Source organism: Macrosteles quadrilineatus, unplaced genomic scaffold (assembly GCF_028750875.1).
Source record: "Macrosteles quadrilineatus isolate MER2022 unplaced genomic scaffold, UCM_ALF_1.0 Scaffold_4__1_contigs__length_99947679, whole genome shotgun sequence".
NCBI classification, from domain to species: domain Eukaryota; kingdom Metazoa; phylum Arthropoda; class Insecta; order Hemiptera; family Cicadellidae; genus Macrosteles; species Macrosteles quadrilineatus.
The window spans coordinates 61186264-61258352 of NW_026542597.1; the positions used below are offsets into that span (position 1 = coordinate 61186264).

At 33.1% G+C, this 72089-nt stretch overlaps 2 protein-coding genes across 2 annotated transcripts; one reads left to right on the plus strand and one right to left on the minus strand.

The window, feature by feature from the left end:
• Positions 1-7413: 7413 nt before the first annotated feature.
• Positions 7414-30036, plus strand: LOC128991436 (protein takeout-like). The gene is made up of 6 exons (XM_054414307.1): positions 7414-7521; positions 21881-21973; positions 22808-22955; positions 23756-23889; positions 27507-27656; positions 28468-30036. The coding sequence occupies exons 1-6, from the start codon at positions 7461-7463 to the stop codon at positions 28668-28670; spliced, it is 789 nt and encodes a 262-aa protein (XP_054270282.1). The 5' UTR covers positions 7414-7460; the 3' UTR covers positions 28671-30036.
• A 1040-nt stretch (positions 30037-31076) lies between these two features.
• LOC128991435 (protein takeout-like) lies at positions 31077-48450 on the minus strand. The gene is made up of 6 exons (XM_054414306.1): positions 48340-48450; positions 36686-36781; positions 35964-36111; positions 35115-35248; positions 34288-34440; positions 31077-31268 (listed from the first exon to the last, which is right to left on the minus strand). Exons 1-6 carry the CDS (start codon positions 48434-48436, stop codon positions 31099-31101), a joined length of 798 nt encoding a protein of 265 aa, XP_054270281.1. The 5' UTR covers positions 48437-48450; the 3' UTR covers positions 31077-31098.
• Between the last annotated feature and the right edge of the window lie 23639 nt (positions 48451-72089).

A 72089-nucleotide genomic window follows, 5' to 3' on the forward strand; every position in this document is an offset into this window, starting at 1 on the left:
AGTTTGTGTTGTAGAAATTTGTAAAATTATTGTTTCTCCCGCCGCATGCGAGATAAGGATAATATGTTTTTTGATTACAAGAAATATTTCCAATCCGATATTCATCACCAGCGCTTTCGTCACAACCAAGCAAGCCACTTTGAATCTGAGATCAATGACATTCTTACGTTGCTGTTTATTTATTTCCTTACTTCATTCACTAGGGTATTTATTTAGCTGGTTCCCACCGCTATGAGATGATTAGTCTGGCCATATATAAAAAATGTGAAAGTAATTAACTGACTCTCCAAGTATGAATTGCGTTCTATAGTTAAGTTTCTTTGGAAATAATCAATCCCTGGTGATTATTGTTGCCAGTTGACAGATGTGTATGCTGAAAAATGGTTCAAGGGTAGAAAATGTGCTGTAGTGGCTTAGGAAGTACTTAGAAGCCCGTATATCTATACTTGCCTTTGGGTCGCTGGGGGCTCCGCCCCCAGGCCCCCTTTTTTGGTTGGGGGTAAAAAGAAATAGGCCATGGCGCAAGACCTGCAATTGAGCCAAATTTCAGATCTTTAGATAATCTAGAAGTGGGTAAACGTGAAAATTGATTTAGACCGATGCACCTGTAGTAATAACATTGGGGGGGATTGTATATTGCGTGGGGGGGGGGGGGAAATTACATTTGTAAAATTTCACTTTTCGGAAAGGGCGCAAGATCGACAATTATGCCAAATTTCAGATATCCAGTCAATCTAGAAATGAGTAAACGTGATTTCGAATTATGCACCTGTAAGAATAACATTGGGGGGTATTTAATATTTGGGGGGGGGGGGGGGTTGTAAATACGATAGGGGGATGAAACCTTAAGTAAACCAGAGTAAATCTATAGCATGAACGGACCATGGGAATGGGGATTTATGGTGGTTTTTATGGGGTAAATGTTATTCTCCATAAGAATAACATGGGGCTCGTAAAAACTTTCAAATTTTGACATTAAACCTAAGTTTTGGGGGCCAAGGAGTAAAGTTACGAAAAAACACGTAATGTGTAAAATTTAAAGTAAAGTAAGGAGAATACAAAGCAATATTAATTTTTGCAAAACCAAACTATTTAAGTATGAAAAAATTGCGAAAACCGGTAAAAATTTAAAGAAATTTACAAAAATTTTGAAAGTAGGCCGTTTTTTGAAGGTTAAGGATTGCGATTTTCTGAAAACGCCTAATAGGGGTTGTAGAAAATTTGATTCCCGTTCATGAAAATCCGTTCAAATCTTTTCTATCTCTTACCGTTTTTGAGCTATAGGCGATTGAAAAAAATGTGTTTTGTCGTTTTTAGAGGTCCGCCATTTTGGATTTTTAGGGTGGTTAATTTTTTGAAAATGGGACTTTTGCAAAATTCACCATAAACTAATGATCCCTTACTACAATAGTACCAAATTCCAAGTCTCTAGCACGTTTCTAAACGATTCATATGACCATACCAAAGTAATTATATTTCAATCTTATTCTCCATAAGAATAACATGTGGCTCGTAAAAGTGGCAAAAAATCTTCAAATTTTCAGATTAAAATTAAGTTTTGGAGGTCAAGGAGTGAAGTTACGAAAAAACATGTAAAGAGTATAACTTAAAGTAAAGTAAGGAGAATACAAAGCAATAATAATATTTGGGAAAAGGAATTATTTAAGTATGAAAAAATAGCGAAAACTGGTAAAAAATTGAAAGAAATTCACCAAATTTTGAAAGTAGGGCGTTTTTTGAAGGTTAACAAGTGTGGTTTTCGGAAAACGCCAAAGAAGGTTTTTTAGAAAATTTAATTTCCTTTCGCTAAGGTCCTTTCAAATCTTTTCTAGCTCTTATCGTTTTCAAGCTACATCCGGTTGAAAAAAACGTGTTTTTTTGTTTTCAGAGGTACGCCATTTTGAATCTTTGGGGGGGGTTAAAATTTGAAAATGGGACTTTTGCACATTTCACCGTTAATATAAGATCCCCTACTACAATAATACCAAGTTTCAAGTCTCTAGCACGTTTCTAAACGGTTCAGATGAGCACACCAAAGTCGACCACTTTCAATGTTATTCTCCATAAGAACAACATGGGGCTTGTAAAAGTGGTAAAAAACCTTTAAATTTTGACATTAAACCTAAGTTTTGGGGGTTAAGGAGTAAAGATACAAAAAAACATTAAATGAGTAAAATTTTAAGTAAATTAAGGAGAACACAGAGCACTAATAATGTCTGCAAAAAAGAATTATTTAAATATGAAAAAATAGCGAAAACCGTAAAAATTGTTAAAGAAATTTACTAAATTTTGAAAGTAGGGCGTTTTTTGAAGGTTAAGGAGTGCGATTTCCGGAAAACGCCTAAGAGGGTTTTGTAGAAAATTTAATTCCCTTTCGCTAAGATTCTTTCAAACTTACCGTTTTCGAGCTATAGCCCTTTGAAAAAAACGCGTTTTATCGTTTTCAGAGGTCCGCCATTTTGGATTTTTGGGGTGGTTAAAATTTGAAAATGGGACTTTTGCAAGATTTACCGTTAATTTAAGATCCCATAGTTCAATACTACGCAAATTTGAAGTCTCTAGCACGTTTCTAAACCATTCAGATGGGCACACCAAAGTCGGCCATTTTTAATGTTATTCCCCATAAGAATAACATGGGTGGGAAATTCGAAATTTCGGGGGGGTTAAAATTTGAAAATGCGACTTTTTGGAATTTTATGGGTGGTTTGGGGCCAAGAACTACAAGTGTGCCAAATTTCAACTCCCTGGCACATCTAGAAGTGGTCTAGAATTTGTATACCTGAGTGAGTTACATAAGCGGCTGTATATTATTTAGACTCTTTTTATATAATACGTGAAGCCATTTTTTGTTAACGCAACTCCTCCCTTATTTGTGGACCAATTTCAATGTTTAAGGTGTCAAAAGATTCGTCTCAATAAGTAGTTTTGCAATAAGGTTTTAGAATTTTGAAATTCCTACTCCTAAGGGCGTGAGGCCCTCTCTCAACGGTTGGGTTTTCCTCATAAGAAATACATAGAACAAATTTAAAAACAAAAAACAGCTGATTATAAAAGAAACTCCTTAGCTTTTTGGGAGTAAATATTAATGTTTGTATTATTGAGTAGGTTAAGACCAAGTTAAACCGGTAATCAGTTTTGTAGGAAGAACAGAAAATGCCTCAAGTTCAAAGAAGAAATATTGAAAACGTGAGTAGGAGACAATTAATAATAAGATATCTTATGCGTATGAGGAGAGTAGAAAAAGAGAGCCATTTACACATTCACTTGGTGATATGAATAATATTTGCCAGTTCTGCTATACAGTACATCGACGGTTCTGCTATGCAACTCACTTTGGAAGTGAAAAAATATACGAAGCACATATACTGCAGTAAAAATAAGAGAAAAATTCCATAAACCTAAAAAAAAATCAAAAAACCATATTTTGTAAAGTACGCAATAGTCATATTAAAACTTTATACTCATTTTTACCCATTTAATAAATTAACATTTTTATATTTTGATGGCCCTACCACTATCACTATGATATCAACTAAGTGGGATGAATAATTGTCGTAAACCTTGAAAATAACCGTCGATTGCGATGGGTTTCACCGATTTTTGATAAATAAAACTAACTATACTTAGTTTTCAAACTATACTATACCATACTTAATTAGTCACCGACATGAACTAGACACGAAGAACAGCCTTCCAAATTTACAATGGGATGTCAAGTATAGTTAGTTAGTGTGGTGGTGCCATCAAAATACTAAAATGTTAACTATTAAATGGAAAAAAATGAGGATAAAATATTAATATGGCTATTGCGTATTTTACAAAATATGGTAGATTACCTCACTGCATACAATATTTTCGGTGCTTGGTACGAATTAATATTACTTAAATAACAGGCTCCATCTCCTTTGAAAACCCATTTGGTTAATATTGTAATTGTAACGAATAATTGCCATCATTTTATTAAACACAACCAAAATTTGTATATTCAAATTTGTAAATTTTAAATTTCAAACTCCCATGCTATTCTTATGAATTAGTTAACTGTTGTAGTTTGCTTGTTTAGATATATTATGATCAAACTTGGGAAATTAGTTATTGTATACTAAGTTATTGATATTTTACAAAAAAAAAAACACACTATAATAACCTACCTGTAGCAGCAAACCTAGGTACCTGTTTAACCTAATTTTATTTATATACATTTAATAAAACATCCAATTGAATGGAAATTTGCTGAGTCTGCAGGTTTGCTGTGGCGGAGTTGTTTTACTCATAAAATAAGCTTACATTTTAAGATTTTATAGTATCACACTATGTAACTAAATGGGATAAATTATCATAATCCTTGAAAGGAACGGTCAATTTCCATGTGTTTCACCTATCTATATATTAATTTGAAACTGTTTTTCTTTGTCATAGCTATTTTGAGAGAACGGCTGGGTGTAGAAACTCGGTAGAGGTGTCTAAAGAAAGGTCTTGGTCTGTAGATGAGTCATCAAAAGAGAAACATGGTGAATTCCCTTGGGGCTCTGCCCCAGTGGCCTTTAAATTCCTATCCCATTTTATTCTTATGAAGGAAAACGGGGTTTTTGTCACAGCTAATTTGAGAGAACGGCTGGGCGTAGAAACTTGGTAGGGGTCTCTAAAGAAAGGTCTTGGTCTGTAGATGAGCCATCAAAAGAGGAACGAGGTAAATTCCCATGGGGCTCTGCCCCAGAAGCCTTTAAAGTTGCCTCTTCAGATTTGTTTACATTACGACCATATGCATAATTCTACACTACTTTTTAATGAATCAGCTGTTAATATTTAAATTGTGATTTATTGAATTTGTCAAAATGAAGTAGCCTACAGTATTTGCAATGGGTTTTTCTGATTTTAAATTGGATTTTCTTCTGCATCGTGTCATGTTTTGCAATATAATGTTCTATTACCAAATCAGTGGAAAATCCTAATATCACAGTAACTCTTGATATTCTTTGGCGTATTGCATCTGTAGACGAAACTTGGGTTGGTGAAATTATTACAATGGAAAAAAGCGAGAAATCCTGGACAATTTGATATAGGCTAAAAATAAAACTGAATTAACAATATGCTACATTTATTGAGCAATCATTGAAATAGCCGATTTGCAAACAATGGAAACATAGAAAAAGTCATAGAACACAACCAAGTAGAAGAAAAGAAATATTTTTTTTTTCATTTTTAATTGTTATTATAGACAACCTAATGCGGCTATGAGAGGGAAAAATTTGTAGAAACACTAAAAAACAAGATAAGCTTTTTGAGAAAAGATAAGATATTTACAAAAGATTTTGATTATATCTAACTGTTGTGTAGATCGTGAGTATTTCCATAATCTTCGTGAGTCGCCTGTAATGCTTCGCAATTGCTCGAATTCGAGCAACAGGTACACTAGTTTTTGATCAATAGAAAAAAACTAAATATACTTAATAACAAATAACTCAAAAACCGTTGGGTTTAGAGAAAGATGGTTAGTACAAAAAATGTGTATTTTTAGATGACCTACATTTTGTATATTTAGCTTTTTCTTGTATCTCTAATAATAATGTCACTATAGCGAAAAATACAGAAATATGCTGCCATTTTCCAACATGGTGGCCGTAGCACAGCTTCAATTTTAGGGGACATTTAGTATGTTCAAAAGGAAGGTACACCCAACATCTGTACCAAATTCCCCGGTTGTGCTATTTTTTTTTTGTTCAAAACATATTTTTATTGTACTAAGAGTGTTGTTACGGTGGTAAAGTAAACTTGCCTAATGTCAGATCAAATGAATGCATGCAAGAAATGTTTACTTCTAACACAGACCAAACAAGATATTTCAAAACATTTAGTACAAAACTATACTAATGCCTTGACTATGATGATTTCAATTTCAAGTAGTAAGATTATACCATATCTAGGCGTACCTTATGTTTTTATTGTAAACTTTTGTATCACTCGCTCTACTTCAATTTAGAAAAAACGCAAATGGATTGTTTACTTCATGGTTATGTTGCCAGTTCCTCGGAAAAACTTATACAGTACAAGGTTTATTGACTGAATTTACCAACACAATCCAGACATTTCAAGTCAAAAATAAGAAGTTTCAACAACTCATTTGCTATTGAAAGTTTTAGTGGCAATATAAGACCAAACATAAGTGAAGGAATCAGTGTTTATGTATTCAACGATCGAGTTTGTTACGCTCAAGTTTATTTTTATGATTTAGGAAAGGCAAATAATATACGCTGTTCAAAAAGAGAATACGAAAATTGCCATCCAAATCGTATAGCTACAAGAGTTATCCAACCTATTTCGACAAATGAATCCATACTTTCAAAACGTTGGGACAGGTATTTAGAGAAACTCCACTGAAAAACGTGAGACTGACAGACAACACGTTAAAATACGTTAACCAACTTTCAATGGTGTTGCTGCTTTAGCCTATTCAAAGCAGATTATGACAGTCCAGTTGACAGAAAATGGAGCACATGAAATGGTTGATATCACCTCACTTTTCAGGGTATCCACGAAGAAAATTCGTTTGATTAGGGGGATGTCTCAAATCAAAGAAATGAAATGACCCAACTAAAATTACTAAACACAGGTCATCAGTAGGCCTAAGGCAACAGTTTTCTTTAATTCTCAATGCTGGAAAAACTTTGTTGCAACATGTTCTCGAATTGAAACGGATCGTTTAGCATTCATTATAAGTTATAAATTAAAACTAAGAGCAGAAATAATGTAGGTGAACCTTGACGACGCAAACAGAGATATTTCAAATTAGTTTCTAACAAGTGTTTAAACAACTCTAAGATTTAAGACAATTACTCGAATTTAAGCATAAAGTTTTCCTCGGCGTTATGTAACCCTCTGGTGCGGAGCCCTTTTGACGGATCTGCACCAAACTTCACACAAACTATCCTTGAATAATGATTAATAAAACCAAGTGAACGACGAGACGGGTGAAACATGAATGTAACAGAGAAAACCCTTGTATTTAGTAGATAGTTATAAATCATCGATCATCCTCTTACCGGACGGATGTCATTTATAGCAATAAACACAGTCTAATAATAAAGTGGTTAGAATCTTAGGGAGAAGAAAACATTCTTAAAGTTTTAATAGATTTGTTAGCAGAGGATGGTATTTTCCCAAACCCATGAACACAAATATCAGGTTGCCCCTTGAACAAAAATGTATGCGACACCTTTGTTACTTCTACCACCGTTCTAGCGCCGAGCCAAAGAAGTAGTAGAATTTTTATTTTGCAAGGAAAAGAAATTTATTGCAACAACAATTCGTGGTACCGAATCTTTCGGGGGACTCTAAACTTGGATCTGAAGTTTGGTCGCGACGCTACGGACGATTGTTGCAGTGTGGACGGTCCGCGGTTGTGAGTGGTGTTTGGTGTTTAGTGTTTAGTGTTGGTGTTTAGTGCCCCGTCGACCTCCGCCATGGCAGCGTCCTACTTGCTCCTTGCAGCTGTCCTCTCTACATCACAGGCTCTTAAACTACGTGAGTACAACTAGCATACATACATGTTTACATATTATCCACAGACAATTTTGCACTATGTAGTCAGACTATCCGATGTGTTATAAAACGCGCGCGTTGTATATGGCTAATTGTAGGTTGAAGAGTATGATTGATAAAATATTTGAGATATTCTATTAATGCTTTGAATTACGTGTGTACAAAACTTGATGGAATTGCGCAATTAAAAAAATATTATCCTAAGGCGTAACTTACTAGCTGATAAATATACTATATACACAAAATTAATTAATAATTATCACATTAACGGATCAGAAAATAATCAAATTAAGTAAATTCATCCGCCGGAGCCATACATAAGCCTAAGTTTAATTTAATATCCATCCAAAAAATGTTGAGTGCAGAAACTTAAATACTTTAATGAATGGAGATGTGTAGGATGAGTGCGCACTATGATCGCGCCGATCTTGTAGTCTTGTTAAGGCCGACATAATGTAACAAGATAAATAACATAATATAACAAAATGTTTTAGATAATTGCTACAAGCTACTATGCTGCTATTTAATATTTGTCAATTTGTACTTAAAATTGAAGAATTAACATTTTCGTTTGGTTTCTTGTGTCTAACGTATTATAAATCCATATAATTCATCTGTAGTATTTGGAGGTTTTATATGTTAACAATTAGGTTTTCTGCGCTGTTTTGCTCTTATTATTTATGATTTGGAATGTAGCACCACCCCTAGTTTATTAACAAAGTATAAACAATAAAACAATGACTCAGTACGGTTTCAAACATTAGCAAATCTTTCTCATAATTCATTTTACACTCATCCTTCAATTTGTTATCTTTGCCTCAAATTGAGCCAGTGTTGCATCTTAGAATAGCCTAATAGGCATACTATGATTGATAACTGATGTAATTTTGATACTAAGTTTAAAATCATGATGATTACATTCGTGCTCATACATATAAATAAATATAGACTAAAGTCGTTTCAACAATATGTCCAGGCAAATGTTATTATAACAGATGCATGGGTAAAACACCGTTTGTTTACAACAAAACCAGTAGCGCAGGTTTTCAACCTAAACTATATTTACTCTGTCAAGTTGGGTAATTAAACATGCTAATTACCGATAGAAGCAACAAAATAGAGTTTTCTCCAGACCAGTTCAGAGGCAGCTTTACCTTGCAACGTAGATGGAGGTAAAACTGTTTATATCTACCTCATTAGGTAGACTGTTTGACAATTTGCTGTATCGTTCCGTTATAGACATGTCAAAAGCAGAATATCCCTTAATTTCAATCAGTATCGAGAGACTTGGTGCACAAACTTGATGAATAGATTATTCTCGTCTTTACACTTGCTGGCGTCGACAGATTTGACGTTTCAATAGAGAGCACAATTATTTATAGGTTTACTGTTACCAACAAACTTACTCTACATACACACTTGAAAAGTAAGAAATTGCCTTGGATTTACTATAGGTAAATACTAAAATACTAGCCGTATAAACTGAATGGATAACCTACAATGTTTGCTGTACAAACTTGAACAGTAGAATATTCTCTCTGATTTACAAATGCTAGCTAGTACCAATACATTTACTGTTTAGACCTGGAAAGTAGGAATTATATATTCTTGTATTTACGTTTGCCAGTATTATTACCTTTCAGGAAATATGAAAACATTTACAGAGAACAATTTAAAATAATCAAAACCATTACGCATTTATAAAATGTGTTAGGGATTATGTCAGCGAATTAATGTCTGAGGCTACTGAAGCATTGTACAACTACTTATGTTTAAAACTAGATAGCAGTAAAGGATTTGTTCGATGGATAATAACATTGACAAAAAGAATTCTTTTTGTCTATGATAATACTAACAAAAGTATTATATCATATGTGGTGGTACCAATAAACATGCGTAATATTATTAGTTTATTGTGCTTTTAAATTTTGTTCACCGTACGTTAAATGACAAGAATTAATCGATGAGGGTTCTCAACTATATACAATGTGTGTAAATTAAGAATGAAAACAAATCTGTATTTTTAAAAACGAAATGGATAGAAATATTCTGTTTGTGGCATTGATTGTTGATGTTCCGTAAACTTTTAAATCAAAAATATTTTTTAACCCCCTAACCTTGACTTTTTTCAAATAGCTACCCCTACTGAGTGACCCCTCGTTTTGAACAGTTTGTCAAGATTAATACAATGACACAAACCCGAGGCAGATATCTCACCCCTAGCCGAAATGGCAGGTATTCCATAATTTAATTTATGCAAAAAATCACCAGTTTCACTAAAATATGAAAAATAAGTCCATTTTTTACAGAAATAGATCTATCTTTTTTAAATAGGCCTACCCTAACAGGGCGGGGGTAGAGTTGACTTTTTAAAATAGCAACCCCTCATTTTTAAGGGGTTGTCTCAAGAAATATAGTGACGCAAAACTGAGGTAGATATGTGAGGTATTAAGACGCTCACCATTCGGTCTCCTACGACATTCCAAATTTGAATCGGTGTAATGGGCGGTGCTCACATAATTCAAATTTTGGAATACCTACCATTTTGGCTAGGCGTGATATATCTACCTCGGATTCGCTTCATTATATTTCTCTTGACAAATCCTTCAAAATGAGGGGTCACTCAATAGGAATTGCTATTTGAAAAAAAACGACACCCCCAACCCACTACCCTGTTTTGGGGGTAGATAAAAACATATTTTGATGTAAAAAATTACGGAACCTTTGTTAACAGTCAACGCCACACTCAGAATATTTCTATCTATTTCGGTTTAAAAAATACAGATTTGTTTCAAGACTTAATTTACATACTGTATGTCTCGAGGATATTTTTAGTTATAGTATAAATTGAAAAGTTACAATATGGAGGAGATAAGAGCAAACATATTTGATTCATCGCAGGCTGTATAGGCCTTATATTATCATATTGCTGACTGTATTGTACAGTACATGATGTTAGTCCCAAATACATAATTTATCGCAGCACTCTGTAAAAATTGAAAAATAAATATATAACACTGAAAACAAATTAATAACACTCTCCAATACATTGGTCAGCTCGTTTAAATATATTCTATAAAATAGTTTTACTACCAGCTCATTTGAAATGTAGAAACTGAAGAACATTCGCGCTTACCTGATCGATTGTTTTTACCATTTTAGTTTAAGACCTTAACATTCTATAAGTGTATACATAATTTAATTTAGCTCCTTGAATAAGGTTTTCAGTTCGTGTCAAAATTGCCAAGTCTAAGTCAGCAAGCCAACCTTCTGTCATTCAAGTTTCTCCTCATATTTCATCAGAAGCCATTACCGCTTTATCGTGGTCGACCTCTTAACCTATTTGCTAATTGTTTAATCTGACACGACCGAAAGGTAGCCCAATCAAATTACAATTCTGAATAGAAAAAAATTATTAACTTTCTAACGAGGGAGTTTTATGAAATTTATCCGAGAGTGGAAAGATTTGCTGAACAACCTACCAGCTACCATGTTAAGCTGATGGAACCAGTTTCCAACTATGTGTAGATAAAAATATCTTGTACATAGTTTTGTACGAATTCTTCGAAATTAATAAAAAACGTAAACTTATTTGCAGAAATATCAGTTATGTTATCAAACCAAATCTAGGTCTCTAACCAAATTGAACGAGAATGTTTTACATGCGTTGGAGGCTCTAGCAATCTATTTTTTATTGGTCTTAAAAATACGACCTACAGAAGTAGGCTATGTTACTGTATACATTTTATAAGCATAGACCTCAAGGTCATATTGCTTGATCCGTATCATATTCTCACTTGTCTTAAAGCGTCGTTTGCAACCCACATCGTTGGTACAAACCAAAGCACCATGGTGACAACCAAAGCCCCATGGTGACAACCAAAGTACCATGGTGACAACCAAAGTACCATGGTGACAACCAAAGCACTGTGGTGCAAACCAAAGCACCATGGTGACAACCAAAGCCCCATGGTGACAATCAAAGCACCATGGTGACAACCAAAGTACCATGGTGTCAACTAAAGCCCCATGGTGACAACCAAAGTACCATGGTGACAACCAAAGCACCATGGTGACAACCAAAGTACCATGGTGACAACCAAAGCACCATGGTGACAACCAAAGCCCCATGGTGACAACCAAATCACCATGGTGACAACCAAAGCACCATGGTGACAACCAAAGCACCATGGTGACAACCAAAACACTGTGTTGCAAACCAAAGCACCATGGTGACAACCAAAACACTGTGGTGCAAACCAAAGCACCATGGTGACAACCAAAGCCCCATGGTGACAACCAAAGCACTGTGGTGACAACCAAAGCACCATGGTGAAAACAAAGCCCTGTGGTAGAAACTAAAGCAACCCGAACATTGTGGTTTGGGTTAAAGCGAGCCCACTTCATGCGGGCGAACTGCATACCACTTGTTCATGATAAGAAGGTTTTAAGGACTTATAACGTACCCATTGTGCTATAAAGTTTTTTTGTCGCAATATTTGATTCTCTATGGACTGTTGTATATGTTAGCTATAGTTCGGCCGCTTAGAAAACGCGCTAATGCTAAACCAATGCTGGAGGAGGTCGTTTTCTAAGCGGCCGACCTATAGTATCAGGTTATATTGTAGGTAATGATGTGATGGTCACTAGGTTGTCAGTTAGAATGTATTGTGTCTCATCATCAGTATATACACGTATCGTGAGGTAACAATGTTAGTCATGAGACAAATGTTGACAAAACGACCACCTACAACACTACAGTATATGATACTCAGTAGCCTGTTGTATGTGTTAGCTAGTATCAGGTTATATTGTAGGTTAGGATGCGATGATCACTAGGTTGTCAGTTAGAATGTATTGTGTCTCATCATCAGTGTATACACGTATCGTGAGGTAACAATGTTAGTCATGAGACAAATGTTGACAAAACGACCACCTACAACACTACAGTATATGAAACTCAGTATCCTGTTGTGTGTTAGCTAGTATCATGTTATATTGTCAGTAATGATGTGATGGTCACTAGGTTGTCAGTTAGAATGTAGTGTGTCTCATCATCAGTATATACACGTATCGTGAGGTAACAATGTTAGTCATGAGACAAGTGTTGACAAAACGACCACCTATAACACTACAGTATATGAAACTCAGTATCCTGTTGTGTGTTAGCTAGTATCATGTTTACACAATACCTACCAATACCTACCTTTTATGACCTTTACCAATTTATGACCTTAACTATATTAATAATCTAATGTTATGGAAAGTACTTGGAATATTTGGTAGTATGGTAATGATGTGATGGTCACTAGGTTGTCAGTTAGAATGTAGTGTGTCTCATCATCAGTATATACACGTATCGTGAGGTAACAATGTTAGTCATGTGAAAAATGTTGACAAAACGACCAACTACAACACTACAGTATATGATACTAAGTAGTCCGTTGTATATGTTAGCTAGTTTCAGGTTATATTGTAGGTAATGATGCGACGGTCACTAGGTTGTCAGTTAGAATGTAGTGTGTCTCATCATCAGTATATACACGTATTGTGAGGTAACAATGTTAGTCATGAGACAAATGTTGACAAAACGACCACCTACAACACTACAGTATATGATACTCAGTAGTCTTTTGTATGTGTTAGATAGTATCAGGTTATATTGTAGGTTAGGATGCGATGGTCACTAGGTTGTCAGTTAGAATGTAGCGTGTCTCATCATCAGTATAACGTATCGTGAGGTAACAATGTTAGTCATGAGACAAATGTTGACAAAACGACCACCTACAACACTACAGTATATGATACTCAGTAGTCTGTTGTATGTGTTAGCATAGATAAAAGGAGTGTTAGTTAGTATCAGGTTATGTTGTAGGTAATGATGCTATGGTCACTAGGTTGTCAGATAGAATGTAGTGTGTCTCATCATCAGTATATACACGTATCGTGAGGTAACAATGTTAGTCATGAGAAAAATGTTGACAAAACGACCACATACAACACTACAGTATATGATACTCAGTAGTATGTTGTGTGTGTTAGCATAGATAAACGGAGTGTTAGCTAGTATCAGGTTATATTGTAGGTAATGATGCGATGGTCACGAGGTTGTCAGTTAGAATGTAGTGTGTCTCATCATCAGTATATACAAGTATCGTGAGGTAACAATGTTAGTCATGAGACAAATGTTGACAAAACGACCACCTACAACACTACAGTATATGATACTCAGTAGTCTGTTGTATGTGTTAGCTAGTATCAGGTTATATTGTAGGTTAGGATGCGATGGTCACTAGGTTGTCAGTTAGAATGTATAGTGTGTCTCATCATCAGTTTATACACGTATCGTGAGGTAACAATGTTAATCATGAGACAAATGTTGACAAAACGACCAACTAGAACACTACAGTATATGCTACTCAGTAGTCTGTTGTATGTGTTAGCTAGTATCAGGTTATATTGTAGGTAATGTTGTGATGGTCACTAGGTTGTCAGTTAGAATGTAGTGTGTCTCATCATCAGTATATACACGTATCGTGAGGTAACAATGTTAGTCATGAGACAAATGTTGACAAAACGACCACCTACTACACTACAGTATATGATACTCTGTAGTTTGTTGTGTATGTGTCAGCTAGTATCAGGTTATATTGTAGGTAATGTTGTGACGGTCACTAGGTTGTCAGTTAGAATGTAGTGTGTCTCATCATCAGTATATACACGTATCGTGAGGTAACAATGTTAGTCACGAGACAAATGTTGACAAAACGACCACCTACAACACTACAGTATATGATACTCAGTAGTCTGTTGTATGTGTTAGCTAGTATCAGGTTATATTGTAGGTTAGGATGCGATGGTCACTAGGTTGTCAGTTAGAATGTATAGTGTGTCTCATCATCAGTTTATACACGTATCGTGAGGTAACAATGTTAATCATGAGACAAATGTTGACAAAACGACCAACTACAACACTACAGTATATGCTACTCAGTAGTCTGTTGTATGTGTTAGCTAGTATCAGGTTATATTGTAGGTAAGGATGCGATGGTCACTAGGTCGTCAGTTAGAATGTATAATGTGTCTCATCATCAGTATGTACACGTATCGTAAGGTAAAAATGTTAGTCATGAGACAAATGTTGACAAAACGACCACCTACAACACTACAGTATATGATTACCATTACTATTGAATACTGAGGTCAATATTGTATGAGTAGTCAAAGACGATGCTGAGTATATTATTAGTTATATTAGTATAGGCGATATGAAAATGTATGTTACTAGCCTCTCTACAATAATTGATGTCTGTTACAATTGCCAGTGCTTTCCTTTCATTACTACCAATATAAAACTGCCTTTATGTTAGGATCCAACGTGGGTTCAACTGACTACGCTATTACTGATAATTGTATTTTTTAAATAACCTTTTCCGTCATAACTTTATCACTGACTGTGATATTTATAAGCGTTTTCTTACTACCTACCTGACGAAATCGGTATCGGTAGGTAATGGTTTTACTTAAAATTAAACTAGTGTTAACTTTCGTAAAAATTAGTAGAATCAGTGAAATTCCACTACACAACTATCTCTTCGAAATATTTAACCTCGAGTAATATTTTACAGTATTTTTACAGAAGCAGTAATTTTCTTTGAAAGTGCCAAAGATTTATTCTAAAATAAATAAAAACCACATTTTGTAAAGCGAATGTTTGAAAAATATTTTTTCCTTGTCATTGCACGCACTGTACAGTATTTGAATTTTCACCTAGTAAACATTTGATTTATCCTATTTAACAATACAATACCAAAATACCCCCGTGCAGCAAGCCTGCAGACTATGCGAATTTCCATTTTTCTGGCTGTATTTCTACTAAAACATTCCCTAAAAGTTTTCAGATTTATTTTCTATTTAAATAACATTAAGTTAATTTTAATGAGTACTTAGGTTTGCTGCTACAGGGAAGGTATTGTATTGTGTTTTTTTTTTAATTGAAATGTTGATTGCGAGTATGAAATAAACACAATTGACACATTTGATTAAAGTATACTCATAAACAAGCAAACTACAACCTTTTTCCGTTATATAACATGTTTTTTTTATTCTCCATAAGAATAACATGGGAATTTTAAATTTTATAATCTTTGAATTATCTCCGTAACTGTTTGGCATACAACAACGCTTCAATATATAACATTACTTCTTTTTTTAAGTTCTACAAAATGGTTTGAAAAGAAATTGTGAAATTTTGTGTTTTTAGGGTCAAATGGGAAAAACCAATTTTTACTCCACAAAACCCCCGTTCATAGTCGGATCATGTTGGTTCGCGAACTCGTTCGAATAAACGTAGTTTTACACGTTATCGTACCAAATTTCATCAAAATCGGATTCTTTATGCTCGAGTTATCGCGCTAACGGACACATAAATATCTGTGGTATAAGCTGCAATATGGCATTTCAAAATATACTGGTTTAAGTATCCAATTTAAACATTTCAATAAATGCATTCATTATTAAATGATCAAGTGTATCATTCAACTCCATCATTGCATAAATACAACACTAAATATAAAATTGCTTACAATTATTCCAGTTAATATGTCAGATATCGAAATTGCCAATTAGAGTGTAATAAAAATCATTGCTTGATTAACGAATTACAGTTTTAATTATGATGAACACTAATTAAACTGGATTCAATTACTGTATTGAACGGAGTTATCAATCAACCTCAGGCATTGTCACAATTAATTGTTACATTAGACACAATGCAATATTAATGTGAGCATTGTGATATAAATTTGGGAATGTCTAATATAAATCAGCCTATACATAGCAATGCGATGTTCAAATCCAGGGAATATCTTTTACCTTTGATTGCAAAATTCAGATTTTTATCAGTGTTTTGATTCGTCAGTTTAAAGTCATTTGAACTATATTGATGGATGAATTTTAATTGCTTCAACAATAGAAGAATACAGTTTTATATCCAAACTGTATTCTTTTTATCATCATTCACTAGTATTTAGAAATTTTCTACATTTCCACTGTGTGTCAGCTAAAACGAATAAACATAGCTATCCGTGGCAATATACCTTAATTTCATTGCTGCATGTGTCTAAGCTGTGTTGTATAAATTAAAATTAGATTAATTTCTGTCCGTGTAATATTAAAATATTATTTTTATACATTTCATAACGCACTCTTGTGACGTATTATCTCGGAATATAAAAGCTATATTCATTTTGAGGTTCATCAATACATAGTGACATTTTTACAATCAACTGTTGTTTGACCTCGCATGAGACTACTTTGTAGGAAACATAATTGATCAGTAGAATCATTCCCCCACATGCCCCAACAATTACGCGTTGCAAGTCTTTTAACAGTTTCGGCAGTTCGATGCAAAACGAAACTGCAAAATAGAAGGAGAATTTGAGTTACCAATTAGTTTCAGTGTGGCGCCAAACGAATGACTTTGGTAGCTGAACTGTCTCACCTGTGACCTCACAGCTATGTCAGCTGTCACAAAACACCGTCGGAACTGTTAAAGGTAAATGTTAGGAGTTTACCGGTAATCTGGGAAATAACGGTACAAGCAGCTTAAACTATTCAGTTTCTACAGAAGACAGAACATTTCATCCCGAAGTGTCTCTTACCATCAGTTGGAAGCTTAACAGATTGTTGATGGTCAATTTAGAAGCGTGAAACCGATACTCTGTGAAATAAGATTGTATCATTGAGTTTGTACAATGTCTAGAAGGGATATTTCTCCCCTGAGTATGAGCTATTAGTCTACAGCTGTGTGGCCGAACGTTCCTTTTGTTGGCCAATTTGACTGATCCAAAAAGTAGTCTGAAACATAGACTCATAAGCAAATTTCAGTTTCTACAATGTCTGAACATTTCCTCCTGAAGATCCCCAGCCACCTAGAGCTGTGTAGCCGATCAATGGAAAGTAAATTGAGGATATTGAGGTTACCAACTGACACAGTGACTTCAGTTATGTAACAATGAGTCAAGCAGTGGATCTGCAAGCTGAGCAGGTTTGCAGTTGCCTCACATATACGGAACCGCCTCAGATTTATCTCGGTTCGTCGACTCCAGCCTAGTTAGTGGTTCGACTCGCATTCTACAGTTTATATAAACTGTTAAACACCAGTCCAACCTGTTCGACCAATTAGTTTGACCTTGAAGAGTCTTCGATTTTTAGTGTGTTGCACCAACCGCATTTTCACCTGTTTTGAAATTGATTGGTTTCAAGAGGCACCAAGACTTGGTTTGAATAATCTGTTTACAATGTATAGTTGATATCCTATATTGTGGTGTACTTAACTATACATCGACACTAGCATTCCCAAAAATATGGAATTGTTCCAAAACTCAAATTTACTCCAAATTCAAGTTACAGTAACAATTTTGCAAAAACTATATATAAAAGATCTGTCAATAATGTTAGAAACGTAGAATAAAGAATCAGTTGAACTCGACTAGGCCGTTGATATAATTATTATCAAGTGTCAACGATGTAGAATATTGAACGATATGCAATATTATCTTGGCGGATAATTCTGTTCGTCTGTGAAATTGAATTCATAAAACAATGGGTTTAGTGTTATCCGCTGTTTACTGTATTGTCGGCCTAACGGGGAAAGGGAAAACGGTGCAGATTGTGTAAAACCTTGTAGTTTATAGCTTGAAATCACTGCTAACGACTCTTAAAAATTTTTTAGAACTGGAATTAATTTGTGTGGACTCTCTTATCCATAAACTATAGGTGGAGTAGCTATTACTCTTCATGAGTAGTAAGTAATTAAAACAGTTAATATGAAATTTGTACCATCGTAGAGTCATAAAAAAGGCTTTAGACTGAGATTGAAATAAAATTGGAATAAGCATATTTTTACTTTTTCAGAGAGAAAAAAGTTAAAAATAATTTCACAATAGAAAAGATCAAACTAATTTGTTAAATAAAGTTTCTTTAGTTTGTTAGAAATAAATTGTAAATAATTACTTTTCATTTCTTGCAATTCTCCTTAAAACAACATAACGTCTAATTTTTCTTTACCAAAATTGTCAAAATACTTCTGAAAGTCAATGTGAACATATCCACAAAAAAGACAAACCGTTAGTAATTTTATATATTTTCAAACACATCTTGTTATTTTTTATTTACGAACTATCCTAACTAAATCAGATTACAGGACGAACAAAGAGTAGTACTTCATTAGGGTGTACATTGCAGACTAACACAGTTCATTTGCGAGGGAGAATTTGGCGGGACTGGTGGTGTTTGTAGAAGTTACACCGTGTGGTCGCAATACCAATGAGTAACGCACGTGAGGCAAGATTACCTTGAACCAACCGACATGACGAGCCTCATAAATAGGCATGGCATATAGGAGACATGGTGAGACCCATCATACATAGGACAGGTGATTTCGAGCCATATTAACTGACACGCATAAAGAACATATGGACCGACTTATCTTGCAATACTTAGGCTATATGATTCATGTCTAGACCCATTGATTGACAAACATACAGAACATATGGACCGATTCATCTTACAATAAATACATGAGTAAGTGACATTGTAGAAATGTGTAAGCCTCAACATGAGTTATGGTAAGCCTCATTTACACACATACATGAAGACTATATGACCAGGCTCAACTTACATTAAATACATTAGTTATGCCGGGACCCAATAATTGACATACATGGAGACTATATAACCAGACTCATCTTACATTAAAAATAAGACTAGAGTTAGTAGATGGAGGAAGAATCATGTTGTACGCTGGAGCAAATTAACATTTTAGTTAACATATTTTCATTACAGTATTTCAATGAGCGGTCTAATGGGGAATCGATAGATTAAAACCTTAAATTTTTATTTATGGGTCTAGGATTTATTCCTATGGTGGATCTAGTCAATGAACAAGATTTTTTAAAGAGTGCACAAGCGAACCGAAAGTCCTTACACAAGTAAGTATTAAATATAGATACTCTATTGGAATGTTTCTGTTGTGTAAAAATATTATATGGGTTTGATTTCTGGATATCACAGACATTTCTTTTTTACGAAACAATGTTTAAGTACTGCTAACATGTGACTAACGACTATGACTGCTATACTACGACTGCTCTGCGTTGTAGTAAATTAAAACGAAGCTTTTCGGAGTAGCTTTGTTATAAAACAAAGTCAAATAAATTTACAGGTAACAAATATTGCCATTGAGTTTGATTTTTATTTGGTTAAAGCTTTGTGTAATCGTAAATACTGCATTCAAACATACAATCATTAGCTAAGTGAATTGTTAAATACCAACAGTTCTCTGCCCACATTTCATGTTAATCCATGTGTTTCGCCTGAAATAAAATACAACTTGTTTTGGCCGTGTAAAGATCGACAGTATTTTACACAAAAGGTAAAAGGAATTTTACACATTTATAAATATTCGCTTTGGATTTCAGGATAAAGTAACATAAATAGATAATAAAATCCAATCTTCTGATATTTAATGACTGAAATGTTTTGGATCGCTGATTGCTTTCTGAGGTTGGCTGTGAAAATCAATGATGCATTTTCATAGCGTATTTGCACTTGCAATTGTTTAATCAAAAAATTCAATCAGTTTTATATGCATTCTTCATTGTAGGCTACATGAAACATCAAGTTTTACTTTTTCTAAACGAAACACTGTACTGTCAGTACCGTTCTTTTACGCCGGTTATGTTAGTGCAGCAACCTGCAACGTAGGTACGTCCAGTTGTCACATTTATAAATAATCAGGCTCCAATGGAGCTATGAGTTTTGTTATACAGTACAAGATAGAATTCAATGTTGTGCTAGATCTTTTCACATAATGAGCTCGTAATAATGGATTCTGTTAGTTTTTTTAATATTCTATTTATTATATCTTATTTTAATACATTTAATAAGAAAATAAGGCTACTGTGAGGCATTTTAATCAGTGTGTATATTGTTATTTTGTTTTGTTTGTTGGTAATTACTTTTTTTATGTTATTTCCCAATTTACTTAAAAGTTGAGAAACTAAATGTTTTTAGCACGGTAACTGTGTTTACCTCCATGCGTTGCACCACGTTAATCTCAGCCACATTGTGTTTCTTGGAGCATGATATTCATTGACGTGCATGTCACAGCGTGTCATTCATAGAATTGAATGTGTTCGTTGAAGCATGATCCTCATTGATTTGTTTGCTGCAGCATGGTACACTCAGAATTTTTTTGTGTTTGTTGGAACATGATTTTCATTGACGCGTATGTCACAGCGTGTCATTCATAGAATTTTTTGTGTTCGTTGAAACATGTTACTCATGGATTTGTTTGTTGCAGCATGTTAATGTCAGACATTTTTTTGTTTGTTGGAGCATGACATTCATTTTGCCGTGCATGTCATAGCGTGTCATTCACAGAATTGCTTGTGTTCGTTGAAGCATGATCCTCATTGATTTGTTGGCTGCAGCATGTTAATCTCAGACATTTTGTGTTTATTGAAGTATGACAGTAGTTGACGTGTATGTCACAGCGTGTCATTCATAGAATTGCTTGTGTTCGTTGAAGCATGGTCCTCATTGATTTGTTTGCTGCAGCATGTTAATCTCAGCCATGTTGTGTTTGTTGGAGCATGATTTTCATTGACGCGTATGTCACAGCGTGTCACTGATAGAATTGCTTGTGTTCGTTGAAGCATGATCCTTATTGATTTGTTTGCTGCAGCATGTTAATCTCAGCCATTTTGTATTTGTTGAAGCATGACAGCCGTTGATGTGTATGTCACAGCGTGTCATTCATAGAATTGCTTGTGTTCGTTGAAGCATGGTCCTCATTGATTTGTTTGCAGCATGTTAATGTCAGACTTGTTTGTGTTTGTTGGAGCATGAGATTCATATTGACGTGCATGTCACAGCGTGTCATTCACAGAATTGCTTGTGTTCGTTGAAGCATGATCCTCATTGATTTGTTTGCTGCAGCATGGTACACTCAGACTTTTTTGTGTTTGGTGGAGCATGATATCATTGAAAATTGGATAGAAGATAACAGAAGTTGTTGTATTAATAGTCAAAGATGATATCCATTGGTACGTATGTCACAATGTTTCATTCATCATATTGTTTGTGTTTGTTGCAGCTTGTTAGTATCAAACCTTTTTGTGTTTGCTGGAGCATGTCATTGACGCGCATGTCACAACGCGTCAATCGCAAAATCATTTGTGTTTGTTGCAGCATAGTACACTCAGACTTTTTTGTGTTTGTTGGAGCATGGCAGTCTTTGACATGTCATTCATTATATTGTTTGTGTTTGTTGCAGCGTGGTACACTCCAGCATGTAGTCGTAACGATCCCAATCTCAATGACTGCGTGGTCAAACACGGTCAGCAGGCTATACCGCACTTCATCAACGGTAAGTGTATACAGTATACACAATATCACAGATTATATATAATCATATACATATGACGTAAATCAATACATTTACTATATTGAATAATCGTTTCAGTTTTCAGACAACAATGCTTCAGTTCAATTTAGAACTTTTCTAGAACTTAATGAGTTTTCAACTCGATTCAAATATTAGTTTACTCTGCGGGAATGTTTAATTGATTTACGTGTGGGGTTTTTATCAGAATTTTAATTAAAATGATATTTTGAGCTCTGTGAGTTTGTCTTTAGTGATAAAATTACCTTACCAATCGATCTTGGAAATATAAAAATAAATGAGGAAAACAATTTTCAATAATTTAAATGCATTTATAGGCTTTAATTTTAACAAAGGTGAAAAACTAAGTAACGAATAATAAATAATTTAACCAAGGTGTAAACACGGCCATCTATCAAATAGGCCCTTTCTTGATGTAGGTCTTAAGCCAATACTTCATTTAGGCTACGTGTGAACTGTATTCTTTTATGAAGGTGATCCGCTATCTGTTTGATTACTTTAATTTGGTTTACTACAATTGACAAACATCGAGACCAAATTCCAAATGTCTTTAAACCCACCATTTGAACGAAAACCCACCAAATATTTTGTTGTTCCGCCATTTTGTTATGATTGATCATGATCAAATTGAGGTGATATTTTAAAATGTATCATGCTTGTCGTAGCTGTGTATATTCAATTTTGTATCGTGTTCCATCGTATGGTACATAAATTCACGATAACAACCTCTTCGTAGGACACCCTGTATATTGTATTCCTATCTATCCCAGCCCTAACATAACCCTGTACATGTTGCAGGAGACCCTAAGTACCGGGTGCCCAAGCTGGACCCTCTAGTGATTGACCAGCTGGCTGTGAGGCAAGGCACGAGGCAGGTCGGCATCAACCTCATGGTCAGAGAGTGCAAGATCTACGGCCTCAAGAATGCACAGTTCATCGCTGCAAGGTACCCTCCATATCTTCCATTGTGGGCTTACATGCTACATAGCTGGAATGATTAGCATATTCATCCATGGAACTATTTGACTAAGTTATTGAGTATATTACAGTCGTGTTCTATTCGTGGTACTCTGGATTGCGATGCCAAGTGATGGATTATTATAAGAGGAATAAATCCAATTTTCTGTAGATTTATTGTGACATGGAATTAATAATCCATTGATGCTTTAAACCGTCCAAGTAAAAAGTGCCCAAGAACGGCTGATAGGATTCTTATTCTTACCAAGCACTGTTATTGATTGGATCTCATAGACTGTTTTTTTCCTCACAACGATTGTACTTGATTATTTGCAATTACCTAATCATCTCCATCTTTTAAAGTCTTTACCAAATTAGTCTGCCAGGGAAAAATTCCTGATGGTTTCACAAGGAATTATTTCACTTCCAATTTCTATATATTGGATCAAGTGATGATCTTCTATCAGAAATATGATTAACCTCTTTCTCTAGTGTATGAATAGCATTTTTCAAATATAGGAAATCTAGTAAATCCTACTATTGTTGTGATTTATCAGTATTCTCATGTAACTATGTATTCTCATGTTATTGCTAGCTGAGCATTCTTGGAGTGAGTTGTACACTTACTGAGGATCATTCCAGCACCTTACGAATTCAAATTCCATTAAGAACATGAAACTGAAAAATAAAGCAACATCTTTTTGACAGAAGCACAGCAATTAGTTCTCTGATTTAGTTTAGGGATTGAACTGCAGAAATGGATGCATTCTAATTTACAATTTTTTTCAGAACGGACTTGAAAAAGAGACACATCGAGTGGGACTTCAAGTTTCCCTCGGTTTTCATCCGAGGCATCTACAACATCACTGGCCAGGTCCTGATCCTGCCAATCATGGGAAACGGACACGCCAACATCACAATCAGTAGCTACATTACTATACCTTTTTTATTTTACTTCTATAATCTTAATCTAAATAATGATAAGAAAACATTGTTTGGTTGGTCTTGGTACTAAAAATCCATGACGTTATTCTTTATTGAGGATGACAATGTCTGTTTTAACGAAAAATGATGAATTCAAATAAGTTTTGATGTTAAACCCTCATGCTTTCTTATTTTCGGTCAAATTTGAGGATTATACCACACAATTTAATTTTTAGTTTTATTCTTTAAAAGTAGAAATCTGACAATGTAGCGAATAATGTAGATTTATAATGTAATTGTGTAATCGTGTCATCGCATTTGAAAAATTTATTTAGATTCTTGACTATTGTTGTGTCGGGTGGCAAATGAAAAGAATATCATAAATCAGGAACAAGTAGTTGCATAGCTAAAGTTTTGGGTTGTTCGCGTCGTGTTGGATCGTGGAATTAGTAAATTTAAATAAAATAAAATCCAATCGAATAGCCTTAATAGCCCAAAATTCAGGGTGTGTTATAATTCTTTCCACCTATGTGTCAATCAAATGGTTCTTTACCTACAAACACGTTAATATGAATTCAAGAAAGCTAATTTAAACTAGTATTGTGAAAGTGAATGTCATTTAGACTAAAACTTAAGCTGTTCCCGTTTAGTCACATTACACTTAAGCTTATTTCTCTCAGGAATCAGTTTCCAAATTAATTTCCATTAGTGTAATTTCAAAATGTATCCGCAGGTACGGTTGGCAATTAGAAAAGGATACCGAAGGATTTCATTTAAAAATATATACTAGATTAAGGGATTAGTGAAAACTAATCTATTTATTTTAATTTAACAAATTATAGGCTACATAGCCCAGATTACATAAATAATAATAATTAATATGTGTCAACTTTCCTCAATGTACCTTTTACATTTTAGGTCGCTTATATGCATAATATTGGCAAGGCATTAGTCCAAACCAATCTAATGGTTATGTTGTTTAAGGAATTGCGGAAGCTTCAATTTAATGTAAATACACCCAAGTTACACCCAAGTTTTGATATGTTTCGTGATCTGAAATGTGACCCCATATTGAGGCGGAGATGAACCTAAACATGAAGAGATACCGGTAATCGTAGAAACTGAAAACCACAAATATGCTTAGAGTAGTTAGAAAGCAAAACTATCAATCGAAACTGTCCAGTTAAAATGAAATCACAAAAGGTGAACTCAAGCTCAACCATACTCTTTCCCACCTGAAGATCGGGTCAGATTTCAGATGCTGAAACGAATTGAAACCCAAGCCTCATATGTGATGTTAAAATTTGAAGCAAAAAACGTAGAACAATCTGTTGAGATGGTCAACCAACCAATGACAATATTTTGTGTCAAGTGATGAACAAATCAGCTTTTTGCCACGGTACTGCATCGATTGTAATTAATATTCAGCCCGATACACTAGTACCCTCTGGTGAGATGGTCCTGAATTTCATAAATTTTCATGGATTCAAATTTTTACATTAAATGGGAAGTCCATGATTTTACTAAATCAGTTATGGAAATATTTCATTTTATGTCATCCACAATGAACTTGGAACGAAAAACTATTACGATGCAAAACTTGTTACCTAGCAACCTTATCTCGTATTAAATCTCATACAGTAGGCCTAGAGTGTTGCATTGAGAACGACGGGTCATCTCTTCATTATACTGTTCCATTAGCTAATATGACGAGAAAACGCCGCTTGGGTCATGATTTAATTTGCTGTTTGAATTCATCAACATATCTGCATGCTGTATCAGCAGCTGATATCATTTCCTGCACATGGCTATCATCTGAGTTGCAAAACATTCATTGTTGATGATATTTAGATATTGAAGGAATCATAAGTATAAATTGTGTAAAATGGTTTATAGGTTCTATTGATGAACGTTATAAAAAACTGGTCAATAGTTTACAAATTTTATTAGAGTTATTTTAACACTATACCGAACTATTTCAGTTATTTTGTTTATTTGAGTTCAAAATAAGGTGTGACTTTTTAATCTTGAAAACACTCAACTAAAAAAAATCCTCCACTCAGTACAAACATAAACCATAGGTCTATTTACGTTGCCTTATCGACCCAATTCTCTGCCCCAAAGCTTTAAGCGTTGTGAATTGGTGCTCTGGGAACAATTTATTGATTTGATCCCTTATGAATGGAAATACAGCTACACTATTTACTCTTTTTACTTCCCTTGAATATTAAAAACTACACATTCGTATTACAAATAAAATATTAAGAATAAACTTTTATTTATCTTAGATACCTTTGGTTTCAGAGGGGTCGCCGGAATTTTATCCCCCTGGAATTTTACCCCCTGGGCAAAGCTGACGTCACTATGACGTAGTAACCTGAGTGGCAAAAAGTTTGTTCGCGGCCGGAATTTTACCCCCGCGGATTTGGAAGTCTAATGAAAATAGTCAGAGCGTGATTAATTAGATTAGCGAAAAAACCGGAATTTTACCCCCTGTCCATATAACTAGCGTTTAGGGAACTAAAGATGTACGGGCCGGATTTTTACCCCCGGAATTTTACCCCCTGGCTGATTTTAGAAATTGAATGATTGATTTTCTTTTCTGTTTTTAATTAATTGTAAACATTTCATTATTTAGTAGCCTATCTTTATTTATTTATTTTGTAATCTCAACTAAGTAAACAGAATTCGCTGTTTTATTTTGATTATATTAACCAACAGTTGGCTTCAAAGATCGAATCCTGACACTCGAATCTCAAAATTAATATTAAAACCCTGTTCGAATAGTTAATGTTACATATAAATTAAGATAGGCTACTTAATAATAAAATGTTTACCATTAAATTAAAACTGAATGACGATAATTAATCATTCTCACTAATTTATATCTGGCCAGGGGTAAAATTCCGGGGGGTAAAATTCCGGGGGGTAAAATTCCGGGGGTAAAATTCCGGGGGTAAAAATCCGGGGGGTAAAATTCCGGGGTAAAATTCCGGGGTAAAATTCCGGGGGTAAAATCCGGGCCGTACATTCTAGGTTTTTATAATTTGATGTGTTCTGATTAAACTCACAACCGTGAAAATATATGTTTAATTCCGCGTTTAATCCATCGAGCTGATGTCGCGAAACTGAAAAGTTCGCGCCCGGAATTTTACCATAGATTAAACGAGTATGTTTAATCTATGATTTTACCCCCTGGTTTGTGACATCACGTTTGCCCAGGGGGTAAAATTCCAGGGGGATAAAAATCCGCTACCCCTTTCAGAGACCACAAGTTATGTTTATGATCCGTACGTAGGCCTATATGAGTCTGATAACATGAGAGTTTTCCTAAAGATTTTTCATAGGATAAAAGTAATTGGTGAAGCTATTACTATACAAATTGAAGGAGCACGGACATTAAAGTAAAGAAAAATATTGAGCGTAACCATCACCTAACACCGTACCTTTCAGGATTTAACAAAATAAATGTATTTTGTATGCAAACTTAACACTAGCGAAAATTGATATTAGTTGAAGAAACCTACTATAGTTGAATACTTAAAACTATAGATACTAACGCAGCAATGATCATTAAGACGTTAATGTGGTCTTAAACAACATACGAATGTTACAGATGATCTGACGATAACATACAAGTATGACTGGGTTCTGAACAAGAAAGGATCCAAACACTACATGAACTTTACCAAGAGTAGTCTGGACTTTGACATCGGGGGAGCATCATTCTACCTGGAAAACCTCTTCAATGGGGACAAACTGTTAGGTAAGTTGATCAATTCTGAATTCTTCTAACTCTTCCTTTTTAACAACGATAAAACATAGATTAAGCATAGTATGCTTAATTGATGGATAAACTGTAAGTTGAGTGAGTGGAGAGCGAGCTGGTCTGGTGGTAGGGCGTGGGATTTCGGTCTCGAGGTCCCAGGTTTAAATCCCGCCCATCACCACTAGATTTTGTCCAAGTGATAATGCCACAACCAGTGTCCTAACCTAGAGTAATGTGATACAAAAAACTAAGAGCTTCGTTTAAAATATTCCATAAGTTAACTTATGAAACTAAAACACATTTTTAATATTAGAGAATACAAAAATACATATTTCATGTTAAAAGGTAAATGTTAAGTAAAATATTAGAACTTTAAAATGATCTGGTTTACTAAATATGGTTCTACTTTAATTGAGCACCTGTTGGTTAATAAAGAATGGTGAAAATATTGTTAAATTATGGTTTGTTAATGTAAATCCCCATTAGAAATATTTTGAAATAAATTTAAGAGCAATGAGAGTGTTGTTAGTATTTTGGCAATAAGTTTGTTAAGGTAAATAATCAACAGGGGTTAGAAAATATTGGCAACAAGTAAATATCAGAAAGTCGAATAAAATTAAAAATACATCTCTCTTTGTAGGTTATAATATCACAACTCTATTTTTAAAGAGTTCAATAGCAAGACATGCTATCTCTCTCCATTATTGCGATTCCCAGCTATGATGGAAATAATTAATAATTAAGAATTGGATTAAGAAAAATTTTCTATCAACCCCTTTCACCACATCTCACAACCATTATTTTATAGGTGAAAACATGAACTACTTCCTCAACCAAAACTGGCGAGAAGTGACCAAAGAGCTCGGGCCGGCTATAGGAGAAGCTATAGGCGAGGTGTTCCGACTACTACTGACTAACATCGCAGACCTGGTACCTTACGAGTACATCTACCCTGACACACCCGCCAATACTACATCCACCACCACGAGCAAACCAGAGAAGGGGCCTTGATGACGTGCTGCGCATAGGAACGAAACGTTGTGTGTACAGGACTGTGGGACTTACAGACCTGACGATGGAAAGAATAAATAGACAGATTAGAATGCATTTTGTGAGAGAAGAGACAAGACCAAAAAGAGCTCTCTAATATAATTTTTCATTGTACTTTAAGGGGGAAAAGTATTTATATACATTTTTCGTCCTATGTCATAAGAAATTAATAATTGTAAATTTAGGAAGATTTTATTTATGATACCAAAATGGTTATATCTTCAATTTGAAACAATTTTTTAACAGCCAACATTATATCGGTAAATTATTTTTGTGAATTCAGTAATGAAAAATTATCATAAAGTCTACTTTGAAATTATCAGTAATGACAAATCCTGGTTGAGCAGAAGGAAATTGTAAAAAATAAAACATTACCACGTTTTATTTTTTCGATTTCCTTATTTTATGTATTCCAGGGTTCCTCTAAAGTATTGGACAAAACTTAAATAAGGTTTGATATAAAATTAGGTTCTGCAACTACTGTATACGCTATTGGCAATTCAATAAAGGTAGTGCAATAGCCGGCAGAGCAGCTTAGCGTCCAAGTGAAAATGTTTTATTCATGCGTTTCCATTATACATTAGTGACTCTACAAATTCTTTTAACTTTAATATGTTCAGTGAATTCCAAGATTTAATGTTTTAGAGTCCTAAAGAGGATTTTCCTTTTCACATTACTTGTCTTTACATTTAACTTTTATCATTGGTTATGATTCTTAAAAAAGAGGCTAGCATTTTTGTAGACATTTTCATAAACCTCCGGATAATATTAGATGGAGGAAATAATAATGATGCCAAGAATTATCACTTGCAAATCATTGAACAAGAAGTCATTGTACTCACGTGTGTTTTTTCAAGGTCAACCTTGACTATCATTATGACTTGGTACAACGTATTCATCATTATGTACGTATTCAAAGTAGACACTTCCGCATTCTTTTGCACCTCAGCTTAAATACTTTTATTATATTTAGTTGCTAATGTTGAATCAAACTAAAACACGAGCTATTCAACGCTTATAAACTGAGTTCCAAAGGAAATAGATAAGTTAAATAATGCATAGTTGCATTAACAATACTAATCTGGTTTGAGAAAAAAATACATAAAATATAACTATTTTTTATTTTTTTTTATTTACGGCTAAGAGTAATAAATATTTGTCGATTGTTGCAAGGCATTAATGTTCCACTTTCATCAGCTGTATAATATCATGAAATCTTATTGTACAGTAAGCTTTATTGTATTTATGTAAGGTATGTATATTTTACGAATAGTGTTAGAGTAAACTAGGATAATATGTGCTGTAAATGTATTTTCTATGAATATACTTATACCACAAATAATTGTGTTTGAAGGGTAAAATTTTGTGTATCCCTTAATTCTCGTTATTATTGATCTGTTTAGTGGAGAAAGATTGTACATGGAAGTTGTTTCTTTTCCAGCTAAAAAATTTGATCCAGCTAAACCTTAATGGGCCACACAACTTAGTTAACTTTTGAAATATAATATTAAAATGACATTTGGAGGAGTGGATGAGTATTTTTACGACTCTTTGTAGAAAGCCTAACACAATTAATCCTCCTTTTTAGCCTTACATTATTAAAAATTTGCTTAAATAGTTAGTAACTAACTTTTGATCTATGGTTTCAGATTCTACACAAAAGCTGCGTTTTCAGTTCCACTTTCAATATCTAATAGTTTTTTCATACATCCATCTAGGCGGTAGGATTTTTGCACACATGGGTAAGATTTTTTACAAGAAAATAATACTTCTGTTTTTAATTTGGAAAAATTGACTTACTTTCTCACTCACAAAAGTTTAAGGACCGTAATACATAGGAAAAAACAGAAATATAAAAGCAATCACTGCTAAAGATATTAAATGCAGCAATTTAATTCTAAGAACTGTAGTTTGTTCCAGACAATAAATTAAGAGTATTCTGATTTAAAATACACATTTTGGGCAGAAGGAATGCCAGTCTCCTTGTTTCAAAAGTAATTTTATAGACAGTAGCTAACATTTTAATTAGTATGATTTTGTACACTACGTGCATTTCATTGGTGAACATTCATGCGAACATAATTCTTGTAATCGATTTGTTCGTTCTTATTTTCCCGAATAAATCAACTACCCAAATGCATGTCCTAGTATGCACTTATCAATACATTATAACAAAGCCATTTCAAAGATTTTTTCTTCAGGTAGGATCGTCCTAGGATAAACCTCAGAGTCTCTGAGGATAAACAATTAAATCTCATAACCAATTAGTGAACATTCCTCAAGGACCCTTATACACTAAAGAAAAAGGCACACAGATAACAAGTTACAAAAAACAAAAAATATATTTAACACTTAAATGTTTAGGGGTATGTACAGGAAGGGTAGGCAACTATTCACTGACATCGTCGTCCTCTGGAAGCCAAAACTTTGTGGGGATTCGTCCAAAGGCATCGTTCATAATCTTCTTGAAGACTTCCGTCAGTGCGTCTCCGACGTTGTCCTTCAGTTCGTCTACCACCTCCATAGCGTTCTTGTTGAGGAAATTGTTGACCGTGTGTCCTACATACATGCGTAGAGATTAGAGAAGATAAAGAATAATTGATAGGAGGCGATTATACGTTATTACATAAACTACATGATACTAGTTGGACTCAGTTCTTTACAGATCCTACTCTTGTCAGAATTTAGTTGCATACCTATATTGTTAAACCATATATTCATATGTTTGCCAGTCTGCTGTGCAAACAAACAAACAGTTCAAACATGGTCTACGAACAATAAAAAACAAAGAGGACCAAATATGAGTAATCCAAAAGAATTCCGTAGATTGTAAAGCAATATTTATGTCACTACATTTTAGATTTTTTAGTGTGCTGCCAACTACTTTTTTTTAAGTTAAAGTGCCTGCCACAAACCGCCGTAGAAATATTAAGAAATCTTTGTTCAAAAAAAGAAAAAAAATGTAAATTATTTGTTTGTTAGCCTTATATTGTATCAATTGGACCTCACCGACAAGTTTTATAAACTTGGTGAGGCCAAGCTGTTGTAAGTTTCATAATAAATATATTTGTATTTGTATTTGTATTTGTATTTGTATTTGTATTTGTATATGTCTCCCATTCTTCTCGTACAGATTTTTAATTCTAAGAATCGTGATCTACATTTTTAAATTTAGCTGTTCTCAAAACACCTAACTTTTTAATCAACTGGAAAACCTTTAAATTTCAACAAACAAAATCCAAAACCACATGGTAGATCACAATAAGTTTACTAAAATTAAAAATCCGCACAAGAGACACAACTTAATAAAAGACATAAGTTAATAATATTATTGTCTCAAAACTTAAAAGAATATTGATGGTTTTGAAAATTAATACACATTATAAACCTCGATTGAAGATATATTAAACCCTAAAACCGACGTACCTATTAAAAAAATAACGTGTTCTAATGTATTTTCTTTCAGATCCATGAGTATTTGGATCAGAGTTCGTTCCATGGAAAGGGATTACAGTTTTAATAAATGTATGGTTATTAAATAATATTTTTCCTGAATCTATAAATAGTCAAAGAAAAATACCTAGCTACCTAAACACCTATGCAGTCGATTAAGTAACAACAAAGCAGAACAGAAAACAACTAATCGAAAACCAATAACAAAGTGTTAAGCTAAATGCAGTAGTTTCCACCGTGATATTTTTACATTACATTTTAACATGTAAATGTACTTTCGTTTGAAGTTAGTTTATAAATATTCAATGATTCAAACAAGTATTCATTAGTTACAAACTAGATACAGTATTTACATTCTGTTCTAGAAAGGCGTTGAGCGTCAACTACTCACTAAACTAAGCCGAATTGGTTATTGCATGGGTGGAGCTCGAACAAATCCTATACTGTATCTTGTTAATTAACTATTGCAGTGGAAACTGGGTCGGGTAAACGCGTTCTGGGTATTAACACAAATTTGAAAGAGCTTATAAATTAATATTCCAGCAATTTTGAAGCTTACATTGGCGTTAAATGATGATTGAGCGTTCAGTGATTATTTTAATATCTAGGAACGAATTTCAAGAATATAATACGCTATTGGAACTCCACGAAGTGTAAAATGGATATTAAGGTAAATTGGAAATAATTTCAAACCTTTGTTGTAGTTCGCTCACACAATCTCTACGATGTTATAAACTAATTATTCTGGATATTAAATTGTTATCTTTAATTTATTCTGCATGTCAAATATTGTTTAGTTAATATTTTAGAAGTGTTTGTTAAGTTTAACCTGTAGCACCTTTTTATTGACAAAATATAAGAATATATTGAACAGAATATATTCAAAAAGACCTACCAAAATTGTAACTTTGTAAAATAATTTTCTTCTATTATTGGGCTTGGTATACAGCTTTACAGCTTTCACTTTAGCTTATTCGTTTTATTATATCTGAAGTAGGTACAAAAGTAGTTCACGTTACAAATATTTGTACTATGAATATTCGTTGGAGTTTTCATACTCATTTAATTTGTGTTCTGCATCAAATCCTAACTATCTCTGAATTCCTGGATTCCCCTTCGAACTGTTCACACCCTCTCCAGCAAATTGTTTTGTTCGGTATTATTTGGTGTTTAGTTAGGTAGTCAAACATTTCCAAATTTCTCAGACCACTTACATTATTACTTCTTAATACCGGAATTAATTATCTCAGTGTTATCTGAAACTACCCCTTAAACTTTAAAATTCACGTCTACTTTCGTTGGCGACTTAATTTGATGAGAACACAAATTTCCTGTTCTAAGAGAAGTTTGCTGTTTACTCGCCCGCACCATAAAGTTCGTAATTCATTAACAGCTGTTTGTAAACATTGAATGTCTTTCAGTCAAGCTGGCTGTAATGCTTTACTACTTGCTAAATCAAATTCCAGTCAACACACTGTTTGAATAATTCATCCCCACGATTGTTCGATCCCGTGTGTATGTACTGTGTCTGCTATGTACCTTGAAATAAATAAAGCTGGTACAGCTGACTAATAATATAAACATTGCATACTCCTGTCAATATTTCGTACTACTGATTGTTGAAAAAACGCAGGAGTAGTGAGAAAGTAACTCCAATTAATTCTGATACATTTTGTAAATTTAAAACTGAAAATCCATATCTTTTGTCTAAGTTTAAACAACAATTTTAAAGTATAGAGATAATTAATATCTTCCCAGAACATGATATATGATTTAATTACCCAGTTTTTTGTTGTCTAGGCCAGTCGAATTTTTTCAGAGGAGAAGAGAGAGTGTTAGTCAAATGCTTTAAGGGAAAACTTTATGTGATTTGGGTTTGGAACATGATTTTAAAGCATCTTCAGAAACGTTACATATAAACGTGTAGTCTCGGTTTGGCTTAAAGAGCATAGGAAGTTAATTTTCTTTAGTGTCAACGGTTTGTTAAGTATTGGCAAATTTACCGTCTGATCAGGAACAAGTTGCAATGGAATGTGATTCTGCGCCAAATTTTATATAACTCTTTCGCATCTAAATGTATGTATCTTGGTTGGTTGCGAAACTGGGTATATTTTACTGTGCTTACCGAGAACTTTGTTTCCGTTGAAGAGGTTGTCCAGATGGACTCTCACGTTGGACATTCGGAAGTCCACCTTCATATCAGTTACGGCCATGACCTCCTGCCCTGTAGGAAGCTTGGGGAACACCACCTTCATGTAGACATCAGTTGTCACGTTCCCTAAATATCATTAAGTTAGTAGGATCGTATATTATAAAAATTAAAATTAAAATTTCTTTTCACACATAAGGGTATGAAGATAACTAAAAGTAAATATGGTTTCCGTTGGATTTTTGGACCGAGCATGTTCATGTACTGACCTGTACCTTAAATACACACTTTTAAGATCCCTGAAGCTTATGTGTTTATTGGATTAAAAAATACGAAGTGAACGTACAAACAGTAATTTAGACTTAGTTAAAAAGCGTGTACACTTTTGAAATACTATTGTATACGAATATGGACAGTCTAAGTTAGTCATTATCATAACATTATGTAGGCTTACACAGACAAATAAGTGAAAACACGTTTTAAAAAATTATCATGTGATACATTTATTTATTGCAAAGGCTGACGTAAACTAAACAAAAATATATCGTAAAAAAATCTTGAAGTGGTGAAAAAGGTTTTCTGTTTGCAAAGCGTTGGACTACGGTTCAGTTCATACTTGTTCATATTAATACTCATCATCATACTGTCATCATCTTGTCCCTACTAAAATTCAACAATAGGTAAATTCTGGTTGGGTTGAATACACCTTAATCGTTGTAAAATCAAATCCTATAAATTTGGATCATATATGACCACTATCAAAGTTTTATAAGTTTAAGGGGTGTGTGCAATATAGTCCTTACTGAGCAGTAGCCTTGCGTCCCCCACCCCTACTATGGGCAGCAGCAGAATGTTTCCTCTAAGGTCGTACTTTGACTCTGTGCGGATCACCGGGATGTGTAGGCTGATGTCTAATCGTCCTTTGTCAACGTCCAATCTGCGAAAAGGGTACAAAGTTGACCTTACTTAGGGCACAGACAATAGACCCCTATGATGGTCTATAGGATAAAGTAGAATTGCTAGCTCTTAAATATAATTGTTTTGGGTTGATCAAATTGTTGTAGTCAAACGCATCTTTTTAGGTAGGTAGAGAATGTGTAACGATTTTTATAATACTTCATTTTATACATAAGTTAATATTTTTTCTTTCAGTGCCTTTGCCTTTTGATTTAGTATACTACGTTTAACTGTTCATGACATATCATGTCATGTCATTCATATCATGTCTAAATCATAATCTTTTAAATTACCCTTCACACGTAAAAATCGGTTAAGTAAGACAGCTAAAAAAGTAATGTTACAGAGATAACCCTAATTAAATGAAGAATTTGAATTTTAACGGGAATTCTCTCCTTAAGAATTTGGGGCTTGTGATGAATGATGATGCTTGAGGTTCTGTCATGAGAGGAAACACTGACTCATCTACTGTGACTATGATGTGGTTGCCTTATAAGAATCAAAGGCTTTGGAAAGTACCTTACCTAAAACACCATCACCTATTTAATTCACTGAGGTTCGTTTAGGCAACTTTTGAGCCAAGCATGGGGTTCCGTTACATCTTGTAGATAGTAGTATGTTTTATTACTAGGCTACTTAGTATGCAGTTTCATTAACATGAGTATCAGTATCGGAACGCTTCGTTTCATGCTCACCTGACCGCTCTAGTGGTGGAGTTGCTGGGACCGTGAGCGTGGAGTTTGTCGAAGTTACCAGCGAGCGTTACAGCACCGTGGCCTTTGCTGATAAATATCTTCTCGATGTAGAGGGGCTCAAACCTGGGAATCCCTACTTCTGGGATACCTATGGAGAAAATGAAAATTACAATTACTGATTCAATATGACATGCCAAATTGTATTTGATTATCTGAACAGGCTCAGATTCGTCTTAGTTAGCTATCTTAACATTTTTATCATCAATTTGTATGTCAATTCCTTATTATTTTACCATAAAATAATCTACAATATGTTTTGACATGTAAATGTATATATCGTATAACTTTGAATTTCAGAGCACTTATTCACCCTGTCAGATCTAAAGTTTGAACTAGATGTTATGTTTTGTGATTATACAAGACATTTCGTCGGAATTAAACCTTGTTTATTTTGGAAATTGACTTTGATAACTTTATAAAACAGCTTTTCATGTAGTTGATTTAGATGCGCACTATTATTAGATAGAAAGTAATAATATAATTATCTTGAGCGGTAAGAAAAATTCAATACACCTAAATTTAGTATACAGTAGTAAGTCTATGGATTAGAGTTCAATGCAGTAACTTTATAGATCGGAATTAGTCACTGACGAATAAAATATTTTAGGCATAAGCTGAACCTTCAAATTTTAAACGAATCGAAATAATTAAAATATATTTACCTTTTGCCATGTAAGGGAACATGCCCTGGAACAGGTCCTTCAGACATTGGTTTAAGTTTGGATCTTTTCGTCGACATGGTTTCTTGAGCCATTCAGCTAGAAAATAAATCAACAATCATTCTATAATATACAAGAAAAACTATTTCCATACATAAAGTTAGTCATCTTATAACGTGTATTGAAAAAAAAATTCTTAGAACAGTGATGGCATAAATAGAAACAAAGTTTTTATCCAAGCATGAAAATTACCACTGTTACCTGTGCATTATCAACCCCATACAACAATCAAATTTTATAGACGATAAAAGATTTCCAGTGAGGGATAAAAAAAAAAACGATTTGAGTCTTGAGAGTAAATTTCTAACTTTAATAGCTAATACAATATTAGTTTGAGCTAATTCAACTGTACAACCTTTACACACAACTTTTAAAAATTACAACATCTCTTCTGTGTTTAAAGCGTATTTATTTACTTGGTAGCCGAGTATTTGGAATGTCCCTTTTAAAATACAAAGATTGCTCGTTCCCAAGCGTGATAATGAAATTTGGACTAAGATGCCATTTGTAGTTGGACACTTGATTATGCTGTCAATAAAATGGTCGAAATTAGACAGTTTTTTGAACAGTCCTATAAAAAAATTCTAATTACGTAAAAATATGCAAAAGCAAATAAAAAGTTATCAAAATGTCCAAATTAGACTTACAAATAACGTGTTCACCAAAACAGCTACTAATTTAAGTGCAATTTACAAAAGTTCCACAGTTCCAAGTGTCTTTTTTTAGCTGCGATGTATGACCTAGTGTTTATTATACACTCGTCACTATGACGCCGCGTTACAGCATTACTCTATGGGTCAGCCCAGGTTGGATTACTCTATGCCCGGTCCAGCTGCAGGAATGCCGTCTTAGCCGTCACTTTCCCCGCTTTCTTCCTCGATCACGTAATCTACGCAACAACTTTCTCTAACCGAGAATAGCTTTACGTATTTGAATGTAATCACTTCCGAATTCGTTCTCGTTCATTCAGGGTCACTCGACCGAGGAACTAATCCTTGACGAGTTCATTGTTCGTTGTTCATTAGGTGAGGCTGTTATGATTGGTGGGTGATTTAAACGACAAAGGATTTATTTTGGTTACCTTTTGGTTAATTTTTCTGTTGTGTATCTTAGATTCCTTGTGATTATTCGTAACTGCTTTTGTGTAAAAACATAGGATAATTTTCCAACGAAAATTCCAATTATATTTTATTTATTGTTTGTCTGTGGCATAAGCATATACTTATATATAATAGTCATATAGTTATATGCATTGGGAATTATTGGAAAACTTTTTTTGAACCGTACCTAATATATAAAAATGTTCTTCTGAAGTGTATACATTATGTCTTAGTAACGAGGTTTAATTAAAATTCCAGGTTTGCTTACATGTTTAATAGTGCAATTTAATATTTTTAATTTTTTAGAATAATTATCAAAAGTAAATATTATTTTAGCATGTAGGAAGTTAATAAAACATTTAAAGCGAATTGATATTGGGTGTCAGTGTTAAAAGTATTACCATTCACTATGATATAATAGTCAAAGGTATTATTGTGTAGGCAACTAAAAAACTACGGTATGTTAAATTTTTGAGTTCTTAAAATCCTATTTTTATGTGCTCTAAAATATTTTACGACGTTTAAATGTGGTATAAGGACAATACTTGTACATCATTAAGTTAGGGGTTTCCTCACCAGCGAAAAAAGAACAAACCCTGGTTTAAATGCAATAAAGATGGCAGTGAGACTTTGCGTGTAATAGTAGGATTTCTCATGGGAAAACTGTTTTTTCAGTATATATTGAGGGCAAGGACTATCTTTCAGGAACACTCAAGAGAATTCGTGAAAATATTGAAAGTCAGGTGCATTACATTGCACAAAGGAACAGTCCCAGGGCGTCCTTTGCTTGGTCCTTCATCTTGTCCTTTGCAATGTAGCTTTTTTGTGCAGACTTAAAGTACAAAAAACTCTAACTAACCTTATTAGTATGACTTTATAATGGTTATTCAGTTTTTAATAGTTTAAACCCAGATAAGGAACATTTAGGGAGAACCATTTTCCGTAAAACATTTAATGCTTTTATGCAATATAAAATGTTCCGAAAGTCATATTAAAGGCATATACAAAAAAAGTTAATGTCTGAAAAATATTGATAGATAAGTAAGCTTGTTTTAGACTATCAATTAGGCCTACAATACTTTATATTAATTATTTAAAATGTTATACTGATGTAACCTAAAAGTAAACAAATGCTCTTTTTGATTACTTAGATGATTGACAGCTCAAGTAAGCTGATTGATTTGCTTAAAATAAGCCCACCTTAAAATAACTCATTATTATGTTGTATTTTTAAACCAATAAGGACAAGCCTGAGGTTAAATTAACTTATAACTTAAAAGGCATAATATCTAAGAGCATTGATTCAAAATTGCAATCATAGCATATGCAATCATAGTTTAAAATATGTAGTTGTTGGTAAGTAAATGAACAATTTTTTAGGACTTTTGCACGGTTATAAAATAGACCAATAGAATGTTTAGTTAACTTCCACACAATTGCTATTGCTCAAAATATTCATATTTGAATAACGTTAAAAATACTGGAGTTGTATAAAATCAAGGACGACCTAGAAACTCAAATAAATCCCTTGAGAAATTTGTTTTCGAATGAAATGAATTAACTCGACGATAAATCTTAAAACAATTCGTCACTGAGGATTTGACCGAACTTCTTTATTTAGTCTAGTCTCTAGTTTATTTATAGAACAAATAAGAATAGTGTTTTAGTGATTTATTATTCGACCTAGTTTGTTCACTTGTTTCCGAGTTGCGATCTTATTATATTATCAAGGTCGGAATATTTAGCTTATTTAAGAGCAGATTTACCCTTCAAAAAATATTTAACCTTATAATCGTATACTGGTGAATAAAAAGTCAAGACCTTCCCCTCTAATATTTTTCTAAGTAAATATACAGAGATATACTTTTGGTGGTCGAGCAATCCTAGCAGGAAATTTCATTTTATGATTTTGACATTTTTGAGTGTACCCCAAAAAGGGTGATTTTGGGGGCAACTCACAAATTTTAAACGTAATTCCCCTTCAAGTGACACCTCATTTTGAAATGTCTAGAAAAACTTATGGTGAAAACCAGGGAGACAATCAATATTTTCAAAATCATGAAGTGATACATCCTGCTAAGATTGCATGACCACCAAAAGGATATTTCTGTATATTTACTTAGAAAACTATTAGAGGGGGTCTTAACTTGTTTTCACCCTGTATAAATTAATTTATATCTGTATTTATGTTTGGTACTTGGTTTGGTATAGAAATTTGTAACAAGGAGCTGCCTTCAAACCATTGTGGCGATCTTTCAAACTTTACGTTGTGCTAAATAACCCGTTGGGAAACTTGAATAAGTTGTACAGTAATAATGTGTTTCGGTAATTCCCATTCAATTACCGAATGAACCTATTCATCAAATTAATATTGCATATAACGTAATGTTGTGGACCGATTAAAAAAATCGGTTACACATAGTAGGATCTAACTACATTAAATTTAATAGTAATTATAAAATCCTTAAGTTTAAATTATAATTTAACTTGTTTTACAAAATATTATGTAAACAGTTAGAAGCATGCCTTGCTTTAGAGGTACTGTACTTGAAAGCACAAAAAATAACACGTCTAATAATATATTCACACTTATACTGTTTACTCACAAAATGGTACATATAAAAGATAGTAAGTAGTGATCGATTTCGATTGGACACTTCAATGATCATCAGACCCAATAGGTGAATGATTGGACCTAGCTCACTCCAGTCCAATCGAAATCGATCACCACTTACCATCTTTTTTATGTATTTACCGTCTTGCGAGTAAACAGTATACGTGTAAATATATTATTATATGTGTTATATGGCGTATTTTATTTGATTTTATGTAACTAAATAGCAAGTACAATGCAGATAAAGAGGCTATTTAGAGGTACTTGGCATTTCTAATAATGTTATTAGATTTATAATAATGTTAATAAATTAATAAATGTTATTTAATTACATTATATTATTTTTAATTTTTTTCCGTCACTGTGATTTCCCCTCCATCTACTTCTCATATTGCTGTTATCAGCTCAATTGTATTTTTGATCATTTCTTTACGAATGAGGGTGCTTCGAAAGTGTGCCTTGATTATTAGTTGCAAAGCATGAGTAAAAAATACAATAATTTTTCGTTAAAATGTTTAAAGTTATTGTTATTGGGTTATTATCTCGTTTATGTGTTTTTAAGACTTATTGACGACCTCCTAGGAGCGAAAGCCAAGAATCATTGTCTTGGGATTAACAATGACGGTGTCAAAACCGGTTGCCATTCAGACGACATAGGATTACAATGGCAACGAGGTATTACCTCTAGAATAGTACAGCTGTTAAGTAATCCGGAAAGCAAGACGTCAAAAAGGAACTAAGCCCTAAGGTGTTTGACCTCTAAATGTACCTCTAAATTGGTTCGTTAACAGGTCAACCACCGAATGACCTTAATCACTAGATATTATTGATAGTTTAAGTATTGACAAAAATGATCTTAAATAAATTTTGGGAAAAGTACAAATTAAGTTTTGAAAAATAAATTTAAAAAGTAATTTGAGTGGCTCAAATGCAATTTTTGAGTAGAACAAATTCCTTTCCATTTTAAGGTAAAGCAGGTTTGTGAGCTAATTCTGATTTATGGTTGCTTACCAGTTTTATAAAAGTTTTGTTTAACAAGACTTAGGCTACAGTTACAGTTACAAGATAAACACATATATATTTTAGAAAAAAATTGATACCAATTACAAATTCCATTGGCGATAAAAAGGATGGACCCATATTTAGGTTTTACCACGAAAATGTCCCTAATAGATAGGCCTACCACCCTAAATCGAAAAAAAACAACACAACCACGAATTTACAGTTAAAACAATGACTCTGTACACGCGGACGACATTGTTGTTTATTGGCAAGAGGACTTGGCTCGAGTTACGAGCTCTGTGGCCAACTGGAGTAATGTAGCCACTGTGACGTGTCTACCGCAACGAGCTGAAAGTTGAAACTACCTGTCCGACTAGCATTGTAAACATTAGGTAATCTCATGTGCAGTGCTCCTGGCATGTGTGTAACGAGGTTGTTTACATGCTGCTTAAGTTAGGTTATATACTACGCGTAGATGTTAGAGTGGTTACATTGTGACAATCATGGTTACTGGTTCAATCCTGACAAAAGTCAGAAACTGCTGATCTTGGTCAGTTACACACCGTCTATCTGTTACACAAATCTTTATTTCAGACTTACGTTTCTGTGTTATTAAATCTAATACTCTTCCGTAATTAAACGATTGAAATTGTTTCTGGGACACAGAGATTATTATTTAACTATTTTTCGTCAACCTGCATAAAACAGCTGATTGTAATACATGCGTTGCGGGTATACAGTGGCGTACTTACTCCCAAGGGAGTACAAATATGCCTTTACCTACGACCGTGTTTTAAAGTAGCTATTTCAGTTCAGTACTTTGAATTGAAAAGTTTCACATAACAGCATTGTTTACTTACATAACAGCACAGTTTTACTTATCAATACGGGTAACTGACCAATGAGGTTCGAGGATTGAGAGAAAAGAAGTAAAATTGTAATGCTTCGAACTTGAACTAATCAACCGTTTCACAATTTAATTGTTAACGATTGGTGCAATTAGTGATTGTTTGTGATTATTAGAAATTAAAACCGCTCGTAGGTAAAGTAGTGTACGCAACTAGCGTTAATAGTGTTAACGACACTCGTAAATTTTCTACTCGTGTCGTTAACACTATCTTTACGTGATCGATGCGTAAACTACTATTTTTGGTCACGCGCTGTTGGTTTTGACTAACAGAATCGTAATTATCGAATCACTTACTAACGACTGCTGGTTTGCTTTAGCAAATTTGAAACAATTTGGTGAAATAATTCGTGTAAAGATCTTTACACGAACTTTCGTGTTCTAGCTTGGTTTGTTAAATTCTGTTGCATTATAATGAAGAAAAAAAATATACAGTAGTTCATCACCAGGACAAAAAGTGTCTTTTCAACTACTCATTTTCATCGCTCATGGGAAACTTGCGCTTGGGTAAAAAACCACTTTATGCCTTTCCTAGTGAAAAATATAGGCCACTATTAGCCACTAGTTATCCAAAATCAATCCTACCCAGTAAATAAATCACTTTATTCTTTACAATTAATTGATAGAAATATTACTAGCTTAACATTTGAATGCACAATTAAATAAAATGGAACATAATTTAATCAGCAATTTACTTAAATAGTATCAACTCCCTGATATAAACTATTTTATCTACTTTATGATGTAAATGAATATACAATGCGTTGGAAATGTTAGTTTTATAAAACAATTTACCAAAATAGCACTCATTCACCTAACATATATACTTTAGATACATTAATGCTAAAATGTTTGAAAGACGACTTAAATCTAGTTGGATATTCAAATTGCCCTATTCATTATTCACCAACGTAGGAAGACTGGAGATGAAAAGCCGTAGGTAGATGCATGGTGTTATTCTTGTTAAACAGCGAGAGCAATTTACCAACCACAATATTTTGTGTAAGCGATATTTCTTCCCTAACAGTATAAACGAAGATTTATATTTACCAACCCTTAACAAGGTAAGGCTTTATCAGCTTTTCCACCTACATAAGCACGGTGAATTACTTCGCGATAATATTATAGAGTATCAGGATAAACTAACCCTAAGTCATGCTTTACCTTTGCGTGGGTTGTTTAAAATCAGGTATTTTCCTAGTTACCATTATACTGTAGAACGATAATATGTTTTCAAACCATATGGTGCGGTTAGATTTTACGTTATCTATGTGAATTTGTGCTATTCTATGTTAGGCTTATCACAATACACTGTAGAAAATTATTTTTTTGTTTTTACATTTCGATGTAATAATAAAAATACTTTGTAATGAAACTGTCATTCAACGGATATTATTTTGTACTGCAGTGCTTAATAGCAAACCTGATATACTACGACCATAGATTTCCTAGATAATGTAAAATTTTACCACTCCATATGGATTCAAAACATATTATGGATCAAACTTTTCAACTGCATTTTGCATTTTAGTCTTCAGTTTAAAAAATAAAAAAATGAATCTAGACATCCTGACTCTTTTTACAAAAAAAAACCTTGACGTGTTATTATTTTGAAATAAACATCCATCGGTTATGCTTGACCTGAAACTAAAACTCGCAATCACCAATAAGTAAGTGAATGTTGAACTGGTAATGTTATTTGTAATAAATGTCATCCCCAAAAACATTAGGACCTATACACACAATAATCAGGTTTGGTATATTAACACTCCTTAAAGGGAAATATTCTATATTTTTAGGCTTCCATCTTTAATCAAAGTACTGACGAAACTTCTTATATAATATGGAGCTTAAAAATACAAGAGATATTTATTTTGTTCAGAATAGGGTTGTAAATTTATTTTGGTAGGAAAGTACTGACGAAGCATCTTATAAAATATGGAGCTTAAAAATACAAGATATATTTATTTTGTTCAGAATAGAGTTATGAATCTATTTTGGTAGGAGATTATTTATACGTTCTGCCCTAACCACACATCACCTAAATAGGATTACATTCACTACCAATCATAAACAATGAAATTGTTTGCTACGTTCCTTGAATGTAGCGCTTATTTGATGAAAAAATCCCTCACATAATGTTGCATCACTTTACTGATTAAACACAAATAGAATAATTAGCTTTATTTTATCGTCGTTTGCAGGTGGAACAGAGGTTACTGTCTATCAACCACAAATAATGAAACAAAAGCAATAACCAACCAAGCACTTGGTAAGATTACGGTGTCAAGTGGATTGCAATCTTATAAAAATAAAACAAGACAAACGCAATAACAATATCTTGAACTTTTTTATTCGTTGTTAAAATAAACTCTAATTGAAAATACTCAACAAAATATTGCGTTGTTAGTGATTTTTTTCACTGAAGCATTGATAAATACAGAATAAACAAAGGAGGTTTCTTCATTGCTCAAGTTTTGAACTAAATATTTTCATAGACAATTATCGATTGTGTTGTCCTAACATGTGGTATTTTTAAAGAGATTGGTGTTATTAAAAATATATATATTGATATAAATAGGATAATTCAGGCTTTTTATTACCGATTGAAATAATGTGTTTTTGAATAACGTAGGATGTAAAATTCTTCCATGTGGTATAGGATTCCTATGGACCAAAAACATTAAAAAAATATACCAGTATAGAAGTCCGTACTGACTGTTTGGTGCGCATGCAATGAAAAGTCGTTCTTATTCAATTGAAATAAACATAAACAGTTTTAATTAAAATGTTGGAATTTATAAGATTTGGTTATGGGTCCAGATAAAAATTCCCCTTTTGCTATTGGGTAATTATGTTATTGATGAACGGGTCGACATTCACCAGTAGACCGGGCTTTACACAGTTCCATAACTAAACAATATGTTTAGTCTCTGGCGTTAAAAGTCTCTGATTATTTAGGTTATCCAAAGAGTGTGAAATTACTACTTTATATTCGACCAGAGGTGGATCCAAAATGCTGTGGGGGGCTTTACGGATTAGGGGTTGGAGAATTTGGAATGCCCCAAACAACAGGTTTAGGTAATTCTCATTCAACCTAAGACACATATCACTTTCACCTGTTTCTCTAAATAATCTATAACAGTTTCATACTTTCTTCATCTTTTGTATTTTTTGTCCTATTTTGGATCAACCAAATTCATTGCATAACGGCAAATAATCTTTGTAACATTTAATGTTAAATTATTCATGTAATACATTAAAGAATGTATACGGATGTTAAATCCTGTTGTTTATGATATTAGGATTTAATTAGTGGGAGGGGGCGTACCCTAACCCTTGATCATCTAACCAGATATTTAAACGATCTAATCGAGTATCCCTTTAAGTTAACTAGGTACATTTTGGTCATCTTTACACTGTTTTAATGGGCTTATCTTAACTCCGCGCGGTGGTCAGAAATCTGTCGTTTTAATAGACTTTCCACTCAAGAAAATAAGTCAAGAAAACAGGCTTTTGCCACCTGCTTAGTTAAATGGGGTTTCATTACGTGCTACAGTACTGTAATGAATTCTTACCGGACACCAGCTAATTTTAATTGGCAACGAGTCAGTAAACGAGAACAACCATTCTTAAGTTATGAGAAGTTATGAGAAGTTATGAGTAGTGAGTGATTATTAAGTAATTTAAGCGGGAATATATATCGGATTTATACAGTTTTTTATTGTTAGATTAGTATGGCGAAAATATCGTACGGCACTCGTCCAATATGTGTTAACCGTACTCGTTTAACACGACCCTCACCAACCGACTTCGCGTTACGCGGGAACACCATGCTCGTCCGGTAAACACCTATTTTCCGGACTTGTGACGTAATATACTAATTGTATATGAAATGTACTGAATTGCAAGTTATATGACTAAATATGAGTCTAATAACCAGAAAACACGCTAAAATACACTGAGACCAATGCTGAAAGACCATAGAAGTATAAGCCTCTTCTTTTAGCGAATTTCCCTATAGGGAAGTAGCTATTACCGTAGGTGGCACGGTAAGACCTAGACCCGGGACCGATTTACTTTTTCATTTTGATGTCCCCAGAGGCCAAAAACACTATTCGTTCAAATTTTTATATATGTATATATATATAGACTTATATATATATATATATATATATATATATATATATATATATATATATATATATACGTCCGTGAACGCGATAACTTGAGTAATTTTTGTCCGATTTTGATGAAATTTGGTTTAAAGGTGTAAAGCGGGATAAACTTGAATGAGTTCGCGAACCAGCACGATCGGACCATGGGAACGGGGCTTTACGGGGGGTTTTATGGGGTAAAAATTGGTTTTTCTCACTTTTGACCCTCAAAACACAAAATTTCCCAATTTCTCTTTAGACCTTTTTAAAGAGCTTAAAAAAACAAATAATTTAGTATATAAAAGTACTTTTGTTTGATTATTAGTAACGGAGAAAATTAAAAAAATTGTAAATTTAAAATTCCCATGTTATTCTTATGGAGAATATTGTCAAATGTTGTAGTTTGCTTATTTATAAATATATTTTGATCAAACTTGGCAAATTTATTTATTTTGTACTAAGCTATCAATATTTTACTCAAAAACACACTTTATTAGTTTCCTTGTAGCAGCAAACCTAGGTACTCGTTAAACCTAATGTTATTAAAATATATTTAACTGAAAATCAATTCAGACAAATGGAAATTCGCTTAGTCGGCAGGTTTGCTGCGGCGGGGGTATTTTTTACTAGTACAGTACCTATTAACAGTTTACTTGTCACATACTTGACTATGCTGGATTAGATAGTAGTTATGTGTTTAGCATCAAAATGTAGCAATAAGCTATGTAATTGAATAACAGAAGCAATTTCGATTATACGAAGTAAATATGTAAATTTAAACTTACTCCACACAAAAGGCAGGTTATTTTATTAGTAAATTTATTTGTCTTTCATATGTTGCAACTTGGTTCGTTTCATAAGCTTGGCTTTTGCAGAGACTTAATTTATGTGTTTGGTAAACAAAAATATGAATGTCAGTTGAATAAATTACTCTGAATTTCAGTTGATTCTACTCTTTAATTTTTGTCAAACACTTTTTTGATCAACCAATTATGCTTTCAAGTAGATTAGACCATTAGACTTAACCGCAAGATTAATCATAGAATGCACACGTGGGGTAAATCTCCTCCGAACCGTTTTTGATTTGAGATAAAGTAGACCTTCGTAAAAAGCAGTAGACCCCAGTGGCAGCAAGATAGTGTTCATTGTAATATCCAGTACCAATAATTTTAAATAAATATTCCTTTGGTAAAAAACAACAAAGCTTCTAAAAAAGAAATAAAACTTTATTTAGCCCCAGCAGCTCGGATAAAGACTGTTCGTTAAAACTACCGCAGTGAGAACTAAGATTAAAAATATTTCGCAATAATGGCAGATACAATTTTTGTTCAATGGAATTAGACCTAAAATGACCTCCAGTCATGGTAATAATTGCAGTAAAATTATCTGGGAAGACCGCTAAATAGAAATCTTGTATTGGCTGTTTTAATGGGCAACACTAAGCTTTTCTATTCAGATGTTTACATAATTAAGTGTATATACGTTTAATACAATTCTCCTTAATGTTTGTAGTGTGTTCCAAACAAATTGCGTGTTATTTTATTCATCAAATAAAAAATAAAAAAACTTGATGGAGTAAATATATGGGGTAAGCTCTCGCGTTATAGTAGTAGGTGCAGACACTCTAGGTTAACTGTCATAAAAAACGCAACAATATATCTTTGACACAATGTATGAAATACGGTGCAAACATGAATGAGTATGAGCATACACAAACCATAACTTATTCATGAAGTATTTTAAACCGTCAAAAATTATCTGATCTCCAATATGAATAAAATTCTTCTAAAATAATTGTACACAAAAAATTGACTTACGTTGACTGGTGAGCACTCTGGGTTGTGTGGTGAGGCACAGTTCTACTAGACTACAGACTACCAGCAGCAACACCAGAAGACGGTCCCCCACGTCCATCCTACCTAGTCTGCTATCAGTGCTGGCTGCCACTGCGCTGCAGGGAAAGTCTCCAGCGTCTCAACAATCCTGTACTTTCTCGTCCAAACAGTTTCGGGAACTGGTAGAGGCTCTTAAAAGTCCTTCAGGCGCTGCTGGGCTAATAGTGCCAGTAAACATGTGGTTGGACAGTGTTTGGCTTTCTTTGCTATTGAATTAACTGCGTCTGTAATGAGCGTTCAGAAATAAGTTTATGAAAAATATAATAAACATTAAAGTTAACAGATACACACAAAAAATCAAACGCATATCTGGCTAAAAGATCTTGAAAATTTATGATTCATTAAATCATAAATCATTATTCATCACTATTATTTTTCATTGTCATTATTTTGTACTATTATTTTACAACAACATAAACACAGTATATTACCTTTGTTGATAAAACAGTATGCAATAGTCATTGGTATAACTCAACGATGCTCTATATATAAAATATAAATGATCGCAAATGTAAGTGACAACATGAAAATTATGATTGATGCTGAAATCAGTGATGACTTCATAACTATAAAAAAATCTACCAACAATAACAACCTTTTTACAATTTTCAAAGAAATACTTATGAAAATGCTAAAGAACAGTTTAATGACATGGGATGGAACCAGTTAACATAGAAGGAAAAATAAAAATTTTTATGATGTGGTAAATACATACATATCCTACATATTATATTATAGACATTTATTTGGTTGTCAGTACATCAACAAATTTACAAAATCAATCATTTTATTTTTGTTGTTGTGCTTCGACAATATTGTAGCTATATATTTTATATAGTTTTCAATTTAATTTAAAATTCCAACAATATTTTTGTAATTTTACGGTTATTGAAAACCACAAAGAGTTGTAAAACCAAGTTCTAAATTGAAAAGAACTTCATCGAAACGAGATCGTCTCAAACAGTTATGGATTCTAGGTATCGTTATTGTTTGGAAAACTCTGCCATTATGAAAATGAGGTTACATTACAAAGAGTTGCAACTTCTGCAGAGAGAGAAGAGTTGCTTGGTAACAGACGATGGTGTTAGTGGAAGTTATTAAGATACCAAACTATTTTATTTATTCTTTAAAGTAACTAGCTTTTCCAGTCTGAATTTTATCTGACATAAAAGTGGAGTTGGTCTCTGAAGCTATTTTATTGAAGCATTTTCCTAGTTAGTCTATGATCCTAGCTAAATGAAAATGTTAATGATACTCATTTTGTGTTAATGTGCCCTTAAAAATTATATTAAAATGAGGGGATCTGTAAGGATTCTTTGATTCAACTACTGTAAAGCGTATTTAATTAATTACTGAGTGTTTAGTGCACATCTACATAACTGTAATAAAACTGCATATCTTGTTTCATTCAATCCTAATTGGCTATAAAGTACTGCATCTGGTTCCCAACTAATGAAAAAACTATCTTTTACAAAATTCGAAAAAAGCGGGAATTATATTGGCAACTACACCAATTTTATAACTGAATATACTGCTAAATCATCGCCCTATAGTAAAATATTACAATGTGGTACACCATCATTTACATTCTTTAGTTTTTTATACATGATTTTCTCAACAGCTGAAATTAAAACAAGTCCAAAGTGTAGATTCTGCTCTTTGTTACATAATAACACTTTATTTAATTCTCAGAACAACATAACAGTTTTAAAGCAAATAATTTCAAGTCGTCTGAACAATTAGTTTTAAGTACTAATTAATTCTAATAAAATAACTTTTTAAGTAAGTAGTTGGTCCTTAAATAGGTTTACTAGCTTTTGATTATGCTTAAGGTTCAAATTCCTCTTATAAATAAGGTTCTAATATTTATATGGTTCTATACCTTATTAATAAGGTTAAATTAGTTACTTCTGTTTATATAAGAGAGAAACCTTTTTCGCCCTATTTTTTTAGTTACATAAATATTACGTATATATCTAACTCGTAACTTCATAAAAACTATCTAGATTAATTAAAAAGGAATGTTAACTGGCCATTAAAAAACCTCACACTTGGTTTCATGATTCTGACCTCTTACTAAAGCTACAAACTGTTAGAAGTATTACACAAATACCTCTTACTGCAGATCACATAACTGTTTAATAATATCCTATTGTTTTCCACAAATAGGTACTGCTCTTTGTTCATAAACTAACATATTTATTTTTTTACTCGTTCAATCCGGTTTCATCACAGTTCCCGTTCCAATTTTGATACTCCATCAATTAAGCAGAGCCTATTATCAAACATCTTGTTACCTTGGAGTAACCTGCAGACCTTACCTGTTACTTCAGCGTAACCTGTTACTCCGGCGCAACCTGTTACTTGAGCCGAACCCATTACCTCACCCAACGTAAGAGTTGCAATCTGTCCTATTACTCATATGTTCTTGGCTGGCACCGACTTCGCAGAAGCTGTCATGGATGACTTTCTCTCCATCTGGTCTTATGCAACAGAGATGTAAACTGGTGGATATGGATCTTCTGTTCCAGGTACAACACCTGGATGATTCCTGTTGTTGTAAACAAATATTATTCAATTTACTTCTTAGACTCTTGTAACACTTCAACAGCTTAAATAAACAAAATAGAACTATAATGGAAAATGTATTCCCTTTTTATGTTGGATTAGGAACATATTATTAAAACAACTAACTAAGAAATTATCTTAAACATAATCTTTTGGTTTATCCCTATGGATTTGAGTCTGTCTCAGTCAGTGCCGTTGGTCGGGTTATGTGTTATAGGCCTACATGTTTAAATGTTTTATTCGTTGTTTTATTTTGCGTGTCACACTGTAAATATTTTTGTATTTGAAATAACATGTTGATGAGTCCAATTTGGATAAAATGTACCACTTGAGATTGCCATATTTGGGGAAACATATACTGTATAGTGGACTTCAACCACTATATTTGAACATCAAGACGAGGTACGGAATAGTTTAGTCTATACTACGCAGTTCAGGGGCTACAAAATGGCATTCAACTTATGGATCAGCAGTAGACAATTTATAAATTAGTTTAATCACGTTTATGGTTTATCCATGTAGTATAGGATCGTTCTAATAAAATAATAATAACGATGCAGGTGCACTTGTGCCAATCATAGTCAAGTTTCATCTCATTTCATGTCTCAGTCATTCCAATTGAAGCCTGCACCTACAGCATGAACCACAGCTATATTGTTAGTCGTTTATCATTTAAACTTTAAGACAGCGACACTAAAGCGCATACTGTGCGCGTATTTTAAGCTGAATATGGCAATGTAAAATAATGTAGAATGGAGTAAGATGATCTGGGTAGCTTTGTTGCTGACTACGATAATCAGCTGTTTATTTAGCCAAGATAATTTAATTAAAACCCAACAACCAGAGACAGCTGGGTTCAGTTTGAACCATCTAAAAGCTACAGACTTTTCCCCGGATCTAATTGGCATCCTTTTGCATTATAAGCAATAACCAATCGGCTACCCAGCCAATTTTTGTGTTGTTTATATTATTTAATGTAAATTATATAATAAACTAGCTTCTGTACACGTGCTTCGCAACGGGAAGATGTACTATACCGCATATTTTTAAGTAGTTTCTAATTTATAAACAAAAAGCCACAAAATTTATACAAAAAGTATGGCCTACATTGACTTGTCTTACTCTTAACATTAAAATGTATCGATAACATAATTGTCATAACTTACGGTTATAGAATCTTTCTTTAATTTCATAATCAATTTCGTAGTTTTAGAAATAATTGTGTAAAATACTTCATTCTATTTGTTTGGATCAGCTGTCTGAAATTGTCAAATAAGCATTCAACAGTTCTGATTGTTTACATTGAAATGTCAACCCAAAGGTAAACAAAGATTGTGAATTTTCTAATGCTCCCATGGAGACCAATTAATATTTACTTTTGAAAACCTCACCTCAAAACGTTGGACATCCAAGGGGCGTAGCCCGAGTGGAACTCAGGGAAGTGAATAGGCCTATGACATTCCTAGCTATATGGACTATCGGTGTGTTTAATTTTGGCTGTATCGGTTTAGTATTTTAGTCGTGGCAGCCGCACAGACAAACAGACACCACCTCAAATATTAATATTTGTTATGTATTTATAATAGATTTTATATGTAATAAAATATTTAATGTATACTAAATTAAATATTTAGTTGTTATGCTAAATCTGTATATTAACTTGCTAAGTACGCCATTAACTTTTTCGCTGTTGTATTCTGGACACTGATTTCTTGTATGGATGAACAGTGTCTTGTTGGTAAGAAAGTTAAATACAGCAGGTCAACCAGGTCCAAAATTGAAACCACTATAGCAACCCTGGGCTTCTAGGTTTTTTGCATAGACGCTCGACCTAAATCAGATGCAAAGAGGCTTTGCAATAAAAAAGTACAATAATAAAATTCACCACACTGTTCCTTAAGCACGATTGATTACATTTTCCCATGATTCATATTAGTGACTATTTTCAATTGCTATTAATGCTTTAATTCCTCTTCAAGTACTATCGAATCTACAGGGTGGATAAAAAGTCAATATTTTTACCCCATCTAATATTTTTCCAAGTAAATATACAGAGATATCCTTTTGGGGGTCATGCAATCTTAGCAGGAAGTTTCATTTTATGATTTTGAAATTTTTGAGTGTCTCCCCAAAAGCGGGGATTTGGGTGACAACTCAAATATTTTACATGTAAAACCCCTTCAAGTGACACCTCATTTTGAAGGGTTTACAAAAACTTAAAGAATGGTGAAAACTAGAGGTCGCTATCTCTTCTCTATCCAAAATGGTGGCCCGTCAAATGTTGTGGAAAATCAATGGTAAAATTGGTTCGTAATGGTAATATTGGCTACCATTTTCGATAGAGAAGAGATAGCGACCTCTAGTTTTCACCATTCTTAAGTTTTTGTAAACACTTCAAAATGAGGTGTCACTTGAAGGGGGTTTACATGTAAAATATTTGAGTTACCCCCCAAATCCCCCCTTTTGAGGGGACACACAAAAATTTCAAAATCATAAAATGAAACTTCCTGCTAAGATTGCTAGACCCCCAAAAGAATATCTCTGTATATTTACTTGGAAAAATATTAGATGGGGGTCTTGACTTTTTATTCACCCTGATTTAAACAAAGTATAGTTCTTATCATTGAATGCATCTAAGCAAGCTCTTTTGAATTATCTAACGTAACCATGCCTAAATGTAGAACGTATTAAATGCCTTAAGTAACGATGTTTATAGTGTACTATGCCTAGTACCCCTGAATAGGCCAATCATCGGAGAGTGGATAGGATGCTTTAATTTAGAATTATTATTCTTCAACATGTCACTGACAGCTATGGGATTTGATGCCTGTGATTTGGTGTTTTCCCTCAGATGGTAGGATGCTGAAGAAATTACTCCAACTCATGGTGATAACAAATTATAATTTATTCTTCTAAATTAAAAAAAGAAACCCTTTATAACCTTCCTTAGCTGTAAAGATGTACTTTAATATTACAGTAAACTAAGATAAGGCAACAGTCACTTAGTAATACTCCAAAGAGGTTGACTGGCTTAAATAGACTTCATTCCCAATTGCTATGGACTATCATTTGTTCCAAGTAGGGCTTATGCTTGAACTCGTGATTTCACGAGTTGTACATTTTATAATAGGAATCAGCCAACTAGAGTCGGGACCACATAAGTTTGCAGTTGAGGGAGGAGCCTATTTACCATATGGGTTTGAATGAGCCAATGAGAACCGTGCGGTGTTGCCAAATCTAAAAATACCAGCTGACTTGAAAATATTGCTTAGTATATTTTATTAGTGCGATGTGGCAACGTTGCACTTGCCTTGTCTTGTGATTGGCTGCCACCAACTGCAAACTTACGTGGTCCCGACTCTAAGAAGAAATTAGCTCATTACAGATTTGAATTGAGTTGATTGACAGCTGGTCTCCAGTTCTACCAACATAGTGATGTGTAATTTTGTATAACTAATAACCATTGATCAATACATTTCATATTGTACATTATATATCCTGTAAATTAAAATAATTTAAATTTAATGAACATTTCCCTTACATTAGTACAATAGTAAATAGTATGGATGGTACGTTATTTTACATAGTTTTTATTAATTTTTAATCTCTTTGTCTGTATTGAGGACATTGACATTTTAAACGTTTTTTAAGATAACTGTCCCAACCTATCCTAACTAACTGTCCTTGTTACTATCTAACAAAAGTTGGACATTAGTCATATCCACTTACTAACGTCCATCTTTTTGTTAGAGAGTATCATTAAATGATAGCCCTTTGACAAATGTCATCTGAATCCAAAACGATTGCAGTTGGAATGGAACCATCGCCTTCAGATTTGAAGGTTAGCACTATAACTGCTAGGCTGACCAGGCAAGTTAACGTAGTCGTCTCTTTGAACCCCTCTTCTAGGATATGCGACATAAGCCCAGTCCCTTGGGGGCCGGATAAGAGAGGGTGTAATGTACTGACAATAAAAACACCATAAACTACGACAATAGACGATACGAAGCGGTGCTTAACGAGATAATAAGGAGAAAATGCGATGGTACGTTAGAAACAATACGTTTTGGCTATTAAAGCACTTATAGTGGATTTTTAGATAGGTAAGTTTTATAACTTTTTTCATAGTTTTCGTGGATATATCCCTAGGTTCGAGACCAGTATCGTTTTCATTTTAGGGTTCCCAAATACCATAAACAATATTCTTTCAATTAGCATATTATTTATGGTACTAATTAACAATTTAGATAGGTTTGCTAGTCTTATAATAAATAATTGAAATGCCTGAATACAAATATTTTCACGTAAAAAAGTTTATATCTATTGTTTGACTTTCCAGTTAAAAATATTTAATTTTAAATCAATTACGATACCAAAGAAGTTACAAATGAGTAAATTTTAACGAAACAATAGTTTTCTAGGAATGCAACTGGAGGAAAATCGTTCAATTAATTGTTTCAGCCAATTAAGTCAAAAGTATTCTTTTGTAGTAAAATCCAACTTGATTCTCTCAGTACATTTCATTGGTCGATATTATCACTTAGTTTCGGGTACTAAATTCTAATAGTTCTATAACAAAGGTTTGTTTCAAATTAGATAGTAATATGAATTCAACCGAAAACTACAATGTCGATTAAGGGATCTTTGACTAAGAATATTGCTTTAGTATCAATTTCACGTTAGCTTACTTATAGTATCTTAGTTGTATAGTTTCAATTTAATGTCTTACCATCTTAATGGATAAATAAGTTCAATATTAAGTAGAATTTGAGAAGAATATTTGTTTTGTTATCCGTTAATAAACTTAAAACTAAATTCTAAGATTCAAAGTGAAATATACAACTAGTACTCTTGATTAAATAAATACAAGTATGTTTACAAATAAATATTTTGAATACTCAAATTATACAAAATAAAAAAAAAACAATGGTCAAATGCATTTGCATAAATAACATATTATTTTAAAAGCAACGTTTATATGGACTGACCCTATTGTTGAATATTGCTTCTGCATTTTCACGGTTTCTTTATGCGTTACTTTTATGTCGTGCATTTTCCATCTAAATATCTGCAGGCACCACACCATTCTATTTTACCCATAATAAGTCTAAATCAATAAAAAATTATTATGACATAAATGACGCATTAAAAAAAATATAAGCTCTTAAGATTTAATAAAATATCTTTTATACCATACTCCAATCGCAAGGTCAAAACAATAATTATAGCTGATTTACCGAGGAAAATTACTTTGATGTTAACGTGCCATATATACATCAATATTTAAAAAATTATAACAAGGAAACTTAAACAAAAAGTCAAGATTTTATCGAAGTTAGCGCTGCGTATCAAATACAGAAATATCAATTGTGATAGGATTTGTACAAAGTGCTCTAAAAGATTTTCTTCTGAAATAATGATGCACCATTGAAGCAGTCACACTAATGATACTGCGCAAGCAATAGCGTAAAATTACGTTCAAAGTTGTCTTCTTTCCATAAAAGATAAGTTTGCCATCTTAATTTATCTATCCAATTTAAGCCTTCCCCAAAATTACCATACTTTACCTTTATATAGACCTTGTATTACTAGCACATCCCGACGCGGCTTTGCCTATGACAATTGAAATAAATATCTAAACGATCTCTTATGATAAATAAAACGTATTATTAAAACCCATTGATAAAATAATCACCACAGTTCTACATATGTTGCTACTGAAGTTAAACTGAGAGGATTTCACTAATAGCATTAACTGACATCGTTACAGTTATTTGCCCCATTTTTATATTATTGCCATTTTATATTATTATTTATATTATTTTATATTATTGCCCCATATAAGATCTCACAAAGGAACATTACCTGTTAAAAAACCTTTACATGCCACCGTGTTTCCCACCTTCAAAACAGATTTTGATGTTTTTCTTGAAATGTTTTATCTTTCATAAATTTTCCTACGAAATAATTGAATATCATATTTTTAGCATGATTGTGATTAATTTTATAATTGATAAAATCGAATATCCATCTTAATGATAGAAGACAATGTTTAAAACTCATGTTCAAGAACCTCTAATGATATTTCTTGAGTGCCAATCATAAATAAAATAAGTTATCGAAAAAGGATTTTTTTTCAATTTTACCAAACGATTACAATAAGTATTATGCAATAAAATGCTAATTAGCGAAAAAATGCAAATATTTTGTGACGAATGCAATTCATGTTTAAAGCATATTTTGTGTCTTTAAATGATATTGTAAATATGAAAGTACCGGCTACCATATCTGCACTTTGCATCGCCAAGAGATTGCTTAAGAGATAAATTACCCTCTTTAGATCAGGTGTGTAAAAGAATTAGTAACAGATAAATGTCCACAATTTTGATAACGCACCAACAAAATAATTTTCTAACACCTGGTTCATATCAATTCGACGATACTAAATTAAGTGTATTCATTAGAATAACATAGAATCTTTAGAAGCCATCGGGGCAAAGCCCTAGGAGAGTATTAAAATAAAAGAAATGCCTATGTCCATTAGGCACAAGATGTATTGGCTCTATTCAAGGACTAAATTGGCTCAATTGGTCAAGTAATTTTCACGTGATTGGCTACTTGTGACACTCCAAACTTTCACATTTATGTAGTTCCTTTCATCCAAGCCACTGACCTCACCAGAAACGCACTAAAAATAGAAACACGCTACTCCATTTCCAACAGTATTTTGGCCATTTAGGAAAAAAACATACAATGACAATACATGTTTCCAGAAATCTTGAAAAAATAACTAAGATAATAAATTTTTACTTAAAAATGTAATCACCCAATTCACACAATATCTAAACCACTAAACCTATTTGTGAAATTATAAACATATTCATAACTAAATGTAAACGATCCTACTATGACAGTTCCATTGTGTATCACAACTCTTTGTTACTATTTAATTCGAAAAAGCTGCCATCATAAATAAATAAAAAAAAGTAATAGTGCTACACTCTGTTTAAAAATTACTTTTACTCGAAATGACGACCGTACAAAGTAGGTATTTTAAGCCAAGTATGAATGAAGATGAGTGTAGGATGAGTGGCGCGATCTTGTAGTCTTGTTAGTGACTAAGGCCGTTATATTTCTTAGATAGGATTGTTGAATAATAGCCCATACATCCAATGGCAACATAGGGACCTACTGTTTATATCGGAATCCGAACAACATTTTTGACTTGTAATTTACGAATTGGTCTAATTATCTAATTATCAGGATATTACTGTGGATAGTCGTAGTACGCACTAGTACTGACGTTAATCCACACCAGGGAGGATCGCATCCACAGATCATGCCTATAAATAAATATCCACAATTTGTAACCTTCAAGTAGCTGGGTTACTGTTTAGCCTTGCAACTTTTTGAATGATATTGAACATCATAGAACCCAACTTATTTGTTCAGTTAAAACAACTGTAAACATCCGTAGATTCTTTTTAAATATGAATACCCTTAAAATAACCATCGGCAACTTCAGAGCCTCTGATATTGAGCCCATAACGATTTCTGAGATAAGAATTGGCCAAGATGTTAATGGGAAATATGAGCTATCATCATGCCAAACTTCAGCCCAATCCGACTAGTAGCTAAAGCGTGATTTAGACACAAACATTTTTAGCTTTATATTAATATTATAAGTAGTATGATATATAGTTAAAATGTAATAAAATAACATTTTCTCCAAAAGAATAATATGGGAACTTTAAGGCCACTTAGGTAGATTCCAAACAAATTTGTGAAAAAATGAACTTCTTATCGTACGAGTAGTAGCCGTTGATAACTACTACTAAATGGTAGTGAGATATATATATAGATGGTAGTAGCTTAAGTATTGCCTAAGGTATTTAATTTGGTTTGTAGTTTTTGAGATATAATGATCAGTAAGTGAACTAGTGAACGGTATTTTCCTTTTATAAAAATAGATAAATTTATTTTACCCCTGTTTTTAGACTAGTTTAGACAGTAAAATATATGGTAAAATTAAGGAAAGGTTTGAGGGTAATTGATGTAAACAAGAAGAGTAATGCTTTATATACGAACGAAAAAAAATGGAATCATAACTCCTATGGTTATGTATTTCGTATATTCACATAAACTGAAAATTATGTGTATAAAAAAAATGATAATCGCTTTTATTAAAATTGTACTACCTCATCAGTTTTAAATGAAAATACTGTACTGTTTAGTACTTTAAACTGAAATGGCGAATATACGAAGGTAGGTACGAATTTTAAGCCAAGTATGAATGAAGATTAGTGGCGTGATCTTGTAGCCTTGTTAGTGCCTAACCCCGACATGTTCCTTAGACAGGATTGTTAATTACTGTAATAGCCCATACAGCCAATAATAGCTAAAGAACCTACAGTTTATAGTGGAATCTATTTTTGCCTTGTAATTTACGAATTGGTTTAATTATCAGGATAGTACTGCGGATAGTCGTAGTACTCACTAAAGCGGACGTTAATCCACACCAGGGAGTATCACATCCACAGATCATGCTTATAAATATCCACAATTCGTGACCTCCGGGTAGCTGGATTACAGGACGACGCCACGATTTCAGTCTTATAAAAAGTTAAACAATGTTATTGGTTGATACAAACTAACATGCCAATTGGTTCTTTAACTGTATACACCTCAATACTACCCGTTTATAGAACAAAGCTCAATGTGTACAGATGGTAATACTAGGAAGGTCTCCATAAAGCATTTAAATAGCCCATTATGCAAAGTCCTATGTTATGAAAGCTCGGGGATTAGTTATATCTCTTCTTACCTTTATGTGACAAAAGCACATGGAAGTTTAGTAATTTCGCTTGTAGCAGGTCGTTTCAAAAGCTTAATTTAGCAATGCAATACATATCTAAAACGTATTAACAATGTTTCAATTGAAAATACAAACCTATATCTATAAAAGAGGAACCATGTATGTATGTACTATGGACTCCGAAACCGCTCGACAGCTTGTAATGTAACTTTCAGGCATTATTCAAGGATGGTTTGTGTGAAGGTTGGTACAGATCCGCCAAAAGGGCTCCACCCCAGAGGGTTTTAAGGGGTCCAATGTCAGACTTTTTTATCTACAATGTTTACAAATAAATATAATTTACAAGCAGATGTTTACTTTCACCAACTGTTTTGTAGGTTTTAATAATCAACATTCTGTATTAGTCATGATTTGGAATAGTGCCACACTGTTTTCACAGAATGCAGCACAGACAACTATTTTACTTTTGGATAAGTATAAATATATTAAGCCCCAATCGCAGCATACCTGTGCACTCAACAACGTTTAAATTCTCCACTATTAAATATGTAAACAGAAAAGGGTATCTTACGCCTAAAAAGTTATTACACCTAATGAAAAAAAAAAAACATTGTATCCACTGACAATTAAGTAAAATAAATATTCTATTTTTATTTTGTATACATTTTTATTATTTAAAGTACAGAACAAATTGATATTAAAAATAATAGTTGTTAAGCGCAGCAACGCGCGCCAGGTACCTGCTAGGAAATATAACAGTCAAAAGATTATAATCATGAACTTATTACACACGACTACCTTTTTTTACATTTCGCAACGACAAGCAATATAAATTTACATTTAAAAACTACTTTAAATATTTATGAGTTGAAAAATAAATCGTTCCAAGAAAATTGCAGAAAGTAGAATAAAGATTATTTAAATTGTACCTCGTTGCAGGACGCCAAAATTGCACGACTTTCCTTTTATTCATCTTCCTATTGCATTTTCCCTTAAATTTTCTGTACCATTTCAGTTTCACAATATCCCAATCAACAATTAACTTTGGTATCACGTATACAAGGTTATCATTTACAATACTATTGTATGAAATCGTAATTAACTCTTATAAAACTCATTCTCGTATGATGATACATTTTGTAGAACCAAGAAAAAAGTAGTACCAAGGATAATTTATTCTAAATCTTACGAAATGGTGACCATTTAAGTACTCAAATGCAACATTAACGGATCATTGAAATAATAATCGGTTTAGGAAACGAACAACTATAATATAAAAGTGGATTTTTAAATATGTATACAAACACACTCACAAAACAGCTCAGCTTCAAAGAAATTTAAACGCTTAAAGTGCTTCACATTGTTGTCTTGACAGGAGAGAGCCTGCACATTTACTAAGCTTCAACTTGTCTTTTGTTAGTCTCTAACTTACGCACATCTTTATTGTTCAATATTTATACAAATAATTTATTAAACATTTATTTTAAGTACTGCTCTATCGTTGCCGTATTGATTTATTTATTTATATAGTATGGCTATTTATTTGGAAAGCCATATTTTTCAATGTCCAAGAAAATAGCAAAAAGAAAAATTGCCACTCACAATTTTTTTATCAAGTTAAATAAGAAACAATGGTAAAATTTCTCATGTGTTGTTGCAATCAAATTACAATGGGAACAATAATTGAAATCAACTTAATATCAGCAAGAAAGCAGGCTCTAGAAAAAATTCCTGACAATAAAGATAAATTACGATTGCGTCAACCTCGAAATTGGAGTATTGGTATTTTACGAAGAAATTGATCCAATAATAATTGATAAACATTTAAGAAATATGCTAGAATATCAAGGACCAGGATTAACATTTGTCATATAACATATTTCCTCCTTGAATCTCTATATAACTCCATATTTTTAAAAAGAATGTGTATATCTAAGATAAACCTTGTGGAACTCCAACAGTAGATAACTAACATGTATTTACTTACTTACTGCTGTAGCCACTGGTGCCCTAAATGGTACTTGGCCTCCCCAACACACTACCTAAATACATCTCTGTATATGCGTCCTTCTTCCTTCTTCCCAGTTTTAGCTTTAAATGTAGATTTAGATACTCTTAAATAAAAATTTGTTTGACATTAAAACTTATGAGTCAGCATGGCAAAAGAGATTTCCAATTCCTGGTCTTAGGGGGTTTGTCCTCTTCACAATATACACACTAATTTAATTACAATATACAAATATTGTATTAATTATTATGAAAAAAAACATTAATATGGTATAATTGTTTGAACAAGATGTTGAATAGAAGTGAGGCTGAAAAGATAAGTAAGTTGGTAATAATGTGATCAAATATTTTAAACGTCTTTTCATGAATATAATAATTCATTTTTACTTTACTCTACATACTAGTTTGTTGTACATTAAAAACACCTGTCAAAATATCAGCTACGAATTCCAACTGCCTTCAAATCCAAATTAATCTCCTTTGTTAGCAAGGATTCCTAGCAGCTGCCGCTACACATATTTTAGCAATTAGTGCATCATGAATAATTTGCAACTTTAGCGTACCTGTTAATGTAGCTAATTAGCGTAAAATAGCTTAGAAACTTGTATTACAGACATGTATCAACATGCTTTGCTCACACTATATACCTCACAGTGCATTATACAGTTTGCTTTTGCATAGCTAAAACAAATCTTGCTGAAATTGGTTGTTAAAACCATACGATCAAAAATGATTTGAATTAAACTCTACAAAAAGTCTTGGTAATCAAAAATAGTGTACCAAAATATTAATCATTACACTAACTTGCGGTAGATAAGGAATATGAGATGCACTACATTTTTGTCAAAGTATCAAATCTAATATCAGATAAAGTTATTGTATTACATGGCTCAAAAATGGCTTCTGCTTGACCTAGCCTGGATACGATAATACTCGTATACCAATGTTCAATCTAGTAGATGCCATAAATGTTACAGATTTAAACTAGTAATCTTTATTTTAACCGTGATTCAACAGTAACTCAACGATAGTATATTGCTTACGTTACTAGTTTGGTGAATAGGCGATTACAATACGAGCCCAAAACACATTTTTGACGAGTGATGTATGATATTTTTCGGCATGCTACTCTAAGCTAACCAAAAGACTGTACTGATTCGTTAAATATTCCCACCAACTAATGACTACGCATAACTTCTAAGAAAGGTTATTTTTCGTTTATATCCTCTCATTCTCATTTCCATTGATTGTGATGCAACCACTTATTGTATAATGCAGCTGGTGACTGAAAAACCTCATTACAGTACAGTTTTTTTGTCATAGGACGTCAGGCACGAGCCCGGAATAATTTTTCACAATACTTCAGGCTAGACCTAGGGGTTACGGCAATATCACTTTGATAAAATCCATTGATGATTTGGAGGGGTTTGAACCCGGGACCCCAGGAACCGGAGTCCCGCACTCTAACCACTAGCTATCCCACTTGATAGTATCATCTTGATGATCCAGGTAGCAAACAGCTGTGGACTAATCCTTGTGAGGAAAGTCCATTAAAACAGTGTAGTGTGGTGAAAACATCTTTTTACAAAGACAATCCATTGGAATGTATGAACTCATACTACACACGAACACTTTTTATTTGTAACCGAGAGTTTATACATGGATGTATTTTACAGTTCGAAACAACTGTTGTAAAACAAACAAAGACAAAACTTTCAGAACCAGCAGTAACATAAACTAGGCCTCTTCCACTGATTTTCTCTCTCCCTCTTTTTTCAAAAGTTAATACATCCTAAACAAAGAATTGGTACTTTGATCAAATGGTATTCGCTAAAAAAGCTGGTTTATCTTTACTAAAACAATATGTGTAGTTAAATACTGATTTTAGTCTGTAAATTGTATATTTTAACCCCCTAACTTAGGAGTGAAATGGTGATTTCATGTTACAGCTCTATTCACTTAAAAAATATTTAAATTGTTTAATTATTTAAATTATTTAAATTCAAAAATATTTAAACTGCGTGAAAAAGTATTTGAGCACTAAGAAGACGTTACAGGAACGCTATTCACAAGATTTTCGTTACTAAATCATAAACCCTCCGATTTCATTAAATGATATAAAATAGTTCTAGACAAGTTCTTGGGCTAGAAATACGAGAATTACACTACAAAATAAAATCATAAAAAAATAATATTTAAAGCAGAGAAACATACTTTTTCTTCTATTTTATCAGTGAAACTAATAATATATACATTTTAGTGACATTCTGGATCGGAATTTCACTTAGATTTTTAATCCAACCTATAAGAAATAATGTATTCATTATTTCATTGGGCACAATCAGAAAAGAGTTGAGATCCCTATAAATTACTAAATAAGCGGTAATTCAAAAGTATTTATCTAATATCTGTCAAGAAGTAGACGAAAGAGATGTTTCTTTGCGAATAAGATTAATTCGGAATTAAACACAACCTAGATTGCTTGAGTTTATCTTTGATTTATGATGAGAGAAATTAACAAAGATCGATCTAAGTATAAAATATAAAATATGTGCGAAGGTGAAAATTATTTCATGTTTTTGAACAATACCACAAGCGAAGACTGCCTTAAGTGCCATTACTTATGCATTAGGCTGGGGAACATGGGGCTAACAGAGAGGCAAGAACTTGTGTGTATTTAAGTCGTGTTCTTGCGTATGGATCGCAATTTCTTAATATCAAAAATTGTAGCCGTATAATTAGTTTTATTGTTTCTTTTTAACGATAACTTTTAAAGACAGGATTATTGACACATATATATGGGTCAGTTACCCGTTTTGCTTTCTGCAGGATCCGTGGAAGTGTGAATTGACTAAATTCTTCTTCTGAGGAAGATCATTGAGATTATCAGAGGACTTAATGAACACAATGAATAACGCACTAATGAATAGTTTAGGATAATCCTTTAATGTCATTCTTCATCTGTCCTGAGATGTCGTTCTTCCATTAATAATCAATTGAAAAACATAAAATAATGTCCAACATTGAACACGTATAAATTAAATTGGTAAGATAAAGTTTTCAAGCGGTTTTGTTAATGTAGACAAATGCATATCTATGTACCACGCGTTATGCTTTAATTGTATAAATCACTAGCCTATAATCATTTAAGGATTTTAGTAAATCAAAAACCTGTTCAATGACTTAGCTGACCATATGAAAAGTAAATTATTTAAAGTTGAAACGCATTATCCATAAAAAGAACTTAACTGATAAAAGTCACGAAAAAAGCTTTGAAATAATTTCTATTGCCAAGCAAATTTATCGCTTAGAACTGTACGCTTGGTATTTTGCTATATTTCTTGTTACGATGCAATATATAAAATTAACGAACTAAATAGAATACCAGCGAAACAAAGCTCATTCATAATTGATTTCCATCTCATTACAACCTATTTTTTTTAGCTCATTTTGATGATTTTTACAAGCCGAATGTATCCGGAGAGAGTTTGTTCTACAACTGTGATACTTGATCAGTCTAGAGTTTCAACAACGCTTGGTTGTAATCCCTGGTAAATCCCGAGCTAAAGTAGTGCTAGATCTGCATACACCATTTTACTCTTGAGTAAGATAAATGTGTCAGTATGTTTAACAAATCTGTACTACTGTATCCCCACACAAGAACGCAACGTGATTCATTACAGTTAAATAAACATAAATTTAACTAAACCAATCCAAACGTTGCTCTATGCTACCTAATCTCTATTTTGTACATACACAATTTATCGAACAATATCTTCATTATATATCATAAATATACTAGTTTGAAAGAGGATCGTTTTGCTGTAAATCCCTGTGATACAGGGTGTAACGAAATCGCTAAGCATGCTATGCAGAACCAGATTCTACGAGTACGTACAAGAATAAGTAAAAATGTCCGATGTGTGAATATATTTGTATAGTTTCAAAAGTTTTAGAACCCTCTAAATATGTTTTCCCCCAAAAGATAATTTAGAGTTGGTGTCAAACAACAGGTGAAGTTGAAATTACAAAAACACAGGAAGGTGTTTTCATTCTACAATCATAACTTTGACTTGCTTCCGGTTCCTTTTTTCTACTTTACCCTGTTCTATCACTATTGTTTTTATTTAGTTACAAAACCTGAAAAAACAAAAATATATACGTCTAATAACACTTTTAACACTTGTATCTTCACTTAAAATAACTTAAAGTACACGTAAAGTAAGCACTTAAGTATAAGTGTAAATATATTATTACAAGTGTTATTAGACGTATTTATTTTTGTTTTTTTTTCAGGTAATTTAATAACACGTACGATGCTGATTAAGAAGCTGCAAAACCTACGAGACTAAGTAAAATACCTTCGTATACAAATGACATTTATTTTACACTGGGATATTAAATGCACATGTTTCATTAATGTCTATAGTTTGTTAGTTACGACTTCTCAGTTGCATTATTTACAGTTATATAGCTGAAAGCCGCTTACAAATGACTTGAACATTTGAAAACAAACGTAATATATTACAATAAACAATTTTATATTTTATCATACAATTATAAGACAAGTTTCATTTTTGGGTGATGCCTTCCGTATTACCATTGACTATTGGATACTGAAGGTATTACTTAACAATTAATTACTAATCTAGGTTAAATACCTTGATGCCTATGTAATCCTAAGTAGTCTTAATGGCTACCGGTTTTGATACACTTATGATGTCTTTGTCAAACCTAGACGTGGTTGTCAATCCTATGAGGTCGTCATAAAGACTTCAAAACACATAAACGGGACGAATAATAACAAAAACAACCCCCAACATTTTTACCTACACCCTGAACACGCAGCCGCATCGAGAGTTGTATGGCCATACAGTGTTATTTGTACGTAAAAATGTTTGTTCGTGTTCGTTTCTGTTATTTATTCGTCCCTTTTATGTGTTTTGAAGACTTTATGAGGACCTCATAGGAGTGAAAACCACGTCTATGCTTGACAATGACACCATAAGTGTGTCGAAACCGGTAGCAATTAAGACTAACAAGGATTACGTTGGCATCAAGGTATTTAACCTCTAGATAAATAAAACTAGTGTTAAGGGAATTATCAAGTCCATTAAAAGAGATACAAACTTAAGAGCTAGCAGAGAGATTATTTTTTATGGATTCAGGCATTAACCATAATGCAAAATATATGTGAAAACTTTGTTCCATAAAGTATTTTAAAGGTTCACTGACCTAGGTGTCTGTAGAAGTATTTTATGTTCCTTCTATAAACATTACAGTTTGAGTGTCCCTCAATTTTTAATTGGCATTTTAAAAGTAAAAGGTCTATCGTAAACATCACGGCTTAATTTTTCTTTCGATTTCACCACTTTATTTCTTTTGGTATTGCCGTTCAACATGTCCAGAATCCTGGTCTTCTTTATAGAGGTGAACGAATTAATATAAAACTAGAGAACCCGTGCGGCTCAATGAGCCGCATAGTATGAAACATAACACCGAAAACGTTATGCTTAAATTAGAGTAATTCTAGTTAGGCCTACATCTTAGAGTTGTTTAAACACTTGTTAGAAACTATTTTTAAATATCTCTATTTGCTTCGTCAAGGTTCACCTGCATTATTTCTGCTCTCAGTTTTAACTGATAGCTTCTAATGAATGCTAAACGATCTGCTCCAATTCGAGCTAACATGTTGCAACAAAGTTTTTCCAACATTGAGAATTGAAGAAAACTGTTGCCTAGTCATCCCCCTAATCAAACAAATTTTCTCCGTAGAGAATCCTGAAAAGTGGGGTGATATCAACCATTTAATGTGCTCCATTTTTTACCCACGAACTCTGGGTTATCAACTGGAAAGCCATAATATGCTTTGAATAGGCTAAAGCAGCAACACAATTGATAGTTTGTTAACATATTTTAACGTGTTGTGTGTTAGTCACAGTATATGCCCCGCTTCAGAACGTCCTCACGTTGTTCAGCGGGGTTTCTCTTAATACCTGTCACAAAGTTTTGAAAGTATGGATTCATTTGTCGAAATAGGTTGGATAAACTTTTGTAGCTATAAGATTTGGATAGCAATTTTCATTTTCTCTTTTTGAACAGCGTATATTATTTGCCTCTCCTGAATCATAAAAATAAACTTGACTGTAACTATTTGATCGTTGAATACATAAACACTAACTCCTTCACTTATGTCTAATATTGCCACTAAAATTCAGTCAAAAAACGTTTTAGGCGTTTGTCCGAGGAACTGGCAACATAACCTAGAAGTAAACAATCCATTTGTGTTTTTCCTCAATTAAAGTAGAGCGAGTAACACAAAAGTTTACAAAAAAACATAAATTCCGCCAAGATTTGATATAATCTTACTACTTGAACTTATCAACTCAAGGCATTATTATGGTTTCTAATAAATGTTTTGAAATATCTCGATCTGTCAGTGTCATAAGTAAACATTTCTTGCATACATTCATTTGATATGCCATTAGGCAAGTTTATTTTACAACCGTGACAACACTATGTGCTTAGTATATTTTTTCACTTCCAAAGTAAGTTGCATAGCAGAACTGGCAAATATTATTCATCTCACCAAGTGCATGTGTATATGGATGTGTATCTTTTAGATCAGGCTTCTCTTTCTCTACTCTCCTCATACGCATAAGATACCTTATTATTAATTGTCTCCTCCTCCCGTATTCAATATTTCTTCTTTCAACTTGAGGCATTTTCCGTTCTTCCAACAAAACTGATTAACTGTTTAACTTGGTCTTAACCTACTGAATATTAAAACATTAATATTTACTCCCAAAGAGCTAATGCGTTTCTTTTTATAAACAGCTGTTTTTTGTTTTTAAATTTGTTCAATGTATTTCTTATGGGAAAACCCCGACCTTTGAGAGGGTCTCACGCCCTTAAGAGTAGAAATTTTAAAGTTCTAAAACCTTATTGCAAAACCACATATTGAGACGAATCTTTTTACACCTTAAACGTTGAAGTTGGTCCACTAATAACCGAGGAGTTGCGTTAACAAAATACGGCTTCACGTATTATATATATAGATAGATACAGTTGTTACAGTACACTCTTGTTGGTTATATTTTGCAAAATATATACACATAATTACTTATTACAAACATGTAATCATTCGCTGCTGGTAAACTTAATTTGGTGTAAAAGTAATGCATACCTAACCTAGAAATAACTTCTCGTGTAAGACTTGGAAATCTCTCTACAGTGATTGCTTGGAATCTCAGCTTTAAGCAATTACAACTGTCTTCAAATGCTAATTAGTTTCCTTTGTCTCCTGGATTTTCTTAAGCTGCTACTGCTTTGAAAATAGTTATTGTTACTAGAGTTTACTAGATAGCATTAATCATATTTTCGTATCTCAGTAATTTCTTATATTAAGAATTTTTGTTTTTCGCTCTAATATACTCTAATGTACGTCATGCGTTCCATAAACCACAATTTTACTCAACAGAAAGGCATAAGTCATACATTAAATAAACATATTTTGAACCCTACTAACTGCATTTCGAGAACACCTGGTAAAAACTGATGATAATTAATTAACAACCAAATTAAAGCAAATATAGCAATCACTCGGTTTTCGCTTTAGTAGTACAAGAGAACCAATTACGTATAAAACAAGTTTGAACTGTAAATTAACCCTAAAGAAAATGTTAGAGTTTGAGCGAAGTTATAATTTAACATCAAATACGATAGGTCATTAACGGTTAATTTCCAAAAACCATTATCATAACATTGTATCTATTAGTTTGAAAAATAACCATATTATTTAACCATGCATTAGAGATCCTAAATTTCTCCTATCAAATGCGTGTTTACTCCTTAACCTCGAACGTTTAGTAATATAAAGTAATATAGGTATTTTAATTACACATACCGAAACATATATAGCAAATCCGCCATGTTCTGTTAAGCCCAGAACAATCCTACATAGAAGTTACTTATAGAAGTATTAGTACTAAGCCTGAAATAGTTCATAAGCTATGATTTGTTCGTTTCTTACGTTTATATTCAAACTAACTATACAATATACACTACAGTTGCTGTAAAATCAATTATATATTTAATGCGAGGAATGGGTAAGTTTGTATCCTTAGGAAGTTCAACAATTATTATCAGTAATACAGAAATTACTATCAGCATGGAATGTAGTTTTAATACAGAAACACCATGTAAAGAGGAGAGGTTTTATTCTCAACAGGACAACTTTATCCCTTGCAACTGAGAGTTTTGTGTTTTACATGAATGTATTTATAGTCAGTAACAACTGTTGTAAAACAAACAACGGCAAAACTTGTAGGACCAACAGGGATATAATCTAAGCCTCTTCCACAGACATGTTCTCTCTTTCTTTGTAATGCTAATCAAAAGTGGCTTCACTATCAGCATTACTTTTTCATTTGGTTATTTTGATAGTTTCATGACTATTTTGTTTTCGTTGCTTAGTAACGTTCTGAGTATATCTTCAACTCGTATGATGTATGAGAGAAAAAAAAAGAAAAAAAACAGTAATAATTGAATTAAAACAACTACCTATGGTGATTTTATTTTAAGTACTATCTATAAAAATCATCAAATGGACGGGGGGAAATTAGTAGAATATTGCGTTTTAATACACAAATTCTTGACTATAATAACCTCACTGTAAATAAAGTGACAGAAGACTGGCTGAAACCAACTGACTGACATTTGACTGAGGAACTTGCAACTGTCACTCGACCATGACGGAACTGTGACTAGACTGATGTTTGTGAATTGACCTTGAGGAAAAATATGCAATTTGGTAATTTCTTTCTAAATAGCTTTTAGAGCTTAAAAAATAAATAATTTAATATCCGGAACCGTTGTTGTATTTCAAACAGCTCCAAAGACAATAAAAAAACACATGGAGAATGAATAAATTGATTTAGTTTGCTCGTTTATGGAAACAGTTTAATTTAATTTGACAAATTTGTTTATTTAATAATGAGCTATCAACAGTTCAAAAATAAAATAACACCTTATTACCTTCCCTGTGGTTGCAAATATAAGTATACGTAAAAATAATGTTAATTAAAATGGAAATAAATATGACTAATTTGAAGGAATATATTTGTGAAAAATCCTTGTTAAAATTCCGACCAGGTAAATGGAAATGCACTTAGTCTGCAGGTTTGCTGCAGAAGGGGTATTTTATATTATATGGGAATCCCGAGGCTACAACAAGTTAAAAATTAATATATTCATCACTTAGCCCTATAGTTTTATACCCCTACCTTTTTAATGCAAATGGCAATAATTACATGTCCAATAATAATTAAATCTGAATAGTTTCTGACGAAATGACGTTAAATAGACTCGGAGGAGAGGACAATGGTTCATTTAATCGTTTCAGTCAATTAGCGCACTCGCACTCAAAATGAATTCCATTGTAACAAATCCAATTTAACCAACTCGCTGAACTTCCCTAACATTATAACGTGATCCTTGGCTTTTAATCAATTGTCTTATATGAATATCTATATATTTAAATATATATAACTATCTGAAAACACAGCATTCTTCGTCATAAAATAAACCATAAAAATTTGTAAACGAATTTAGGTAGCATAAATATGAATTCATTGATAAAATGTTATTTCTATGCAGTAACTGTAATATTTGACTTTATCTAGCTTCTAAGAACATGTTGATTACAATAAACAAAATTTAGGAATTTATTGGTCACCAAATTATCTAGCCGTTTGGTGCTTTCGGCTGATAAGCTGATAATATATATCATAAGCTGTTTGAGATCGGCTGCCTGCATTAGGTAGTTACTGTAATAGGCCTAGGTATGGTGACCAATTTAAGGTTTACATCAACTTATCTTGATAACAAATAGGCTGATGATGAGGGCTCTTCACAGGTGATGATAAATTACTTTATATGGGAAGAATATCTCTTTTTAAATAACGATATGATAGGCACCTTACCATGTTCTGATCCTTATCGCCGAGTTTAAAAATCAAAAAAGGAAATTAAAAATATTTTGTTTTACTGAAGTAAAATTTCAGCCTTTAAAAGGTTGATCCAATCAGAGTCCATTGCACTGATCTATGACTTTCCCTAAATTGATCCGTTTCTACAGTTGATGGTTAAATTGAAAAAAAAAAAAAAATATCTTAGTTATGTAAATAATGTTGTAGGCTTTTTAATTCTAACCGAAGTAAAACAAAACAATAACAACGTAGTATGAAATAACAATAACAATGTCGAATGATCATTAAAAGCC

Bases quoted from the DNA above. Each gene is read 5' to 3' on its own strand.
- LOC128991436 (XM_054414307.1), top strand. From the start codon at position 7,461: ATGGCAGCGTCCTACTTGCTCCTTGCAGCTGTCCTCTCTACATCACAG. The intron at 21,974-22,807 runs GTAAGTGTATAC...TACATGTTGCAG, and splicing joins TATACCGCACTTCATCAACG to GAGACCCTAAGTACCGGGTG. The intron at 27,657-28,467 runs GTAAGTTGATCA...ATTATTTTATAG, and splicing joins CAATGGGGACAAACTGTTAG to GTGAAAACATGAACTACTTC.
- LOC128991435 (XM_054414306.1), bottom strand. From the start codon at position 48,436: ATGGACGTGGGGGACCGTCTTCTGGTGTTGCTGCTGGTAGTCTGTAGT. The intron at 36,112-36,685 runs GTAAATATATTT...TTTTCTCCATAG, and splicing joins GTTCCCTTACATGGCAAAAG to GTATCCCAGAAGTAGGGATT. The intron at 34,441-35,114 runs GTAAGGACTATA...AATGATATTTAG, and splicing joins GGACGCAAGGCTACTGCTCA to GGAACGTGACAACTGATGTC.